The sequence below is a fragment of the Papio anubis genome, chromosome 16, assembly GCF_008728515.1.
Source record: "Papio anubis isolate 15944 chromosome 16, Panubis1.0, whole genome shotgun sequence".
NCBI lineage: Eukaryota > Metazoa > Chordata > Mammalia > Primates > Cercopithecidae > Papio > Papio anubis.
The window spans coordinates 56821297-56872719 of record NC_044991.1 but is presented as its reverse complement, the minus strand read 5'-3'; the positions used below and the strand labels follow the sequence as shown (position 1 = coordinate 56872719).

General features: G+C 44.3%; 2 protein-coding genes across 14 annotated transcripts; both read right to left on the bottom strand.

Moving 5' to 3' along the window:
* Window positions 1–684: 684 nt before the first annotated feature.
* SIRPB1 (signal regulatory protein beta 1) lies at window positions 685–23133 on the bottom strand. Of its 12 annotated transcripts, none has more exons than XM_003904958.5 (8): window positions 23020–23133; window positions 18484–18655; window positions 16451–16589; window positions 11144–11497; window positions 8080–8397; window positions 7188–7520; window positions 2156–2270; window positions 685–1533 (listed from the first exon to the last, which is right to left on the bottom strand). In XM_003904958.5, the coding sequence occupies exons 2-7, from the start codon at window positions 18520–18522 to the stop codon at window positions 2158–2160; spliced, it is 1296 nt and encodes a 431-aa protein (XP_003905007.3). In that variant the 5' UTR covers window positions 18523–18655; window positions 23020–23133; the 3' UTR covers window positions 685–1533; window positions 2156–2157. The 12 variants fall into 12 exon arrangements, 8 of the variants coding, with proteins under 8 accessions (XP_003905007.3, XP_017800435.2, XP_009214700.2 ...); XM_017944946.3 differs by having other exon boundaries at window positions 685–1400; XM_009216436.4 differs by having other exon boundaries at window positions 685–1360.
* LOC101013736 (signal-regulatory protein gamma) lies at window positions 22972–50674 on the bottom strand. 2 transcript variants are annotated; one of them, XM_031656634.1, is made up of 6 exons: window positions 50494–50674; window positions 41457–41813; window positions 30051–30368; window positions 29108–29440; window positions 24325–24409; window positions 22972–23238 (listed from the first exon to the last, which is right to left on the bottom strand). In XM_031656634.1, exons 1-5 carry the CDS (start codon window positions 50564–50566, stop codon window positions 24327–24329), a joined length of 1164 nt encoding a protein of 387 aa, XP_031512494.1. In that variant the 5' UTR covers window positions 50567–50674; the 3' UTR covers window positions 22972–23238; window positions 24325–24326. The 2 variants fall into 2 exon arrangements, with proteins under 2 accessions (XP_031512494.1, XP_003905008.2); XM_003904959.4 differs by lacking the exon at window positions 22972–23238 and adding an exon at window positions 23250–23737.
* Window positions 50675–51423: the final 749 nt, after the last annotated feature.

Sequence of the window (51423 nt, the reverse complement as noted above, 5' to 3'; positions counted from 1 at the left end):
AAGCAGAGCAAGACTCCGTCTCAAAAAAAAAAAAAAAAAAAAAAAAAAATTAAATAAATAAATAAATAAAAATAAAAAATAAATTAAAAAAAGAAAAACAAACAATAACTGAGGCTGAAAAACGCAATCCAGCAGAAGCTCTGTAAGTGGTCCAGGAGGATATGATGCTGGCTGGGACCATGCAGGAGTGGTGGAGGTGAGAGGTGTGCAGGTTATGGGTACAACTCCTTTGTGTGCCGGAGCAGGCTGGGACTGGCTCAGGAGAGCCAACTGTTAAATTTTCAGGAATTGTGTATTCTAGTTTTTAAAGTGTTAGAAGCTTGAAATGGGCCATGTTGGGAGTATTCACCCCACAGAAATTGACAAACACTACAATTCAGCCTTCTTTTTTCTTTCGAAGAGTCAATTGTCAAACACTTACCATCTCACCAGGGGACGTAAGCATTTTGAAGCAGACCTGAATATGAGGTACAAACAAAGAAGAAATCGAGAAGGACTCCATGGCTTTAGGACTGTCACGGTGTTTTTACCATGAGCAACAGATTTAGGAAGGTTGCAGGATGATAGAAAAACTAGTGTTTCCATTACAGAGAGAGGAGGGAGAGCTGCTTTCTTTCTAGGTGTGAGGAGTAGCACACTGTCTTTGTCCATGTGTGTTGCTATAAAAGAATACCTGAGGCTGGATAATTTATAAAGAAGAGGTTTATTTGGCTTTTGGTTCTGCAGACTGTACAAGAAGCATGGTACTTGCATCTGCTGCTGAGGAGGGCCTCAGAGTGCTTCTACTCACAGTGGACAGTGAAGTGAAGTTGGCATAACATGGGGAGAGAGGAAGAGAAAGAGAGAAGAGGGAGCTGCTAGGCACTTTTAAACAGTCAGATCTTGTAGGTACTAATAGACCAAGATAGCACCAAGTCATTCATGATGATTCCATCCCCATGACCCAAACACCTCCCACCTGACCCCACCTCCCACATAGGGGATGAAATTTCACATCGAGATTTGTAGGAGAAAAATATCCAAACTATATCATATGTTTAAACAAAGAGGAAGGAGAATCATTTTTTCTCCTTAAAACCAGGATGAGTGTTAATTTGTATTCAGGAGGCAATAGAGAATCTCAACAAGGCTGGGTAATTGGGTAGGCAGGAATCCAGAAGGCAGAATAACTCTTGAGAATCTGAACTGCAGTTTGTGGCTTATGGACAGTCCAAGACGATGGAGGAGAGGTGTCCTGATGGGTTTAGATTTGGCATGTTTCCCACATCCTAGGGAGGTGTCATGAGTCACTCCCCAGAGCCCCATGCCATGGCTTCTGCTCAGGACCATGAATGAAGACTGCTCTGGAGAATCAAGGACTCTGCAAAGGAGCAACAGGAACCTGTGGGCAGTAAGATGTCCTGGGAGGGGAGGTGTTTGGAGCTGAGTCTGAGGAAGCTTCTCACCAGCCCCTTCTCTCAGTCAGAGCCCTTCAAGGAAGGAAGGAGGCAGCAGAGACTGGGGGTCCCATGCGGCAGGGGAGGAGGGAAGGAGCTGTGGATAACATGTCCATATTTAATCATCTGCTCATCATTTAAGAAACATTTCCTGGGAGGCTGTTATATTCCCAGTGCTGGTCTCCTTCTGGGATGCCTGTTGCAAGTGGACAGGCAGCCCTGAGATAGGACTCTGCCGGCTCAGCCCTCTTCCTGAGTCCTGGTGTCCCTTCCCTCATTGCTTCCACTCAGGCACAGAGAGGGTCAGAATGGGTACAGCCCTAAGAGCTGCCCATCTGCGGTTTCTCAACATGACTTGACAGTGGGGATTCCTTTGGGCCCATGGAGTTCAGCATCAAATAATCTAGAGATGGCCTGCAAGGGACACCCACTCAGTAGCCCCTGATTCAGGTTCCTCTTCTCACCTCCTCATGGGACCCCTGGGGTGCTGTAAAAACCTTTGGACACTCTGGCTTATGCCTCCTCAAGCACTCACATACTTACTGGGGGTTGGGAGCCTCTTAGAGGGTTCCCTGAGCGTTCTGAGGATGCGGAGGGAGCTCTGTCACCTTCTCTAAGCTCCACTAACCCTGATGCTGCATGATATGTGGGCTGGACTCTCCTGCTGGCCCTGCCCTTATGGGGCAGCCCTTGGTCGGGCCTCCATCCCCCACACTTACAGTCAGACCTTCTGCTTCCAGTAGACATAGATGACAGAGACACCAACCACCAGCAGCACCTTGGGGCCCAGGAGGACAGCTATGAGAAGTGGAGCAGTGGGAGCCAGTACTGGGCCTGGAAATCAGGAGACAGGAGAAGTTAGGAAGGGGCTACCCAGGATGCCATCCCAGAGGACCCCACTTACCCCATCTGAGTCTACCTGGGACTGTCACTGCTCCAAATCTTTGGAGGCTGCATCTTACCTGGCTGCCTTAGCTGCAACATAAGGCAGAAGCCAGGGAAAGAGGTTCCTCGTTCCCTTATCCTGTCCCAGGCTGCCAGGCTATCCTCCCGGAGGGACAAAGTGGACAGAATGTGTACTCACATATTCATATGTGGCACCTGAGTCCCTCACTTGATCCTCACAAGCCTGTAGGGCAGGGTTTATTATTCCATTCTGATGGGGAAATTGAGGTCCAGAGAATTTAGGGAGGGTCACAAGGTTACTTGCATCCAAACTTAGGGAAGCCCATGATTATGTCCCTCTGGATGATTCCTGAGACTGTGTCCTTTTGAACAAGACAAGTCCAATTTTGCAGGGTCATAGGAACAATTATGAAAGGGCAGGTAGGGGTCATGAGTATAACCGAATACCCCCAGTTTGCTAAGACGTAGTTTATTTTCTCTTTGTTTTCTTTCCCGTTTCCCCCTGCTCCCAGTTTCCTACTTAGCCCTTCAGAAATGCAAATATAACCTTTCACCTCCCCGTCACCAGATATTCCCTGCAGGGCAAGTTCTTCTGTGTGCTCCAAGACAGATCTCTGCTGGAAAGTTGGCACACCAAAGCATACCCACCACGGAAACTTCACCTCCAGGGGTAGCTTCCAGACTTTCATCCACCAGGAGGGCATATGGAAAGCATGCCCACTTGGCCACTTTTACAACTGACTTCTGCCCAGGATGGCACCAACTCAACTGTCGGGTAGCTAAGTCACCAGGCACTAGCAGAGGGACCCCCTGCCCTTGGTCCCATCCCCATTACCTTATGAAAGTGTCTGCTTTCTGTTCCAAAGGGGAAGCGGCACATTTAAAGGCAGGACACTTTGTGTCCCTTCCCCAACCTAGCTTTGGAATAAATTCACTTTTTTTGGTATCAGACCTTGCTCTCCTTGATTGGATTCTACATGCAGCAAGCAACTAACATGCTTTTTGTTTATATGAGAATGGCTTCAGAGTGAAAGATTTGCAGGCTGCCCTGTTTAGCCCCCACAGTGAGGGTGGATCCCGTGTTTTTGAGAGCTGGGGAGGCCCTTGAGGGGCTGGGCCTAATATACTGTGCTGGATAGAAAACACCCTGGCAAGTCAAAGCATGACTCTCATGCTTGGAAGGGACTCAGACATCAAGCTCACCTCGACCCCAGAGCGGGTGCCATCTGAAATCTCTCTGTTGGACAGACAGTCAGATCTGGGGGAGCACACATTTGGATTCTTTGCATTTTTACAATGAGCATTTTTTTTGCTGTTAAAAGCAAACAAATGAAGTTATGTTTACTTCTGTTTTCATGTATGTTTTCTGGGAAATAAAATGGTGCTGATGGGTCCTTAAGGAAGGAATGGAGATCTCAGCATCTGTGGCTGGAATGTTGGAGGCCAGCAGTTCTCAGCTGGGTGGCTCTCTGGAACTTTGTCTCCCTTGAGGCTTGAGGAGAGTTGTACTCTCCAAGTTCACTCCTCCTTCTACGGGGCAGCCCATAGAAAGACTGGTTGAATTGAAAATAGGAAGGCCACGCCACTCTCCTCAATTAATACAACTCTAAGGGACTCTCTCAGCCCTTGGCTTCTCTGAAGAATCAGCTGGGTCTTTGTCCTGCCTGCACTGTGGCTCAGCACGTCCCTCTCCTACACTTCTGCCTCACTCCCTCAGGCATATTGACCCTGACAGCACTCTAACATGCTTCCTGAATTCCTGTATCCACCTCCAGTTGACCTCCTAGCAAAACTGACAGTGGAAATGGTCTGAAAAGCAGACTCTAAAATGCAAGTTTGGAAACTGACCACTCATCAAGATTAGCTGGCAATGAGGACCCCAGGGCTGGTAGTGAGTGGAGCTGGGCTGGCCCTGGCTTGCAGCTATGGTGCAATTAATACAACTTTCGCTGGCAGTGAAGTAGGAAGGAAATTCCTCGGCATTAGCCATTTGAAACTGGATTGGGAAATGGTAGTTATGAGGACTAAGGTGTTTGATGACTGTTGCTGGGCACCAATTCTTTGGGGAAAGATGATGAGAAGCTAAGAGTAACTTATCGTGAATTAAGGCTTAGTGTGAAAACCAGAGGACTTCTTGGCAGCAGTGCAGATTGTTATCTCCTGGAGCCAGAGGGCAGAAAGAATAGAAGATTGGGTTCCGGATCATTATAAGAGTAGCAGAACCACAGAGGTGGATGAATCTCAGCTTCAACAGGCTGCTGTGCTGGGCTAGGGCCCTGATGGGGAAGTTGCGGGACCCTGAGATGTGGGAGGGAATGTTTGGGTCAAAGAACTTATGATCATCAGTCATCTTCTGGGTTTCTGGAGACAGTTGCAGCAGCATAACTAATTATAATTAACCTCCCCAAACCACAAGAAAAAGCAAAAAAGGAAAAGTAAGTTTTGCACAAACCTGGCTCTGAGTATTACTTGAACAAAGAATGCCAAACTGCAAAATGACTGTAGGTCAAAAGAGAACCTTCACCACACCCTAGTGCACAATCTCACTAGGCTGCCATGCTGCTGGTGCAGCACATCACATAAGGCATCTTGCATGTTGTGTACCTGCCTAGACAACTTAACATGCATTTCCAGCCATAGCACATGAGCAAGGATGCTACATCCAGCACACTGAAACCACCCAAAAATGGCAGCCCTGGTGGGAGCGCCAGTGAGTGGATGGAAGTCTAAAAAGCAAATTCAGCTTCAGACAGATGGTGCAGATTCATCTCTTCCTGCTCCTCGTCGAGAAGCAAGACTAAGAACTCTGGAAATATGAGGTGCAGGCATAGGAGAACTTCCAAGGTGAAAAAGGAAGGCAGACTGGCTAGGGACCTGAGGGCTGAGGAACAGCCCTGAGGCCAGGCACCTGGGACCCATCCCCTCAGCATGAGCTCCCAGCCATAGAACATGACCAAAAAAAAGACACAGAAAAGAGAAAACGTCTCTATTTAATAATATAAATCCCCACTTCAAGAAACTACAAGAAGTAGAGCAAAATAAACCTGAAACAAGCCAGAGATAAGAATTAATAAAAAGAGAAGAGAGCAGAAAATTAGTGAAATTAAAATATAAAAACAATACAAAAACCAACTGAAGCAGCTGATCCTTTGGAAGGAGCAATAAAATAGGAAAAATTATAGCAAGGTTGATGAATAAGAAAAAAGAAATGGCACATTTTAAATATCAGGATGAAATGAGGGCTATCACTACAGACCCTGCAGACATCAAAAGGATCATAAGGGATATTATAAACAACTCTACACACAGAAATATGATGACATAGATAAAATGGACCAAAAACTCTTTGAAAAGCACAGGTTGCCAGATCTCACCCAATATGAAATGAATAATGTGAATAGCCCTAAACTATTGAGGAAAGTCAATTCATAATTTTAAAGTACCCCAAAATATTCTTGAGGTACAGATACTTCATAGAAAAATACTACCAAACATTTAAAGATAAATTAAAACCAAATTTGGTGCACAGAAAAATGGTTACAAAAGAAATTTGGGGAAATATGAATGTATGCTACATTTTAGGTGACGTGAGAGAATTATTTTAGCAATTTTATGAAATTTAATGGTATAAAAATTTTACATTTTATTAAGTTCATAATGATATTGTTTTTGTAAAAAATGTCCTCAATTATCAGATCACACAATTGTGGACTCCTCTTGCAACTGCATGGGCACACATAACTGGGTGAGCAGTGGACGTGACTATGTACCTTCCACACATCTCTGATTATAGCAGACATTGTTGTCCTCTACTTCCTGTCTTCTCTCTTCCAGCAGGCAGGGACATGGACAAATCAGCGACCCGGCATTGACCCAGTAGATAAAGTCAATGCCATAGAGTATCTGGGAAGGAACCTGGGCCTTCTAAAAGTCTTCTGGAATAGAGACCCCTCCTAGTATTATATGAGAGGGAAATAAGATCTATTTTGGTCATAGATGGGGGAACACTGGCCAAATTCACATCCTTGGGACATTTTGTGTCCCAGCAGAAAGGGAACATTTCTCAAACTAGCATGAATTTGCATTATAGGCTGGTGGTGACCCTGTCCTCAGGACCTCAGACTTACCTTGATTAGTTTGGACCAGTCATCTGGTCTAATGTCTTGATCTAATTGTCTTCAACAATATCCCCTATTGCTTCCCAAGTCCTGGTTTCCCCTTCTGTAAAACTCCAGGCTCACTGGATGGTTGAAGCAGGAAAGGAGATCATAGATGAACAGAAATTTGCACATAATAAATCTGCAGAGAGCTGTTGTGATTGTTATTGGTCAAATATCATCATCAGGACCCAAATGAGGCCCATGCTTTTACCACTTATGGTCACCTGGGGGCCTGGTCCGGGTTTAGATTCCACATGTCTTTCTGAAATTCATACAGCAGATGTGGGAGTCTGCTGGGGGCAGGTCACAGATATGAATGGAAAAGTTCAGGAAGGAACAGACAAGGCAGAGGTCAGAAGGAGTAGGAAGAAGACAGGGTGGCTGATGAGAAATGGGAATGTAATAACTGTCAGGGGTAAAAAGCAAGATGCAGAATGTGACGAACACATGATCCCTTTGCCTCCTTTCTTCCTCATTCAATATACATTTATGTCAAAAAATCTGTCAGGTTGTACCTCAAACTCTTAATAGTGATGACTCTTGGAGGGTGAGATTTGGAAGAATGATGCTGACTTTAAAATTCTACTTTATATTTATAGGCTTCTAGCTTATTTTATGACAAACATAAATATTAATTTTAACATGAAAGAAAAAGATAAAATTTAAAAATTTGAAGTAACCTTACCAGAAGTGGTATCCGAGCACTGTTCTTTCTGGTGGGCTGAGATCTCCAGGGTATGGCTTTTGCTGACCGCTGGCTGCCCATCATGTTCCACCTGGCAGGTGAGCACCACACCATCCCTGTGGGCACAGGTGTTCACCAGGAGCCAGCTCGTCCAGTTGTAGGTACCATCCTTGTTCTCTGTGAGGGTCGAAGCTGTTTCTGTCTGGGACACGTTTCCATTCTCCAACCAGGTCAGCAGGAGTCTCTGGGGGTAGAACTTCCTCACTTGGCAGGTGACGTTCGCCTGGTTCTCTGCCCTCATGGGCCATTGGAAAACCTCCAAGGTGGGTGGAACTGAAACAGCACAGGGCAGAAGCTCTGACATTGTGGCACAGACAGATCACAGGGAGGGCTCCATAATGTAGCTCCCACCACCACAGTGAGGGCATCACCAGGACAGTGCTAGGCAGGCAGCATGTGCGCAGACATTGAGGGTGCTCTTTGCATATGAATGAAATTACTAAGCACAGTGCCTGGCACACAGTAGGTGCTGAAGGACTGGTAGCTCCTACAAGCACAACCCCCTGCATGCAGTTGGAGTGTAAGAACAGTAGCAAAATCAGTGAAATCGCCAAGCACATAGGGATTTGGCTCCCAGTAGGTGCTCACTAATTGTAGTTGCTCTTGGTGAAATAAATGAAACTCTCTAGCATAGAGTTTGGCATGTGGTTTCTGGTTCCTTGACAGCTGCCATTTAAATGATGGTAAGTGACCAGCACACCTAGGTGCATGGAAGGTGGACAACACAGGAATTAGATTCCAGGCCATTCAAGATCTGGAGCAATAGCCTGGGGAGTTAGGAGTGGACTTGGCAGCCAGGTGTGGGCTCAGGCTGGGTGTGAGGGTCCTCTACCTCGGATGGCCTCAGACAAGTTGGCAGTCCCTCGAAGAGGGTCCCCCTGCAAGGTGACATGGGCCACCTCGCAGATGACTTGAGAGTGAACATCTCTGCGGGTCAGCACCACCCTGGCTGTGCTGCGGATGCTGTAGGACACGCTCTTTACTGCGGGGTCCACGCTGGTCTGGAAGTCTGAGAGCTCATTCCCATTTTTGAACCATTGCAGGGTGATGTCTTTGGGAGAGAAGCCGTGGGACTCGCAGGTGAAGCTCACTGTGTGCTCAGCTGTGGCCCTCGCTGTGGGGCCCGATACCACAGGGGCAGAGGGTTTGGCTGCAAAAGGAGCATCGATAATCAGGAGACATGACTGAGATGACCATCACTAACGATAAGCGTGTGACACGTTAAGGACCTTCATGGACATTAATTTTTAATCTTTCTAATAATGTCGGGAGGACAGTCTCCTTATTCTCCTTTTACAGCTCAGGCCACAACCGCTCTGAGAGGTGAGAAACAGCCCATGGTCAGACAGTGAGTAGGGGCAGGGCCCAGAGGGAAGTCCAGGCCTGAGTTCACAGTCCTCTTCACACAGGGTAACTTCCACCAATCTGGGCATAGGAACAAAATTAATGACTGATCTCCCTCCTTGTTAATAACTAGTCCTAGCCAGCCTCCCCCGGAGAGCTCACCAGCCTCAGAGAGGGCGTTTATAGAGCCAATGCCAGGAAAAATGGCAAAGTGGCACCACCGTGAGAGCTGCAGCCAGGCTGCTCAGCTCAGGAGACAGGTGGCCTGGCACACCCAGTTCCTCATCTGCAAAATAGGAGGACAGCATTTCTACTTCCTGGGATGTAGCCAGGATTAAATGGGGCAATGGAAGCAGTTTTGCTTTGGATCAAACACAGAAGATGCTTCTCAAAAATAAACAGAGATCTATCTTTAACCCGGAATTAACAGATATACAGAGGTCTCTCTTTAGGTATTTGTGAATTATCCCATATTTTTATTCTTTTCACCCATATTTCAGTGTGTTTTGCTTTTGATAGTTTTTGCTGTATAACTGAATAATGCAAGTGTTTGGAAAGAGAAGGTTGGAGCATTACTCCACATTTTAAAAAGTAAAGCTGAGTGAGTGCTGCAGAGACAGGGGCTGTAAGTCTGTCTGGTGGGGATGAATCTTGGCTCCCCAGCCTGCTCACCACTCAGGTCTCCTCTCTGAGCCTCAGTGTCTTCATCTTTAAAGGAGGCAACAAATAGCTCCTCCCTCATAGCACTGGTTTTAAGGAGACTCTGGCACAACTGTGGTCTCTGGCCTCCCTCTGCCTCCCTCCTGTCTCATCAAGAGAATCATTTAGGTGGGTAGCATGGCTAAGAGGGGTGAGGACCCTTCCAGGAGTTAGCCAGTTTGAGTCACACCTGAGCCACTGGCTGTGATTGCCTGGGCTGGGGAGGCACCACGTGGAAACTTCCGTGCCTTTGCCTGTGATACCTGCACAATCAGGATAAAGCCACCTTCCCCACCTATGTTTAAGGGTTGTGGGGAGCCTTGATTGCTACATCATCTAGGAGGGAAATTAGGCAATATTCTCAGATATGAAAACACACGTCTCCTCTGACCTAGGAAAGTCACGTCCAGTTGGAATTTCCCATCTGAAGAGGGTGACACATGTATAAGGTCATCCACTGAAGGATTGCTCTAGTAGCTCAAAGTTGGGAATAAATTACATATCCATTGACAGAAGACTGTAAAATAAAATTTGATATTTCCATTAATTGGAGTATTCTGCAGCTTTAAACAATGGAGCAAGCCTTTATGTCCTGATATGGAATCTCCATATAGAAAGATAGGGTGTACGTTTGGGAGAATTTTTCCAATCACCAACGGACTTTAGTGTCTGCATGTGAGGTGCATTGTGAACCTTTGGGAAACTGATGAAAAGAGAAATGCTGGCTCTCTGACCTGTGGTTCTGTTTGAGGAGCTTTTATTGAGCACCTATGATGCACCCGGCTCTTCTATGGAGACAGGTCTAATACTGGGGAAGAAAGGAGACTGCCTCGATTCAGACATGGACTCTGGCTCCAATTCTGTCAGTAATTGGCCCTGTGACCATGGACAAGGCCCCCGTCATGTCTTGGCTTCAGTCTCCCATCTGTAAAGGGGGTTGGGTTGGATGGTCTGAAGGTCCTTCCTGTGCTGACATTCCAGAATTCAGGAGCTAGGACGAGGCTCTTGAGCCTCTAGCAGGAAACCCCAAATAAGCCTTGTTGCTGCCTTATATGGGGAATGCCTAAGTCACCCAGTTGTGGGACCTCTTTCCTGAGGTGAGGGACATTCTGAGATGAAGCAGCTCTGCTTGGAGCCCATGGTGACTGTGTGACTCAGTCCCCGAATCCCACAAGGGTTTCCCAAATGAACCCACAGCAAATCCCAAACTTATTGGCATCTCCTCCCACCAGGCCATCAGATTCAACAGTGAATGTGCCTCCCAGGAATCTTCCCCATGGGGTGTTTCTGAAGATTAAATAAAGAAAAACACGATTTACACTCTCCATGCCCTGGATGGATTTCTCCTCATTAGAAGGGAAGAGAATGTAAGCTTGGTGGGGAAGAGCTTTGGGCTGTTTCATTCACTGCTGTTTTTACAGCATCCAGGGCAGAGCCTGGTGCACAGTGGGGTCTCAGTGAGTGCCTGCTGCATAAAGAGGAGACCCGGCCACTCTGAGGGGGAAGCCTTCTCTGGAGGCAGAAGGCAAGGTCCAGACCTGTGCCTGGGGAAATCACTCAATCTGTCAGTTCCCTCATCTGTGGAACCAAAGGACTGGGTCAGCTTTGCAAACACAAGAGCTGTAGAGCCACAGACTAGGGATGCTGTCTTTTCCATCAAACATAAGCCGTGGACCCTCGAGCAACTGCCATGACATCTCCAAGCCTCAACTCATGTGATCTGGAGAAGGGGTGACATCAGATCATGAAAATGAGCACCAACCACCACACCTGATTATTGCTATAAGAATGGATACTGTAATTATTGACTTATTGTCACACCAGCGGACGAATGAGGCCCACGCTGTACTCACCACGCACAGACAGCTCAGTGCCTGCTCCAGACTTCAACTCCACATCGGGGCTCCCTTTCCGGAACTTCACACAGTAGTAGGTGCCGGCATCTGCTGGGGCGATGTTACTGATGCGGATGGAAAAGTCCAGGTTGTTTCTTTTTGTGGGGTCTGAAACAATTGTTACCCGGGGAAAGTGGCCTTCTTTCTGACCGTAGATTAATTCCCGGCCTGGTCCAGCTCCTCTGAACCACTGGATGGGCCCCACAGGGATCAGGGAGGTCACAGTGCAGTTCAGAGTGGCCGACTCTCCAGCTGTGACTGACACGGACTTCTCAGGCTGAATCACCTGCAGCTCCTCCTCACCCAACACTCCTGGAAAGGAGCACAAAGCCGTCATTTTTTCATCCTTACGTGATCCTCTGTGTTTCCCCAAGTGTTTATCAATGACTTTCATTGACTGTGTACACACAAAGAGCAGGCCTTGAGCTCAGCACACTCTGTATATTATCTTATTTAACCCTCACAACAAGCCTGTAACATATGACTGTATTACATGTAAAGACACGGAAGCACAGAGGTTCAATTTCAAGGTAGCACTTTGGATTGAGGACCTGAGTGGAGCTCCTGAGACCTCCTTGGAAGTGTCAGGCCTTGGCAGATATATGATCCTCCACTCTCTGGCCACATGGAGTGTTGCACTTTCTGGACCATTGCATCGATCATACAAGGCCATATGACTTCTTTAGACCACTGAGTAGTGAGCAGAAGTGATGGATATAATTTGTGGGCTGTATGTTCAACTGCAAGAGCACCTATGGATTAACCTCTGCCTTGCACAGAGACCCAGGAGACTGACGGTGTTTGCTTGCTCCATCAGCCTGAATGCATGAATGACCATAGCGTGCAGAATCCTCACCCACACGGAACATTCAGCTTAAAATGTAAACACAACAATGTTTTAAGCCCCTAGGGATTGCTCACTCAGAGCTTAATCAGATTACATTAATTTCCTAATGCTGATGTGACAAATTACCAAAATTTAGTGTCATAAAACAAAAGAAATTTATCATATTATAGTTGCAGAGGTCAGGAGTCCAATATAATGCTACTGTGTTACAACCAAGGAGTAATGATGAAAGAAAAATACACAATGGTAGAGAATAAAACAGTGGTGACTAGGGGTGAAATTGGGGGAGGTGATGGGGAGATGTAGGTCAAAAAATACAAATTGCAGATGGTTGATAAAGAAGTCCAGAGAATGAAGGTGCAATATGAGGCCTCCAATTAAAAATGTTGTGTTGAATTCAGTATTTTGGTTAAAAGCATATTTTATGTGCTCTTGACATACACACATGTGCAGGGTAACTATAGGAGATGCTGGGTGTCTCCAATTGCTTCACTAAATACATGCACATGAAAGCATCATGTTTTACGCTTCACATATGCGCAATTTTTTTAAAAGTTGTCAGTTAAGCTATGTGTCTTCTGGAGGCTCTGTTTTTTGCCTTTCCAAATTCTAGAGGCTGCCCATGTTCCTTTTTGCAGTTACATCTTCCCGTCACTCTAACCTCTTGCTTGCATCCTCACATGTCCTTCTCTAGGAATTAATCTCCTTCCTCCTTCTTGTAAGGACCTTTCTTACATATGGTGTCCGCCCTGATGCTAGATCCAGATGTTAAAACCACTGTCTTAAAAGTGTTTGAAGTGGTTTTGGGCACGGTGGCTCATGCCTGTAATCCAGCACTTCGGGAGGCAGAGGTGAGCCGAGCACCCGAGGTCGGGAGTTCGAGACCATCCTGTCCAACATGGAGAAACCCTCGTTTCTATGAAATGCAAAATTAGTCGGGCGTGGTGATGCATGCCTGTAATCCCTACTTGGGAGGCTGAGGCCAGAGAATTGCTTGAACCTGGGAGGCGGAGGTTGAGGTGAGCCGAGATCACGCCATTGAAGTGGTAAAGGAAACAATGGATAAAAACCTAAAACCACATGATTATACATGCATTAACAAAATAGTATCAAGAAATAAAAATTATAAAACAAATCAAATGGAAACTTAGGATTTGAAAGTACAATAAATACAGTTCACTAGGGATTTCCCCAACAGGTGTGAGCTGGTAGAAAAAAATCAGAAAACTGGAAGATGGGATAATTGAAATTATTGAGACTGAAGTATGGATGAAAAAAGGAATGAAATAAAGAGAATAGAATCTAAGGGAATTGCGGGACATAATCAAATGAATCAAAATAACCTTATTAGAGTCCCGGGGGGAATGAAAAGGGAAGAGAGAAAGGAGCAGAAGATTATTTGAAGACATAATGGCCAAAATGGTTGCAAACTTGATATAACTCGTAAATCTAGAAATTAAGATGCTGAGGAAATGCAAATTTAACTCAAGGACAAGCTCAGAGATCCACAATAATACATATCATATTCCAACTCTTGAAAAACCAAAGACAAAGAGAGAATTCTGAAAAGAGCAAGAGAGAAGTGATTTCTTATATACAAGGAACCCTCAATAAGATTTATCAACTGAGTTCTTTTCAGAAGCATTGGAGGCCAGAAGACAGCGGGATGATATGTTTAAAATGCTGAAAGTAGGAAAAACCTGTCAACCATGAATTCTATACCTGGGAAGACAAGTGTTCTTCAAACATGAGGGAGGAATTCAGATATTCTTAGATAAACAAAAGCAAAAAGAGTCCATTACCACTAAACCTTACCTACAAAAATTGCTAAAGGGAGTGCTTCAGGTGGAAATAAAAGGATGCTACATGGCAACTAAAAGTTGTATGAAGAAATAAAGGTGTCCAGTTATGTGTACATTTAAAAAAAATCATATTTTCCTGATGCCTCAACATCCCACAAACAAGCTGTGAGCACCCTAAACACATGATGAGGTAACCAGTGTGACAATGCTGGTCCCTGCCACAATTCCTCTTCTTGTCCTCCTCTGCGGTGACCTAGTGACACTGAAACACTCTAGTAAAACCCATTGTGCTTTTTCTTTGTGTCCTCCATCATGACTCCCAGTAAAGGCAATTGCTGCCCATCTCTCTTGCTTCTGCTTGGTTGAGGCTACTCCCTGGAACTCCACCCATATGGCTTCCTGTGTGGCATGCCCCACCCCCTCTAGGACCTGTGAATAGAATAAATCATTCCACTTCATAGTTCTTCTACAAGAACTTTTCATGGCCATGTTAGAGTGATGCTTTAAGACTCAACCAGCAGGACTTACTCTACCATTTTCAACACTAACGGCAATGAGGATAGAATCATTCTAAATTGGGGTGGAAAGTTCCTGGGAGAAGCCCTGTGACTGTTCATGCCTTACTGATTTGCTACTTTGATTGGCTACTTTAATTTAAGATGTACTTTTTACCCTGATGGCTTTCCCATGCTGTGCTATCTACAGCTTTGTGTTGCCTTTTGGAGTGCGACCAAGACTGTATCCTAAGGTGTAGATCCTGTTCCAATATCGATAATGACATCCACGTTTCTTCAAGGGCACAGGATGACATAAATTGATAACAACCTCTTCAAAGGAGATTCAAGTGATACACATATTAATGACACATAATCAAGCATCTCTAAGTTGTTTTGGGGTGCCAGTGGCAACATATTCTTCTTTACAAATTTTACTTATAAATTAAAAGCAACAACCACTCCTGTTTGTGTCTTCAAATGATCACATTTGTTGCTAAATAGTGTGGTAGGCAATAATTAATTCTACGTTTGCTTCCCCACATTTTCTAATATTTCTGCTAGTAGCATAACATGACTAAAAGAATGAACTCTGGAGCTGGTTGACCTGGACTTGAATTCGAGCTGCTCCACTGACTGAGGTAGAAGACAATGAATGGAGAAGTTCTTCCCTCTCCTTGACTCCTTGTTTGCAAATAGGGGATAATAGTTGTTGCTTTCACACAGGGATGTTGTGAGGATTAGTGGAGTTAAAACGGGCAAAATGCTAATAACTGTGTCTACATGGTAGGAAGAGCTCAATTGTTAAACTCTTACTGCTATCATTTGTGTACAGTGTATGTGTGAGAAAAATAATTTGAAAAGTGAGATCCCTGCCCTCTAGGGCCTGTTAGGTGATATCACATTAGGGTCCAGTGGGGAACTGAGAGGCTGCTGTGCCCAGCCCTCTGGTTCTGGGGTCGGCTCCATGGCCTGAGAAGGGATCAGGACACGCAACTTGCCTGGATGCAGTGAGCAGGGCTCTCCCAGGCTGCACAAGGAAAGGGCCTCCAATCCTGTCTGTCTTGGGGAAGGGGAAAGAAATTATCCATGGGAAAGTTAAGAGAACCAAGGGAGGTTGTAGTACCTGTTATGGGCTGAATATGTTCCTCAAAATGCACGTGTTGAAGCTCTAATCCCCAGCACCTCTGAATGTTACAATTTGGGAGACAGAGTCTTTAAGAGGGAATTTAGTTAAATGAGGTCATTGGGGTGGGCCTTAATCCAACATGACTGATATTCTCAAAAGAAGAGGAGATGAGGACACAGACACACACACACAGTAAGATCATATGTTAAGACACAGAGAGAAAATGGCCCTCTACAATCCAAGGAGAGAGACCTCAGTAGAAACTAACCCTGCTGACACCTTGATCTTAGACTTCAGCCTCCCTAACTACAAGGAAGTAAATGTCTGTAGTTTTAGCTGCCCAGCAGGCAGGTCTTTGTCATGGAAGTCCTAGGAAAGGAATATAGGACCCAGTAAGCAGCAAATGTGGAACTTCTTAAAGAGGAAGAGGTCACAGAGAAACGGGTGGTAAGAATCAGGTCACAGGGGAAGGAGGAGCATGGGGGAACAGAGGACACAGTGAGGAGCACCCTTAGGTAGAACCGTGGCTGAACATTCCCAGGACACACTGCACCACTGGCCATCTCAAGTGAGCACCATTACAGACTTCACCTCCTCACAGTGATGAAAAGAGAGGGCTGGGCTTGGAGCCACATAACCCTATTAGGGTGTCTCTGAGCTCAGTCTGTGGCCTTGGGAATGTTGCTTGGCCCTAGGGCCTCAGCACTGGTAAGGATTTAAATAACGATCCTTCTCTGCTTTGTCAATTGAAATATCAAAATGTAAGTAATTGTTGTAGTGGTGGTTGAATCATCCTGTGGTTCAATGCCTCTGGTAGCCAGCTGCAGATCCACAGAGAAAGTGCTCAGCCCCCTGATTTTCTGCTCTCAGTCAAGGCCTAATCCTTGGCCTTTCTTGGCAGCACTTGTCATTGTCTGGAATCCCTGGAAGTCCAGGGGCAGGCCATGGCTCAATGGGCAGGGAAAAAGGACTTTAACCCAAAGCAATGCTCACCTGGTAGTCCCCCTAACAGTAGATTCATCAGCAGGAAAGGACCAGGAAGGTGGGGCCAGGAGGCTGGGATGGGCATTCTGGAGACCTTAGGAGTCTGCTCTGTCCAAACTTCTGTACTGGGAAGATCGCACACTCGCCTCTGAGGAGAGAAGACAAGCCTTGCCTCCCTTGGTTCAAGAGGAAGTGGCTGTGATGGAGTGAGGCGTAATCTGCTTCTCGGTTGTGAAATAGAAAAAAGGCACAGCAAGCAGCTACAATGCAAGCAGTTATTCACGCTCCATTTCAGGAGAATCAGACAGGCTTAGCACAGATAATGCCTCCTTCCCACTTGGGGTCTGATTTCCTTCCACATGGCCCCTCACCCCATCTTTATGTCTTCTTGGTGATTTGCCATTTGGTGCTCCTCAGCTAAGAAGGACCTGTGGTTATGAAATGTTACCTAAACTCTCCATCTCAAGACCCCAGGATGTGGTTGGCTTGTGGTCTCACTCTGCACCAGCCTCAACCACATGCTACTCATTTGGGGACAGGAGGAGGGATGACAGGACCTGCTCAATGTTGGAGAGGAATCAGGTCTGCTCTTGAAATGGTTCCCTACTCTAAACGTTTATCAATATAACTGGCAAAACTTTGCCCCAGTTTAGTTTCATGTGGACCTTAGCACTTTCATGTGCCTGCATCCAGAAGAAGGAATTACTTCCTGACTTCTTCCAGGAGAGGAAGTGGGCTTAGGGTAATAAGGATCTGTTTTGTAGGGTGAGGTGGGGATTATGGGTTATGGAGAGGGTATAAGCTTATTATGGGGGAGAATATGGAGGGCAGATTCCTGGGGCAGTCACATCAATTTCAATACTCTTTGCTCTGCACATAGAACACCTATTCCATTCATCACTGTGTTCAGATGGGAACTGAGGAGGGTGGGAGAATAAATACCCTGGCTAAGAAGATGTGTTAAGGAGTTGGGGAAGTTACTGGGCCTACCTAGGTTCAGTTTTGCCTTCTAACCTTGGGATAATAAGTATCACTGCCATGTTCTGGTGAACATCAAAAGAGATAATGACTATACATCCCTGAGATTCAGTAGGTTATTATTGATACGCATGGTGCCAGGTGAAGAGGGAACTCAAATATTGCTTTTAAATGCATTCCTCCTGCATGCTGAGTTTCCCACTAGTGGCCTTCTCTCAGCTTCCCAGGACTTCTGGGACCCAGCTTATATGGTATACTTGGTCTACCTCTGACACTCTGAGATCAATCACTCCCTCTGGATCCTCTTCACCCTGCTTTTTGTCAATCAGTAGATGAATTCCTTTTCTTACAATCTCCGGCTGCGTGACTTTCAGCAAGACACTTGACTTCTCTAAGCCCTAACTTAATTACATGTAAATGGAAGTTATAACATGCACTTTGTAGTGATGTGGTAAGAGTAATATAAACCATACAGAAGGCTTGATTCATATTTAATTATAACCAAAAAATTGTGGCTATAATTACATTTGTGTACAGGAAGAGTTCACTGCTTTCCTGATATGCTTGTGCTTCAGAAAAACTTCCTTGGTAGGAGAAATGGTTTCTCCTGCATCATCTATGACTAAGAAAGACCTGTCTGGAAACCTCTCTTTCCCATGCTGAGCTTGTAATCCTTCACCTATCATGAGTAATTGTCAAATGAAATCGTAAAAGTCATCACATTTCCACCCAAATTTCTGTTTCAATGTGGCAGATGCACAATGGGTGAAATCATCACCTCCTTCTCCACAGTCACAGAAATGAACATAAAAATGGTAGAATCATGTTAATCGATGCCAAATTACACTTTAAAACAAGAAACTAGTCTCTAGATGACATGAAGGGTAGTAGTTGCTGTGTTTATTGTAGATGTCCTGTGCTCCAGATACTGTGCCAAGCATTTTATGTCAGTTACCTTATTAATTCATCAGTCTGGCCCCAGGCAATTAGCACTACCATTAACCTTTTTTTACAGGTGAGGAAACTTGAGGCACGCAGGCAATAATAAATTTGTTCAACATTACCCAGCTTTTAGAACTAGAACACAGGTTGTCACACTCCATGGCCTTCACTTTTAACAGTTCAAATTTCCTCCTTTAGCTCGGAGAAGTTTGATCATCTGGAACCTTCTTCTCTCAGCACGTCAAAGTCATTCTCCGTCCAGCTTTGTTCCGTTGCTGGCAAGGAGCTGTGTTCCTTTGAAGGGAGAGAATGGTGATCATTAAGAAGTCAGGAAACAACAGGTGCTGGAGAGGATGTGGAGAAATAGGAACACTTTTACACTGTTCGTGGGACTGTAAACTAGTTCAGCCATTGTGGAAAACAGTGTGGCAATTCCTCTGGGATCTAGAACTAGAAATACCATTTGACCCAGCCATCCCATTACTGGGTATATACCAAAAGGATTATAAATCATACTGCTATAAAGACACATGCACACGTATGTTTATTGAGGCACTAATTACAATTGCAAAGACTTGGAACCAACCCAAATGTACATCAATGACAGATTGGATTAAGAAAATGTGGCACATATACACCATGGAATACTATGCAACCATAAAAAAGGATGAGTTCATGCCCTTTGTAGGGATATGGATACAACTGGAAACCATCATTCTCAGCAAACTGTCGCAAGAACAGAAAACCAAACACCGCATGTTCTCACTCATAGGTGGGAATTGAACAATGAGAACAATTGGACACAGGAAGGGGAACATCACACACCAGGGCCTGTCATGGGGTGGGGGGAGGGGAGAGGGATAGTATTAGGAGATATACCTAATGACGAGTTAATGGGTGCAGCACACCAACATGGCACATGTATACATATGTAACAAACCTGCACGTTGTGCACATGTACCCTAGAACTTAAAGTATAATAAAAAATTTTAAAAAACAAACTAATGACAATAGGTATAAATATAGCAATGGCAAAAGCTATAACACAAAATTTTTTGAAAATGTTGCAATAGAAATACTATCTTAAGAAGTATAGTTTAAGGTAAAAAGCACAAATGGTTGAAAGAGAAATGTTTCCTTTTATGAAAGTAACAACTAACCTGAAAGATGAGTCACAAAATATTATGCCTTCAAAAATTATCATTTGAAATATATGACTCAAATATCGATAGAATAGTTTCCATACTTTGGCAGAATCTCTACTTAAAGCAGCAAGATGACTTCCTGTGAACTCCAATCCTTCACTGAAGATCTATTAGATGCATAGATACAATTTGAGTGAAAAATGTTTTGGAAATCATGTGGAGAATTGAATTTCAAATTTAGGTTGACTTTGTGCAGTACAGATACAGCCTGAATTTTTCAGAAAACCAGGAACCTGGGGAACCATAAACTAAAATTCTTTTTCTGTCAAGTTTAGCCCTGCAGTCATGACACAAGGTGCAGATAATGAGATAAGGCTGTGGGACAAGTGACGAGTCGGTGGATGTTTGAGAAGAGCAAAGGTTAAGCTTGTGGGCTTAGGAATCAGAACTTCTAGGTCTGAATTTAGTTCTATCAGTTCTAGCTGTGTGACCTAAGGGAACCTGTTTAACATCTCTGCTTCTTGAGTTCTCTCAAATATAAAATGGAAATAATAATCATATCAACTTCAGAGGTTTCCTATGGTGATAAAATGGATTAACATATGCAAATTCCTTAATAATTGCTGACTGTCCTCCAAAAGTTAGATGTTATAGTTATTAGGTGGTGTTTTGGTAATACCTTTAAAAAACAGACTCTCTGTCCTAGAGGATTTATGATGCAGTTGCAACAACCCTGGCCAATGGCTAGGGGGTATGCAAGTACCACCACATGATGAGTGTGGGTCATGTGTCCAGTCCTATAATCACGAAGTCATTACTAGCACCAGGGTTATGGTACAAGCATGGCCTCAGAAAATCACTATGACTAGGGACAGGCACATCCTAGTAAGAGTCTGCACAGATGCTCATGGAAAAGGTGCTCCAAATCTTGTCTCCTGCTGGGATGGGAGAGAAGTAAATGTTCCCAAATGGAAATCTATAAAAACGGGTGAGATGGGCTGAGAGGGTGAGGAGGCATTACATATAAATACACCTTTGTAGAACAGGCTGCACTCACCTGTGAGTCCCAATAGCATAAAGAGGCAAGGGCTGTGCAGGTGGGCTGGAAGACAGCTATGGCCATTGCCTGCTGTGTTCAAAGGTTTATCATGGGGAGACCCCAGCCTCTAAGCCCTGCAGGAAAGGAGAAGCCCCACCTGCCATGACATCTGAGGAGGGAATTTGCCGTGGAAGGAAAAGGCCACGAGACTGGCACAGCCTCATAGTAAAAGAGGAAGCAGGCACAGTTGCCACCCCTGGGAAGTTGCTGATATCCACTTTGGGGTTCCCACGCCTGGGAACCTTGGACAGTAGTGGAGACAGTTTGACTGCCCTGGGCCTGCTCTCTGTCCCAGAGGCACTCCCTTCATGCCAGGGTTCCCTTGGCCCTTCCTCATTGGACAGTGCTGATCCATGGGGCCGTGTAGCTAAGGACTGAGTTTGCATCTTCAGAGACTGAAATTCTGGGTGTGGAAAGTTTGAGGTCTTGTTATTGTAGTAGCCTTTAAGGATGGAACCAAAACTCCTGGATGACCCCTGCAAAAAGTCCCTAGAGCCAACATCAAGTAACAAGATGATGTAAGAAATAACAACTCTTGTTATAAGAAATAACAACTCTTCTTAGGTCTGTCAGAGAAATGAGGTCACAGAACAGACCACTGTCTCCAACATTGGAAGTTAGACAAAATGATATAGAAAATTACAACTTCCTGAAGCCAAAACCTCCATGGGAACCAGTGCCAGGGTAGGAAAACCTGCACTGTAATTGAAGAATTGCTAGAGACTTGGCGTGGGCCAGTCTAAGAAACAGATTCCAGGAGGACCCAGTCACAGGGAACTCCAACACTGTTGTGAGTTTTACCTCCAGGAGCTTGATTAGGTACTCAGAGTGAATATGACAGAAATATTCACTTATGCTTCCTGTGGGGTGGGGAGGGGAAAGTGAACCATTTTGAAATACACCAGAGCGTTCTTTCTTCTTACCAAGCCCAGCTCTCAGGAGAAACTATTTTTACCAGAGCCTAATCTGCTGGAATTTGATCAGAGCCTAACCTACCTTGGGAAGGCGAGCAATCAACTCCAGTCCCCTCTAGCCATCCTGTCTCACCATAGGGGGAAAAACTGAGAGGCACTTGTGAAGTCCACAGGCCAGGGGCACAGGCTCACACAAGACTGCAACCCCATGTAACTGGTGATGAGCCCGTGTGACATTTTTGGGAAACAAATAATTGAAAGACAGATTGGACAACCACAGTGAAAATACAGTGAATAAATGAGCAGTGAAAATGCTGGAGGTAAGGTTCAAATTGAATGTCAGTGGCGTTATAGAGGCATAAATAGCTGGTGGAGGCAACGTAGATCCTCGTAGTGTTTGAGAAGCTTCAGATAGGCAGCCCCCAGGACTTAGAGAAGGTGAATTTAACAGATATGGGATGGGGTGCTGACAAATAGGGTGAAGGTGTCCCTGAGGATGTGACAACAGCAAAAATCTTCACGTGAAAGGAACTTTTGCAGAGATTTCACCACACTGAAAATGCAAATGCTAAGGTGCTAGAAACAAATCCAAACTTAGAGAGGAAGGTGATAAAACACCCAGGTAGAAAGGATGTTTGCTCCATATCAGAAGTGTACAAGAAGGAGGTAAGCACTCTTTCAACTACCCTTGAAACATTTTTACAAAGAAATAAAATACTTGAACGCTCGATGTTTCCAATGTTTGGAATTACAGTGTACTAATAAATATTCATTTATTATTTTTTATTGCCTTCTACATTTGTAACTGACAGTATGAGAGTTTCCGATATTTTGACAAAAGATTGTAAAGGTCACAAAATGATCACTGTTGTTCTGATTGGATGTGGAGATTGCTTTCCTGGGTTTCTGGTTTCAGTCATTCTTGCAATCCTGCTCTGCCATGAAAAGTTAGGGCTGCCTGTATTCGGTATAATGCTTATGGTAATAAATGCTAAATAAAAATTAATCAGGATAAGAGAAATTAAAATGTCGGGGTAGACGGGAGAATTGATACTATGTACAGGGTGGTTTGCAAAAGGTGCCTTTAATAAAGTGACCTTAAGCAGAGGCTTGAAGGAGGGATGAAGGGAGTCATGCAGCTGTGTTGGGGAAGAAGCAACAATTTGACTTTTCCAAAAATCACTGTAGCTGAAAAATGAAAGCCAACAGAGGCTACAGAAGTGTTCCCGGAAGAGAGGATGCTGACCAGGACAGGGAGGGGTGGTGGAGGTGAGAAGTGTTCAGGTTAGGGATGGAACTCAGTGTTGTCCTGCAGCAAGCTTGGACTGACCCCTGAAAGCCAACTGTTAAATTTCAGGAATTTTGCAATCCAGTTGTTAAACTTCTAGTAGCTTGAAACTGGCCATGTTGGGGGTGATTACACCACAGAAATTGTCAAGCACAACAAATCAGTTTTTTTTTTTTTTTTTCATTTAAGAGAGTCCGTTTTTAAACACTTACCGTCTCATGAGTGGTCATAAGTATTTTGAAGGCAGAATTGAATATGGGGTGTAAAGAGACATCAAGGAGGACTCCAGGAGTCAAGGAGGCTTTTGGACTGTGGCAACATTTCCGCCATGAGCAGCAGGGCTGGGAAGCCTGCAGGATGCTAGAACTAGTGTTCCCATCACAGAGAGAGCAGGGAGAGATTCTTTGTTTCTGAGTGTGAGGAGTAGGACCCTTAGACAAAGAGGAAGGAGAATCTTTTTATTTTCTTAAAACCACTTTGGGAGTGCATTTGTATTCAAGAGGCGATAGAGAACCTCAACAAGGCTGGGGAGTTGGGGTAGTCAGGAATCTGGAAGACAGGATAACCCTTGAAAGCCTGGAGAGAGTCTGTGGTTTATGGCCAGTCCCAAGGCGATGGATGGGAGGAGTCCTGGTGTGTTTAGACATGGCGTGTTTCTCACATTCTAGGGAGGTGTCATAAGTCAGTGCCCAGAGCCCAGTCCCATGGCCCCTGCTCAGGACCATGAATGAAGACCCTGCTCTGGGGCATCAAGGTCTGTGTGAAGGAGCAACAGGAGCCTGTGGGCAGGCAGATGTCTTGGGAGGGGAGGCGTTTGGAGCCAAGTCTAGAGAAGCTTCTCACTGACTCATTCTCTCAAGCTGAGCCTCTCAAGAAAGGAAGGAGGCAGCAGAGATGAGGGTCCCACGTGGCAGGGGAGGAAGGAAGGAGCTGTGGGAAAACACATCCACATTTAGTCATCTGCTCATCATTCAAGAAATGTTTCCTGAGAGTCTGTTACGTTCCTGGGGCTGGTCTCCTGCAATGCCTGTCACTGGTGGACAGGCAGACCTGAGATAGAACTCTGTGTGCTCAGCCATCCTGCCGAGTCCTGATGCCCTTTCCCATATTCCTTCCACTCAGACACCCAGAGGGTCAGAGCACAAATAGCCTTCAGAGCTTCTCATCTGGGCTTCTCAACATTGGTCTACAATGTGGATTCCTCTGACCCCATCGAGTCCCAGCATTCAAATAATCTACAGATAGCCTGGAAGGAACCACCCACTCATCACTGCCTCCATGAAACTCCCAGGGCACTGTGGACACCTTTGAACACGTTTCAAGCATCCCACATCGTATACCGTCCACATAATTTCTGGGGGTTGGGAGCCTCTTAGAGGGTTCCCCAAGACTTCCCAGGGTGTGGAGGGAGCTTAACTCCATGGACCCTGATGCTGCATGGCATGTGGGCTGGGCCTCCCTGTTGGCCTTGCCCTTCTGGAATAGCCCTTGGTCGGTCCTCCCTTCCTTGTACTTACAGTCAGGTCTTCTGCTTCCAGGGGACGTAGATGGGGCCCAGGAGGACAGCTATGAGGAGCAGCACAGTAAGAGATGATGCCGGGCCTGGAAATCAGGGAAGAGGAGGAGCTATGAGAGAGGCCACTTGGGAGGCCCTTGTAGGGGCCTCCGCCTTCATCTGAGGCTGCCTGGGCCCATCCATGCCCCACCTTTGAACTTGCATCCTGCCCTGGCTATCCTCACTCCAGCACAAGGCAGAAGCCACAGAAAGTGGCTCCCCATTCTCACTCATCCTGTCCCGGGTTGCCAGCTTATTCTCCTGGAGGGAAGAGGTGGAGGGAGCGTGTACTCAGGTGTTCATACATGTGGCAACTGGGTTTCTTACTTGACCATCACAAGCCTGTGGGAGCAGGGATTATCATTCTGTTCTGATAGGGAAACTGAGGCCCATGGATTTTAGGGAGGGTCACAAGGTTACTTGCATTCAAACCTAAAGAAGCTCATCACTAGTGTTCCTTAGGATGATCCATGAGACCGTATCCTTTGGAACAAAACAAGTCCAACTTCCCAGGGAAATTTTAATGACTGTAAAAGCGTAGGCAGGTGGCTTGAGGATGGCTTCACAATGAGAGTTGCAGGTTCCCTGTTTAGCCCCAGAAGTAAGGGGAGGACTCTGTGTTCTCAGAACCTGGAGGAGCCATGGAGCGCTGGACATAATGAAACCATCTGGCTAGAAAACTCCCTGGTGAGTCATGGAAATGGGTCTCATGCTTGGGAGGGCCTCAGACGTCACCTAGGCCACCTCAACTCCAGTGCAGGTGTCATCTGAAATCTTTCTGTTAGTTGGGCACACTCAGTTACAGGGAAGCACATGTTTGGACTCTGCATTTTTAACATGAGCAGTTCGGGCTTTAAAATAAACATTTTTAACAAGAGCAGTTTGGGCTTTTAAAATCAACATTTTTAACACGAGCAGTTTGGGCCATTAAAGATATTACAGTGTATTTTAAATAAATAAAATGGTGCTGGTGGGTCCTTAAGGAAGAAATGGAAATCTCAGCATCTTTGGCTGCTGGGGTGTTAGAGGCCAGCAGTTCTCGGCTGGGTGGCTCTCTGGGACTTCTCCCTTGAGAGCTGCACTGCCCAAGTTCACTCCTCCTTCTAAGGGACAGCCCACAAGAAAGATTGGCTGAATTGAAAATAGGAGGGCCACGCCTCTCTCCTCAATTAAAAACCCTCTCAGCTCTTCGATCTCCCCAGGAGCAGCTGGGTCTTTGTCCTACTTGCACTGTAGCTCAGCACCTCCCTCCTCCTACAGTCCTGCCTCCCCATTTCCTGAGGCATGTTGACCCTACAGCTCTTCAGGAAGCTTCCTGCATTCCTGTATCCATCTCTAGTCTGCCTTACAGAGAAACTGACCTTGGTAAGTGGTCTGGAAAACAGACTCTAAAATGTAAGTTTGAAACCTGTATACTCATCAGCTCGTAATGAGGACCCCAGGGCTGGCACTGAGTGGGGCTAGGCACCATGGCTTGTGGCTGTGATGCAGTTGATAAAACTTTCACTGGCAGTAAACTGGGATGGTGTAACCACAGGCAGGAAATTCCTTGGCATCAGGCTTTTGAAACAGATTGGGAAATGGTAGTTATAAGGACTAAGTTGTTTGATGGCTATCACTGGGCATCAATTTTTTGGGGGAAAGATGCTGAGAAGCTAAGAGTGATTGATTATGAGTTAAGGTTCACTGTGAAAGCAAGAGGACTTCTTGGCAGCACTGTACTTTCTTATCTCTTGTGACTACATGGCAGAAAGAACAGAGGGTTGGGCTCTGGACATCATTAAAAGAGTAGCAGAATCACAGAGGAGGATGAATCTCAGCTTCAACGGTTGCTATGCTGGGGTAGGGTCCTAATGGGGAAGTTGTGGGACCCTGAGATGTGGGAATGGACATTTGGGTCAAAGCACTTAAAGATCTTCAGTTGATGTAGGAGCTGCCAGGTACAATTGCAGCAGCATAGCTACTTATTTCTACAAAATATCCTCCCCAAATCAAAATAAAAAATGAAAACAAAATAGTAAGTTCTGCACAGCCCTGTTCTCAGTATTACTTGAAGATAGAAGGCCAAACTGCAAAATGACTGTGAGTCAAAACACTCACCTAACCCTAGTGCACAGTCTGTCACCAGGCTCCCACACCAATGGTGCAGCACTTACGTAATCACAAGGCATCTTGCACTTTACCTGCCAGCCTAGACAACTTAAAATGCATTTCCAGCCTTAGTACCTGAGCAAAGATGCTACATCTGGCAAACCGAAGGCACCCAAAAATGGCAGCCCTGGTCCTGGTCCAAGCCAGTGTGGATGAATAACTAAAAAGCAAATGCAATCCAGTCTTGATGGTGCAGTTTTACCTCCCTGAGAAGTAAAACTATGAACCTTAGAAACATCACAAGGAACAGGAATAGGAGAAATTCCAAGGTGGGAGAGGAAGAAGGGAGACTGACTAGGGGCCTCAGGACAGAGGGACAGCCCTGCAGCCAGGCACCTGGAACCCACCCCCCAATACCAGCCCAGCCATAAACAGAGGCAAAGGAATGACATAGAAAAGAGCAAAAGCCTCAAGTCAATTAAATCACCACTTCAAGAAACTAGAAAAAGTAGAACAAAATAAACTCAAAGCAAGCAGGAGACAGGAATTAATACAAAGAAGAGTGCAAAAAATTAATAAACTGAAAACAGAAAAACAATTTTAAAAACTCACTGAAAAAAAGTGGTCCTTTGAAAAGATCAATAAAATGGGGGGAAAAAAATATAGCAAGGCTGATGAAGAAGAAAACAGAAATGGCATATTTTCTTTTTTTTTTTTGAGACGGAGTCTTGCTCTGTGCCCCAGACTGGAGTGCAGTGGCACAATCTCGGCTCACTGCAAGCTCCGTCCCCCCGGGTTCACGCCATTCTCCTGCCTCAGCCTCCTGAGTAGCTGGGACTACAGGCGCCCGCCACCTCGCCCGGCTAATTTTCTTGTATTCTTAATACAGACGGGGTTTCACCGTGTTAGCCAGGATGGTCTCGATCTCCTGGCCTCGTGATCCGCCCGCCTCGGCCTCCCAAAGTGCTGGGATTACAGGCTTGAGCCACCGCGCCCAGCCGGCATATTTTCAATATCAGGTTGAAACAGGGGATATCACCATAGACCCTTCAGACACCAAAAAGATAATAAGGAGATATTATGAACAATTCTACACACAAAAATATGACAACTTAGATAAAATGGACACAAACTTCTTCAAAAAGCACCGCTTACCGGAACTCACCCAATATGAAATGAGTAGTATGAGTAACACTAAACTATTGAGGAAATTGAATTCATCATTTTAAAACACCCCTCAAAATTCTTGAGACCCAAGTGTTTCAGAGAAAAATACTGCAAAGCATTTAAAGATGAATTAAATCCAAATTTAGTGCACAGAAAAATAGTCATAATAGGAATTTGAGGAAAATTTGCATGTATACTCCATTTTAGATGATATGAGGGAATTGTTTTAATAATTTTATGAAATTCAGTGATTAATAATTTGAAATAACATAATATATTATATATTATAATATTATATATATTATATATATAACTATAATAATGATAAACCTGTCTTTAGTCATAAGATCACCCAACTATGGATTCCATTTACAACTGAGTGTACACGCATGACTGAGTTAGCTGTGGACGTGATCACACACCTTCCATACATCTCTGATTATAGAAGACATTGTTTGCCCTCCATTTCCTATATTTACTCTTCCAGCAGGCAGGGACATGGACAAATCTATGACTTAGCACTGACCCAGCAGATAAGACTAACACCATAAGGTATGTGGGAGGAACCTGGGCCTCTGAAAAGTCTCGTGGAGTTAAGACCCCTCCTGGTATTACGTAAGAGGGAAGTAAGACATATTTTGGTCATAGAGAGGGGAATACAGGCCAACTTCAGGTCCATGGGATAATGCCCAGCAGAAGAGGAATGTTTCTCTAACTAGCACAAATTTGCATTTTAGGCTGATACTGACCTTGTCCTCAGGGACCCAGATTTACTTTAATTAGTTTGAACCAATCACCTGATCTAAAGGCAAGAGGTCTTCAACAACATCCCCCATGACTTCCCAAGTCCTGGTTTCCCCTTCTTTAAAACTCCAGACTCACCGGGTGATTGAAGCAAAAACAGAGATCATAGATGAATGGAAATTTGCACTTAGTAAATTTGCAGAGGAGGTTGTAATTATTGTTGCTCAAATATCACCATCAGGACACAGAAGAGGTCTGTTCTGTGACCATTCATGGTCACCTGCAGGCCTGGTACCGTTTTAAACTACATTTGTCTTTCTGAAATATACACAGTAGATGTCAGGGTGTACTGGGATGAGGTCATAAATGTGGATGGAAAAGTTTAGGATGAAACAGAAACAAAGCAGAAGTTACAAAAAGTAGGGAGCACGAGGGTGGGCTGATGAGAAACAGGGGCGTAACAACTCTCAAGGAATAAGGGAAGGCAAAGGACTCTATGAAAAGATGGTTCCCCCTGCCTCCCTCTTTGCTTCTTAAATATATATTTATGTCAAAAGTTCTATTAACTTGTGCATCAAATTCTTACTAGTGGTGACTCTTGGTATGTGGGATTTGGGGGGATGGAGCTGACATTAAAATTTTACTTTGTATTTATAGACTTCTAGCTTATTTTATAACAAGCGTGGATATTACTTTTAACATGAAAGAAAGAGACAAAATTTAAAAATTTTGAATAACCTCACCATGGGTGGCATCTGAGCTCTGGTCCTTCTGGTGGGCTGAGACCTCCAGGACAAGGCTTTTGTTGACCGCCAGCTGTCCATCATGCTTCACCTGGCAAGTGAGGACCACATCATCCCTTTGGTCAGATGTGTCCACCAGGAGCCAGCTTGTCCAGTTGTAGGTACCATCCTTGTTCTCTGTAAGGGTCGAGGCCGTTTCTGTCCGGCACACGTTTCCATTCTCCAGCCAGGTCAACTGTAGATTCTGGGGGTAGAAATTCCTCACCTGGTAGGTGATGTTTACCTGGTTCCCTGCCCTCATGGGCTGTTGAGTAACCTCCAAGGTGGGTGGAACTGAAACAGGACAGGGCAGAAGCTCTGACCTTGTGGCACAGACAGATCACAGAGAGGGCTCCATAACTTAGCTCCCACCACCACGGTGAGGGCATCACCAGGACAGTGCTAGGCAGGCAGCACGTGCTCAGACATTGAGGGTGCTCTTTGCATATGAGTGAAATTACAAAGCACAATGCCTGGCACACAGTAGGTGCCATAGAACTGATAGCTCCTACTAGGGTAAGATTGAGTGAAATCTACAAGTACAACCCCTGGCATGCAGTTGGAATGTCATAACTGTAACAAAATCAGTGCAACCACCAAAGACGTAGGGGCTTGGCTCATAGTAGGTGCTCACTAATAGTAGTTGTTCTTGGTGAGAAAAATGAAGCTCTCTAGTGGAGAGCTTGGCACATGACCAAGTGCCAAAGTCACTGGTCCCCTTGGTCCCATGACTGCTGCCAATAAAATGGTAGTAAGTGACCAGCACACCTAGGTGTATGGGAGGTGGGCAGCACAATTAGGGAATAGATTCCAGGCCATTCAAGCTCTGGAGCAATAGCCTGGGGAGAGGGGAGTGGGTATGGCAGCCAGATGTGGGCTTGGGCTGGGTGTGAGGGTCCTCTACCTCGGATGGCCTCAGACAAGTTGGCAGTCCCACGAAGAGGGTCCCCCTGCAAGGTGACGTGGGCCACCTCACACGTGACCTGAGAGCGAACGTCCCAGGGGGCCAGAACCACCCTGGCTGTGCTGCGGATGCTGTAGGACACACTCTGTCCTGCGGGGTCCACGTTGGTCTGGAAGTCTGAGAGCTCGTTCCCATTTTTGAACCATTTCAGGGTGATGTCTCTGGGGGAGAAGCCGTGGGACTTGCAGGTGAAGCTCACTGTGTGCTCAGGTGTGGCCCTCGCCGCAGGGCCCGATACCACTGGGGCAGAGGGTTTGGCTACAAAAGGAGCATCGATAAACAAGAGACATGACTGAGATGATGATCACTAATAATGAGTGTGTGACACTGTTAAGAACCTTCAGATACGTTAATTTTAATTCTTCTAATAATGTGGAGAGGATGGTGTTCTTATTCTCATTTTACATAGCAGGGTACAAAGGTTGGAAGAGGTGAGGACCAGCCCCAGGTCAGACAGTGTAGGGGAAGGTCCCAGAGGGAGGTCCAGGCCTGAGTTCAAAGTCTTCCTCTCCACACAGGGTGACTTCCACCAACCTGGGCACAGCAACAAAGTTACTGATTGGTCTCCCTTTGTGTATTAACTGGTCCTACCCTGTTTCCCCCGGAGAGCTCACCAACCTCAGAGAGGGTGTTTACAGAAGTCAAAGTAAGGAACAATGGCAAAGTGGCACCACCGTGAGAACTGCAACCAGGCTGTTCAGCCCATGAGAGGGGTGGCCTGGCATACCCAGCTCCTCATCTGCAAAATGGGACAGCAGCATTTTTCCTTCCCAGGGGTGCAACAAGGATTAAATGAGGCAATGGAAGAAGTTTTGCTTTTGATCAGTCAGAAGATGCTTCATAAAAATAAACACAGATCTGTCTTTAACCCAGACTTTATATACACCCAGAGCTGTCTCTTTGTGTATTTATAAATTTATTTCATATTTTTCATTCTTTTCATAATATTCCAGTAGAGTTTTTGAAAGAAAATGAAGTAGTTAAGGCTAAAACTTTAACATGGAGTCAAGCGTTTGTAAGAGCATTGCACTCACACCTGCTGAAGGTCAAGCCACAGGATGTTGCTGTAGACCTGGATAACAACGCACTGAAGTCAAGGTACATGGGATTTTGATCACTCTCATCCTGGAGTGTCCTAATTAAGTAACCAAAGAATACGAGTTTGCAGTTTAGCATTTCTGCCAGCCAATGAACTGTTTTCAAAAACAACCTTTTATGAAAGTCCCCTGTAAAAAGCCTTTCCTGCATTGCCCTATGGGCCACTATTCAGGGCTGCCATGACTCAGGGTTCCCAAATTGCAACTCTTTAATTCACAAATAAATGCTATTTCCTTTGGCCTTCCTATCAATCATTATTTTTTTTAGTTAGCAGGTCTAATCTGTGACAAGTCCCAAATATGAAAAGAGGGAAGGTTTCTTGGAATCTAGGTCTTCAGTTGGGCCAGTTTGGGGTCAAAAACAATGATCACTGAGTACTAAGAAAGCCAAAGGTGGGTGATTTCTTCATCGTTAATCCATTACAAGAGACAAAGATCCAGGCCACCCCAACAGGCAGAAATCTATCCTGGGTCCTGAAAGCACACAAACTGGAGAATCAGAAAAATGAGGATAGTTTCTCCCTGTAGATGAGTCCTAAACATGTCTCCAGATTGCTAATTATTACCCTGCACCTCCTATAGCAGTCACCAGGAAACATGTGTTAGGCATACTTGCATTTGTAAATATTAACTTGCTCCCAACCACATGCAAACAGTTTATGGGCACAGTAAGAAGGGTGTCACTTGAAGAAGTCAGGTCATCAAGACACCAGCAGCATTGGGCATCCCTAGAGGGCTGAGAGTCTGCAATCATTTCCCATTTGTTGAGGGCTTCTCAGGAGCTGGCTGCTCCCTCTGTACCTCTCAGCTCTTTAATCCTCCCTTCATTGCCTCGAGGGGGTCCTCGTGTGAGTCCCTTATAGGACCAAGGTCTGAGGGGACCCCAGCTGGCAAAGGGCCAAAAGTGGATAAAAATCCCACACTGGTAAGATGAGGGAGGGTGAATGCAAGCACAGAGCCTGGTATGTAGCAGGTGCTTAATAAATGAGCCCTGTGGCTGTTATCAAGAGGTTTGGTCATTACTGCTTCTGAATCTACACATTTATTCTTTAGGCAGCAGAACATAGAGGAGCAGAAACACCAAGAAAAGGCTCAAATCCTGCTCCCTGTAGCTCACGAAAAACTCAAATGATAATAGAAGCAAAACCACCAAGTCTGGACAATTGGCTTTCAAAAAACAAGATCATAGGTAGAGCTGGAAGCATTTTGGAAGGAGGAGGGAACAGAGTCCTCTGTGACATCTTTTCATTATTATTATTTTACTTTAAGTTCTGGGATACAAGTGCAGAATGTGTAGGTTTGTTACGTAGGTGTATGTGTTTCATGGGGGTTTGCTGCACCTATCAACCCAACATCTAGATTTTAAGCCCTGCATGCATTAGCTATTTGTCCTAAGGCTCTCCCTCCCCTCATCCCCCAACCCCTGATTGGCCCCGGTGTGTGTTGTTCCCCTCCCTGTGTCCATGTGTTTGCATTGTTCAACTCCCACTTATGAGTGAGAACATGTGGTGTTTGGTTTTCTGTCCCTGTGTTAGTTTGCTGAGGATGATGGTTTCCAGCTTCACCCATGACCCTGCAAAGGACATGAACTCATTCTTTTTTATGGCTGCATAGTATTGCATGGTGTATATGTACCACATTTTCTTTGTCCAGTCTATCACTGATGTGCGTTCAGGTTGGTTTCATGTCTTTGCTATTGTAAATAGTGTTGCAATAAACATACATGTGCATGTGTCTTTATAGTAGAATGAGTAATATTCCTTTGGGTACATACCCAGTAATGATGGTATCTCTGGTTCTAGATCCTTGAGGAATCACCACATTGTCTTCCACAATCGTTGAACTAGTTTACATTCCCACCAAGAATGTAAAAGCGTTCCTATTTCTCCACAGCCTCACCAGCATCTATTGTTTCCTAACTTTTTAATAATCACCATTCTGACCGGCATGAGGTGGTATCTCATTGTGGGTTTGATTTTCATTTCTCTAATGATCGGTGATGTTGAGTTTTTTTTTCATATATTTGTTGGCCACATAAATGTCTTCTTTTGAGAAGTGTCTGTTCAAATCCTTTGCATACTTTTTGATGGGGCTGTTTGTTTTTTTTCTTGTGAATTTGTTTACATTCCTTGTAGATTCTGGATACTATATCTTTGTCAGATGGGTAGATTGCAAAAATTTTCTCCCATTCTGTAGGTTGCTTGTTCACTCTGATGATAGTTTCTATTCCTGTGCAGAATCTCTTTAGTTTAATTAGATCCCATTTGTCAACTTTCGCTTTTGTTGCAATTGCTTTTGGCATTTTTGTCATGAAGTCTTTGCCCATGCCTATGCCTGAATGGTATTGCCTAGGTTTTCTTCTAGGGTTTTTATGGTTTTGGGTTTTACATTTAAGTCTTTAATCCATCTTGAGTTAATTTTTGTATCAGGTGTAAGGAAGGAGTCCAGTTTCAGTTTTCTGTATATGGCTAGCCAGTTTTCCCAGCCCCATTTATTAAATAGGGAATCCTTTCCCCATTGCTTGTTTTTCTCAGGTTTGTTGAAGATCAGATGGTTGTAAATGTACAGTGTTATTTCTGAGGTCTCTGCTCTATTCTATTGATCTATATGTCTGTTTTGGTACCAGTACCATGCTGTTTTGGTTACTGTAGCCTTGTAATATAGTTTGAAGTCAGGTAGCATGATGCCTGCAATTTTGTTCTTTTTGCTTAGGATTGTCTTGGCTATACTGGTTTCTTTTTTTGGTACAATATACAATTTAATGTAGTTTCTTCTAATTCTGTGAAGAATGTCAATGGTAATTTGATGGGAATAGCATTGAATCTATAAATTACTTTGGGCAGTATGGCCATTTTCATGATATTCATCCTTCCTATCCATGAGCATGGAATGCTTTTCCATTTGTTTTGTGTCCTCTCTTATTTCCTTGAAGCAGTTGTTTGTAGTTCTCCTTGAAGAGGTCCTTCAAATCCCTTGTAAGTTGTATTCCTAGGTATTTTATTATCTTAGTACCAATTGTGAATGGGAGTTCATTCATGATTTGGCTCTTTGCTTGTCTGTTGTTGGTGTATAGGAATGCTTGTGGTTTTTGCACATTGATTTTGTATCCTGAGACTTTGCTGAAGTTGCTTATCAGCTTAAGGAGTTTTGGACTGAAATGATGGGGCATTCTAAATATAGGATCATGTCATCTGCAAACAAAGACAATTTGACTTCCTCTCTTCCTATTTGAATACTCCTTATTTCCTTCTCTTGCTTGATTGCTCTGGCCAGAACTTCCAATACTATGTTGAATAGAAATGGTGAGAGGGGACATCCTTGTCTTGTGCTGGTTTTCAAGGGGAATGTTTCCAGCTCTTGCACATTCATTATGATATTGGTTGTGGGTTTGTCATAAGTAGTTCTTTTTATTTTGAGATATGTTCCATCAATACCTAGTTTATTGAGAGTTTTTAGCATGAAGCAATGTTGAATTGTATTGAAGGCCTTTTCTGCATCTATTAAGATAATCATGTGGTTTTTGTCATTGGTTTCGTTTATGTAATGGATTACGTTTACTGATTTGCATATGTTGAACCAGCCTTGCATCCCAGGGATGAAGCCAACTTGATTGTGGTGGATAAACTTTTTGATGTGCTGTGGGATTCAGTTTGCCGGTATTTTATTGAGGATTTTCACATCGATGCTTATCAGGGATACTGGCCTGATGTTTTAGTTATTTGTTGTGTCTCTGCCAGGCCTTGGTATTAGGATGATGCTGGCCTCATAAAATGAGTCAGGGAGGTGTCCCTCTTTTTCTAGTATTTGGAATAGTTTCAAAAGGAATGGTTCCATCTCCTCTTTGTACCTCTGGTAGAATTCGGCTGTGAATCCGTCTGGTCCTGGGCTTTTTTTGGTTGGTAGGCTTTTAATTACTGCCTCAATTTCAAAACTTGTTATTGGTCTATTCAGGGATTCTACTTCTTGATTTAGTCTTGGGAGGGTGTATGTGTCCAGGAATTTATCCATTTCTTCTAGATTTTCTAGTTTATTTGCATAGAGGTGTTCATGGTATTTTCTGATGGTAGTTTGTGTTTCCATGGAGTCAGCAGTGATATCCCCTTCATCTTTTTTTAATGTGTCTATTTGATTCTTCTCTCTTTTCTTCTTTATTAGTCTAGCTAGTGGTCTATTTGTTAATTTCTTCAAAAAACCAGCTCCTGGATTCATTGACTTTTTTGAAGGGTTTTTTGTGTCTCTAACTCCTTCAGTTTGGCTCTGATCTTAGTCATTTCTTGTCTTCTGCTAGCTTTTGGATTTCTTTGCTCTTGCTTCTCTAGTTCTTTTAATTGTGATGTTAGGGTGTTGATTTCAGATCTTTCTAGCTCTCTGATGTGGGCATTTAGTGCTATAAATTTCCCTCTAAACACTGCTTTAGCTGTGTCCCAGAGATTCTCATATGTTTTCTCTTTGTTCTCATTGGTTTCAAATAACTTCTTAATTTCATTATTTACCCAGGAGTCATTCAGGAGCAGGCTGTTCAATTTCCATGTAGTTGTGTGGCTTTGAGTGAGTTTCTTAATTCTGAATTCCAATTTGATTGAACTGTGGTCTGATAAACTGTCTGCTATGATATCCATTCTTTTGCATTTGCTGAGGTGTGCTTTACTTCCAATTATGTGGTTGATTTTAGAATAAGTGCCTTGTGGCACTGAGAAGAATGTATTTTCTGTTGATTTGGGGTGGAGAGATCTGTAGGTGTTTATTAGGTCCACTTGATCCAGAGCTGAGTTCAAGCCCTGAATATCATTATTAAGTTTTTGTCTCATTGGTCTGTCTAATATTGACAATAGGGTGTTAAAGTCTCCCACTGTTATTGTGTGGGAGTCTAAGCCTTTTTGTAAGTCTCTCAGAACTCGTTTTATGAATCTGGGTGCTCCTGTATTGGGGGCACATATATTTAGGATAGTTAGTTGAAATGATCCCTTTACCATTATGTAATGCCCTTCTTTATCTTTTTCGATCTTTGTTGGTTTAAAGTTTCTTTTGTCCGGGAGTAGGATTACAACCCCCGCCTTTTTTTGCTTTCCATTTGCCTGGTAAATTTTCCTCCATCCCTTTATTTTGAGCCTATGTGTGTCTTTGCATGTGAGATGAGTCTCCTAAATACCACACACCAATGGGGCTTGACTCTTGATCCAATTTGCCTGTCTGTGTCTTTTAATTGGGGCATTTAGCCCATTTACATTTAAGCTTAATATTGTTATGTGTGAATTTGATCCTGGCACGGGATCAGGACCCATTTAACGAAGCACTTTGACTGTCCCTTGGTGGAGTGGGTGTGCTTCAGTGGGGGGTAACCCACTTATCTGGGCTGCCCAGATTTCTCCGAACTAGCAGGAGGAAAAACTAAGTCTGCCAGACTAAGACTGCTGCCACCCCTCCCCATAGGGGCTTAGGCCCAGGGAGATCAGAGTTCTGTCCCTGAGACCCGGTCTGGAGTTGCTGGAGTTCCTGCAAGGAGGCCCCACCCAAGTGAGGAGGGATGGGTCTGTCCTGAAGAGGCACTCTGGCCACAGTCTGCCACAGCTGATGTGTTGGGCTGTGGGGGATACTTCTTGGAAACAGGCCATCCAACCTTCCTGGCGCCAGTAGGGGAAAAGCGTGGCCTGGAGCTATAGAGATGGCTGCCACCTTTCCCTTGCCCTGGGAACTTAGTGTGTTAAGCAATGATCAGTCCCAGTGCTGGCTGCCGCCCATCCCCCGAGGAGCTCAGCCGACTTAGACAGCAGGCAACCACAGCTGTGGTCCTGGCCGCCCCTTACCCTGGGATCTCGGCAGCCTTAAGGAGATTCTAGCTAAATGACTGTTGAGAATCTGCATGGCTCTGTGGTTGGGACCCTAGGCCCCAGTGGCGTGGGCCCACGAGTGGGATCTTCCGATCCGTGGGTTGCACAGCTCTGTGGATAAAGCTCGGTTTCACAGGCTAGGTAGCACGCTCACTCACCGCCTCCCTTGACTAGGGGATGGGGGCTTCCCTGCCCCACAGCTCTCAGGTGGGCCGCTGCACCACACTGCTCTTCCTCTCCGTGGGTCTCGCCAGCTGCCTAGTCAATTCTAATGTCAGAACCTGGATACTTTGGTTAGTGTTGCGGGATTTGCTCACTTTTATGGTTCTTTTCCATGGGAGCCTGGGATTACTACTGCTTCTAGTCAGCCATCTTGGCCCTGCCCTGCTGTGACATCTTGGTGTTTTGAGGCAGGGAGGCTTTTGGGGCTGAGGAGTACTGGGATTTCAGTGCTTTTTTAGATACAAATGTTTTCACAATGGAAAGTCCTCTAGCACTGAGGCTGGATCTGAGCAGGGCTTTATCAGGAAACTCTATCTTGGGTCCTGAGGCCTGTACTGTGGGAGGGGTCCTAGCCAGGGCACTGAGGCCTCCTGAGATGTTTCCACCACATTTTTTTCTGAAGCACCCACCCCCAGAAAAGCTGTTCTCAAAGCCCCAACCCCAGGGGGCACGACCTTTGCCAAGGGACTGCGTATGAGAATCTTCTGGAGTCATGAAGAGTTCAGATATCCAGGCCCATGTCAGACCAATTAAATTGGCATTTTTAGGGTGGATCCTGAGTCCAGGTTTGTAAACATTTTTGTCAGAATTTCCCAGGTGATTCTAATGGGCGGCCAGGATTGAAAGCTACCAGACTCCACCCCAAACCCCATATATCCTTGAGGCCTGGAGGAGCACTGACCCATCTGAAGTGTCATGGCTTCAGCATCACACAGTTCACATTTATGGAACATTTACTGCACTCCAGGTGCTGCTCTGAGCATGTTACATGATTTAACTCCTTCAGCTCTGCCCCCCGTCTGTGATGTCAGTGTTATCATCAACAGGCGAGGACACCAAGGCCCACGGTGGTGGTTGCCTTGTCCCAGGTCGCAAAGCTAGAAAGTGACAGAGCCGGGAAGTGGTCCAGGCAGTTGAGATCCTGCCCATGCTGTCCTAACCACTGTTCTGTGGAAGTTCAGTAATCACCTGAACACTACCACCATTAGGGGCTCTGTGCACATCCTCTCCAATCCTCGCAGAACCTAGAGTGGGGGCCATGATTATCAGCATCACACAGATGGAGAAACCGAGGACTCAAGGGAAGGCAAGCCTGGCCTAAGATTACACAACCTTGAAATAGCACCTCAATTTGGGGATGCTTAGAATGTGCTAGGTGATTTACAGAGAGAACCTCAAATCCTATCCCCTCTCCTAAAGGAGTCGTGATGATCACCATTTTACAGATGAGGAAACTGAGGCTGAGAGAAATGAAGGCACTGCCTCCTTGTCCTCCATGTGTCCCAGTGGGCACCTCCTGTGTCCCACCAAGCACTCCTGTCCATCAACAGAGCAAGTGCCCTGAATTCTTGAGCCCCAACACTGACCGCACTCTTAATTATGCCTTCGAGATTCTTGACTTCATGCAATTCTAGTGAGAAGCCTCCCTCCTGGGTGTCCAGGCCCAGATACCCTGTAGCCATAAAACACTGTGGGCTCCTGACAGCCCGAGGGGAGCATGGAAACTTGCTCCTATGGGCCCGATGCACCCCATAGGAAATACGTCATCTCCTCATCCTTGGTCCTTAGCACCAACAAGGGGTGGGCACGTGCTCTGCTGGGCTGCAGGAGGCCCGACTCTGCTCCGTAGATGCTGCTCAGTGAAGGAGAAACAGCGTAACACGGGGGTAGAGTCCTAAATGCTTCATGTGTGCTGAGACCTGTCCTTTAGGAACAAGCTTGATATATGAGACACATGCAGGACCTTTCTGAAAGGAGTGTAAAGCCAGCCCCTCCTACCCCTTCAGGGCTTTTTTTTTTTTTTTTTTTTTTTTCATTTTATTTGTCTGCTTGTTTGTTTGTTTGTTTGTTTGACTGACAGAGTTTCACTCTTGTTGCCCAGGCAGGAGTGCAATGCTGTGATCTCGGCTCACTGCAACCTCCACCTTCCAGGTTCAAGCAATTCTCCTGCCTCAGCCTCCCCAGTAGCTGGGATTACAGGCACGTGCCACCATGCCTGGCTAATTTTGTACTTTTAGTAAAGACGGGGTTTCTCCATGTTGGTCAGGCGGTCTCAAACTCCTGACCTCAGGTGATCCACCGGCCGTGGCCTCCCGAAGTGCTGGGATTACAGGCGTGAGCCACTGCACCCAGCCTCGGTTTTGTTCTTAATGCTTTTTGCTATAGAACTGAACAATGCCAGAGTTTGGAAAGAGAAGGTTGGAGCACTTCTCCACACTTGAAAAACCAGAGCTGAGTGAGTACTGCAGAGACAAGGGCCGTGAGTCAGGCTGGTGGGGAGGAAACCTTGGCTCCCTGACCTGCTCACCACTCAGGTCTCCTCTCTGAGCCTCAGTGTCCTCATCTTTAAAGGAGGCAACAAATGGCTCCTCCCTCATAGCGCTGGTTATAAGGAGACTCTGGCACAACTGCAGCTCCCTGGCCCCCTTCCCTGCCTCCCTCCTTTGTCATCCAGGGCATCATTTAGGCTAAGAGCATGGCAAAGAGGGATGAGCACCCTATTAGGAATTAGCAGATATGAGTCACACCTGAGCTACTTTCTGGCTGTGATTGCCTGGGCTGGGGAGGCACCATCTGGAAACTTCAGTGTCTTTGCCTATATTATCTGCACAATCAGGATAAAGCCACTTCCACATCTATGTTCAAGGGTTGTGGGAAGCCCTGTTGCTACACCATCTAGGAGGGAAATTAGACAATATTCTCATATATGAAAACACACACACCCTCTAACTTAGCAATGTCACTTCCAGTGGGTGTCTCCCACCTGAGTAGGGTGATACATGTACAAAGCCATCCACTGCAGGATTGTTAGTACTCAAGTCTGGGAACAACTTACATATCCATCAACAGGATGCTGTGAAATAAATTTTGGTATTTCCATAAATTGGAGTATTCTGCAGCTGTTAAAGAGTGGAGCAGTTCTATGTCCTGACGTGGAATCTCAATATGGAAGGATAGGGCTTATGTTTGGAGGAAGTTTTCCAACCACCAGTGGGTTTTAGTGTCTGAATGTGAGGTGTATTCTGAACCTTTGGGAAATGGATGAAAAAAGAAATCCCGGCTCCCTGATCCATGGTTCTGTCTGAGGAGCTTTTATTTAGCACCTGTGATGCACCAGGTTCTTCTATGAAGACAGTGTCTTAACAAATGCTGGGGAAGGAAGGAGCCTGCCTCGATCCGGACCTGGACTCTAGCTTTGATTCCATCGATAACTGGCCCTGTGACTGTGGACAAGGCCCCTGTCATCTCTTGGCTTAAGTCCCCCATCTGTAAAGGGGAGTTGGGCTGAAAGCGTGAAGGTCTTTCCCATGTTGAAATGTCAGGATTCAGGAGGTGGGATGAGGATTCTGGGCCTCTGGCTGGAAACCCCAAATAGGTTTTATTGCTGCCTTAAATTGGGCACCCCTGAGCCAGCCATATGTATGACCTCTTTCCTGAGGTGAGGGACATTCTGAGATGACCCAGCTCTGCTCAGAGCCCACAGTGACTGTGTGACTCAGTCCTGAAATCACACAAGGCTTCAAATAGACCCACAGCAAACACCAAACTTGTTGGCATCTCCTCCCACCAGGCCATCAGACTGAAGAGTGAATCTGTGCCTCCCAGGAATCTTCCCTGTGTGATGTTTCTGAAGATTAAATAAAGAAAAACACGATTTACACACTCCATCCCCTGGATGGATTTCCCCTCATTAGAATGGAAGAGAATGTAAGCTTGGTGGAGGAAGAGCTATTGGCTGTTTCATTCACTGCTGTTTGCACAACATCCAGGGTGGAGTCTGGCACACAGTGGGTTCTCAGTGAGTGCCTGTTGCATAAAGAAGAGACTCGGCCAGCCTGAGACAGAAGCACTCTTTGGAGGCTGCAGGTGAGCTCTGGCCCTGTACCCGGGCAAATCACTCAATCTGTCAGTTTCCTCATTCGTGGAACTAAAGGGCTGGGCCAGATTGGGAAGGACAAGAGCTGTAGAGCCAGACAGATTGGAGATGCAGTCTTTCCCATCATTTACCAGCCGTGGAACCTTGAGCAATAGCGTGATGTCCCTGGGCCTTAACTCACCTGATCTGTAGAAGGGGGTGACATCAGGTCATGAAAATGAGCACCCACCACCACACCTGATTGTTGCTCAAAGAATGGAAGGTGCTATTATTGAGTTATTGTCACACATCAAGGGATGAGGGAGATCCATGCTGTACTCACCATGCAAAGCCATCTCAGTGCCTGGTCCAGACTTAAACTCCACGTTCTCAGGGCTCCCTTTTCGAAACTTCACACAGTAGTAGGTGCCGGCATCTGCTGGGGTAATGCTACTGATGCGGATGGAAAAGTCCTTGTTGTTTCTTTTTGTGAGGTCTGAAACAGTTGTTACCCGGGGGAAGTGGCCTTCTTTTTGATTGTAGATTAATTCTCGGCCTGGTCCAACTCCTCTGAACCACAGGACAGGTCCCACGGGAAGCAGGGAGGTCACAGTGCAGTGCAGAGTGGCCGACTCTCCAACTGCGACCAACAGGAGCTTCTCAGGCTGAATCATCTGTAGCTCCTCTTCACCTGCCACTTCTGGAAAGGAGCACAAAGCAATCATTTTTTCATCCTTGCATAATTCTGTATTTCCTTGTGTTTATCAAAGACATTCAGTGACTGGGTGCACATCAGGAATCAGGAGCAGGACTTGATCTCAGCACACTGCGTGTATTATCTCATTTAACCCTCACAACAAGCCTATAACATGAGGTCGTATTACAGTTGAGGGCACTGAGCCCTGAGGCACAGAGAGTTTCAATTTTTTTTTTTTTTTTTTTTGAGAGAGGGTCCTGTTCTGTTGCCCAGGCTGGAGTGCTGAGGCATAATCATGGCTCACTGAAACTTCAACCTCTCAGGCTCAAGCGATCCTGCTACCTCAGCCTCCAGAGTAGCTAGGACCACATGTGTACACCACCATGCCAGGCTAATCTTTGTATTTTTGTAGAAACAGGTCACACCATTCTGCCCAGGTTGCTCTTACTTGAGTGCAAGTGATCCACTTGCCTCAGCTTTCCATAGTGCTGGGATGGCAGGTGAAAGCCATCAAGCCCAGCCAAGGGATTCAATTTCAAGGTAGAGCTTTGGGTTGAGGACCTGAGTAGAACTCCTGAACTCTACTTTGAAGTGTTTATATATATATACACACACACACACACACACACACATATACACACACATATGTATATTATATATATAATATATTATATATACACATATATATATACACATATATTATATATATGTGTGTAGGTGTGTATTTAAAAGCTGTCAGTAAAGCTATGTGTCTTCTGCAGGCTGTTTTTTGCCTTTCCAAATTCTAGAGGCTGCCCACATTCCTTTCTCACTGTCACATCTTCCCATCACTCTAACATCTTGCTTGCATCCTCACATGTCCTTCTCAAATAATTAATCTCCTTCCTCCTTCTTATAAGGACTCTTCTGATACGTTGGGCCCACTCTGACACTAGATCCAGTATTAAAACCACTGTCTTAAAAAAGCTGAAGAAAGTAAAGGAAACAATGGACAAAGAACTAAAACAGCAGGAATATAAACACATTAACAAAATAAGAACAGCCAGAATGAGAAATCATGAAGAGAAATCCAATAGAAACATTGAAGTTGAAAATACAACAATTTAAAGTTCAGTAGAGGGGTTCCCTAACAGGTGTGAGCAGGTGGAAGAAAAGTCATAAAGCTGCAAGATGGAATAATTAAACTTACTAAGACTGAGGTATGGGTGGAAAATGGAATAAAGTATAGAGAACAGAATCTAAAGGAATTCTGGGACACTATCAAATGGATTGAAATATACATTATTAGAGTCCCAGGGGGAAAAAGAAGAGGAAGAGAAAAAGGAGCAGATGATTATTTGAAGAAATCACGGCCAAAACCTTCACAAACTTAATAAAATACATGAATGTACAAATTTAAAGACACTGAAGAAATGCAAGTTTAACTCAAGGATAGAATCTGAGACCCACACTAAAGTACATTATAATTCAACCATCAAAAACTAAATTCAAAGAATCCTGAAAGCAGTGGGAGAGAAACAATTCCTCGCATTCAAGAGACCCTCAGTAGATTATCAGCTGAGCTCTTATATAAAGCATTGGAGGCCACAAGACCGAGGGATGATGTGTTCAAAATGCTGTAAGAGGAAAAACCTGTCAACCATGAATTCTATACCTGGCGAAAGTGTCCTTCAAACACAAGGGAGAAATTAAGACATTCTCAGATAAACAAAAGCTAAGATAGTTCATGACCACAAAACCTTGCTTACAAGAAATGTTAAAGGGAGTGCTTCAGGTGGAAATGAAAGGATGCCATGTGGCAAATCAAAGTTATATGAAGAAATAAAGATGTCCAGTTATATGTAATTTTTTTTTTTTTTTTTTTTTTTTTGAGACGGAGTCTGGCTCTGTCGCCCAGGCTGGAGTGCGGTGGCCGGATCTCAGCTCACTGCAAGCTCCGCCTCCCGGGTTCACGCCATTCTCCTGCCTCAGGCTCCCGAGCAGCTGGGACTACAGGCGCCCGCCACCACGCCCGGCTAGTTTTTTGTATTTTTTAGTAGAGACGGGGTTTCACCGTGTTAGCCAGGATGGTCTCGATCTCCTGACCTCGTGATCCGCCCGTCTCGGCCTCCCAAAGTGCTGGGATTACAGGCTTGAGCCACCGCGCCCGGCCGTAATTTTTTTTTTTAATCGTATTTACCTGATACCTCAACATCCCACAAACAAGTTGTGAGCACCCTGCCAAACCAGGTACAACACTGTGATAAAGCTAGTCCCAGCCACAATTCCTCTTCTTGTCCTCCTCTACTGTGACCTAGTGACACTGAAACATTCTAGTAAAACCCATCATGCTTTTTCTTTGTGTCCTCCATCCTGACTCCCGGTAAAGGCAATGGCTTCCCATCTCTTGTCTCTCTTGCTTCCCCTTCTGCTTGGTTGAGCCTTCTCCCTGGGGGCTCCTCCCATATGGCTTCCTGTGTGGCATGCCCTACCCCGCTATGCCTCTCCAGTTGAAATTTTCATAACCATGTTAGAGTGATCCTTTAAGACATAACCTGCAGGACTTACTCTACCATTTTCATCAGTAGTGGCAATGAAGAGGGGATTATTCTAAACCAGGGTAGAAAGTTCCTAGGAGATGCACTTTGACTGTTCATGGCTTACTGATTTGCTACTTATTGGCTCCACGAATTTGAGAAGGCTTTTTACCCTGATGGCTTTCCTGTGCTGTGCTATGCACAGTTATGTGTTGCCTTCTGGAGTGCTGCCAAAGCTCTCTATCCTAAAGTGTGTATCCTATTCCAATATGAATAATGACAGCCGCATTTCTTCAGAGCACAGGATGATATAGCAACCTCTTCAAAGAAGACTCGTATGATACTTACAATAATGTCACATAATCCAGAATCTCTAAGTTGTTCTGAGGTACCAGTGGCAATGTATTCTTCATTAACAAATTTTACTTACAAATTAAAATCACAGGCACTCCTTTTAGTGCTTTCAAACAAACAAAAATACCTCTTCTCTCTAGAGACTTCGGCAATGATTTTCATTCCTCTTGGAATCTCTAGACCACTCCTCATGGTCATAAACTTCCCCAGGGCTTCTAACGCAAAATGAAAAATAAAACAAAACAAAAAAAGCCCCTCTCCGCCTTGTTCTTTACTTCATTCTAACAAAAAATGACTATAATCTACTGGCTTGTGTTCCAGATCTAGGGGGAATACTTTCTGTTGCAAGCATTAACCACTGGTTGTCCCACAGGCCAGTCCCTGCTCATCTGAAATGGGTCTCATTGGAACTTAAACTTCTACTGAAACACAAAATTTAAATTTCTGTCAGGTACAGCTGCACACCTTTCTGTTGACAGTGGCCTTATTACTACTGGATTTGTTGATGCAACAATCCTCAACCAAATACTGGCTAACTGAATTGAACAGCATATTAGAAGGATAATAAACCATGAGCAAGTGGTATTTATTCCTGAAATACAAGTATGTTTCAATATACGAATGACAAACAAACAGTATGGTATGCCATATTTATAGAACAAATAGAAAAAACATCTATTTTGATCCTGATAAAATTTTGATCTGTTTTGATCAAAACATCTATTTTGATCATGATAAAAACATGATCATCTATTTTGATGCAGAAAAGCATCTGATAAATTTGTACATCTATTTATGATGAAAACAATCAATAAAAGGGATATATGAATACTTTCACAAGATGATTAACATTCACATACTCATACTTTATTTTTATTGTACTGATCATTGCCAAAAATTAATTTTTTCATTCACGTATTTACTATGTGTGTTGATTACTGTCTTTCTCCCCAGTGGATGCAAGCAGCAAAAGGGCAATTGCTTTTTCTTTTTTATTCTACCAAAGTACCCCATGTTTCTATATCAGATCCTGGCACACAGTAGGTATCCAATAGGTATGTGTATAATGTTTGAATTGCTCAGTGGGACATTTCCCTAGAAGACTGAAATCTTCTATTTTAGGTGGTTTGCTTCTGTGGAATTTGACAGAAAATGAGTTTCTCATGTAGAGGACTTAGTGAAAAAAAAACAAAACAAACAAACAAAAAAATCAATTTGCAAACATATAGAAAGTAGAAGAGCCCAGAGAAGAAAACCACAATCCTCCTTCACACCACATCGCCCACTCCACTCCCAAGAGCAGCAGCTGCAGAAATCGCACGGAATAGAATCAGGGCCGGAAGTGTTTGAGTAATGGTGAAACCTGTGACCTCTAGAGTCAGAGTGCCTGAGTTCAAATCATAACTCTACCAGTTACCAATGAGTGAGCTTGGAGCACTTTGTGCGTCTGTTTTCTTATGTGAGGGAATGTGACAAGAATATCTACTTTGTATATAATGATCACATGAAGTAAAAGATGTAAAGCATTTCCAACAGTGTCTGTCATATGGTGAATGTTCAAAAATTGTAAAGTTATTGCCTGGTAGATTTCCTAAGGCTTGGAGGCTTCAGTGGACATTAGATGACAAGGATAAGGATAAAAGAATATGGATACGGATATAAATATAACTATAGTTATAGGTAATATAGGCAGATCTGTGTCATTTGTATCCTCACATTTTTTTCCTCATCTCTACCATTCATGGAAGAGGAAATTTCAGAATAGAAATGCACAGAAATTCAGTTTTGAGGGAAAATGCATTTTACCAAGGGAGAAGTTTGCTTACCTGTTGCTTATATTAACAGATTGGGGGACTTTGAGTGGTAAGATTAGAGAATTAGGAAGAAGGCAGAATGGCTGGGCAATAGAGAAAACCACACATCTCTTTAATGCGCATTTCATGTAGACTGAAAAAATGAGTTGAAGGTTATAGTAAAGAAAGCATTTTTAAAATCCTGTGTGTGTTTCAGCATGGTCACATGAGATTTATCTCAGGAATGCAAGGATGGTACAACATTCATAAATCTCCAAATGTGATATGCTACGTCAAGGCAATCTTGAGCAAAAAGAACAAAGATGGGGCCAGGCATGGTGGCTCATGCCTGTAATCCCAGCACTTTGGGAGGCTGAGGCGAGCAGATCACAAGGTTAGGCGATCGAGACTGTCTTGGCCAACATGGTGAAACCCTGTCTCTACTAAAAACACAAAAAATTAGCCAGACATGGTGGTGCACACCTGTAGTCCCAGATACTTAGGTAGCTGAGGCAGGGGAATCGCTTGAACCTGGGAGGTGGAGATTGCAGTGAGCCGAGATTGCACCACCATACTCCAGCCTGGTGACAGAGCGAGACTCCGTCTCAAAAAAAAAAAAAAAAGAACAAAGATGGAGGCACCACACTGCCTAATTTCAACATTGACTACAGTTTCAAAGTAATCAAAAAGGCATGGCACTGGCATAAAAAGAGACATTTAGACCAATAGATCAGAACAGAGAACCCAGCAATAAACTCACACATTCACACTCAATTGACTATTGACAAAAGTGTGAAGAAAACACAATGGTGAAAGATCTGTCTCTTCAAAAAGTGGTGTTGGGAAAACTGGATATCCATGTGTAGGGGAATGAAATTAGACCCTCTTCTCATGCCACATACAAAAACAACTCAAAATGGATTAAAGACTTAAATGTAAGATCTGAAACTGTATAAGAACTACAAGAAAAGTTTCATGACATTGGTCTTGGCAATACATTTTTGGATTTGAGCCCCAAAGCACAGGCAACAAAAGCAAAAATAGACAAATGGCATTAATAACAAACTAAAAAAGCTTCTACACAGCCAAGGAAACAATCAACAGAGTGAAGAGACAACCTACAGAATGGAAGAAGACATTTGCAAAGCGTACATCTAATAAGGAGTCCGTATACAAAATATATAAGGAAGTCAAACAACTCAACCATAAGAAAACAACCCTATTAAAATATGGGCCAAAGATCCAAATAGACATTTCTCAAAAGAAGATATTAAGATGGCAAGTCAGCATATTAAAAATATCCAATCTTACTATTCATGAGATAAATGCAAATTAAAACCGCAGTGAGCTATCATCTCACACGTGTAAGAATGGCTATTATCAAAAAGAGGAAATTTAACTAGTTTTGGAGAAGATGTGGAGAAAAGGGAACGCTTGCAGACAGTTGGTGGGAATGTAAATTAGTAGAGCCATTAGTGAAAACAGTATGCAGGTTCCTCAAGAAATTAAAAATGTAACTCTTATCTGATCTGGCAATCTCACTACTGGCATATATCCAAAGGAAATGACATCAGCATGTCACAGAGATATCTGCACTTCCATGTCCATTGCCGCATTATTTACAATAGCCAAGATATGGAATCAACCTAGGTGTCTATCAGCAGGTAAATGGAGAAAGAAAATGTAGTATATATGCACAATGAAATTCTAATCAGCCTTACAAAAAGGGAAATCCTGTCATTTGCAACAATGTGGATGAACCTGGAGGACATTCTGCTAAGTGAAATAAGCCAGGCACAGAAAGACAAACACTGTATGATTTCACTTATATGTAGAATCTAAAAAGTTGAACTCATAGAAGTAGAAAGTAGAATGGTATTTATCCAGGGTTAGAGAGGGGGTGCAGTTGGGGAGATATTAGTCAAAGGATACAAAATTTCAATTTAGATAAGAGAAATAAGTTCAAGATATCTCTTGTACAATGTGGTGTTTATACCTAATAATATGAGTTGTATTCTTGAAAACTGCTGCGATAGCAGAGTTTACGAGTTCTCACAATAAAAAAATGATAAATGTATAAGGTAATGCATATGTTTATTAGTTCAAATTAGTCATTCCACAATGAATGCATATTTCATAATATGTTGTACATAAGTATATATACTTTTGTCAAATAAAAATAAAATAAAATATTTATTTTGTTAAAAATTTCACTGAAAATAGAAAATAAATAAAAAGTTGGAGAAACAATGATTAAAAATGAAATCTCATATGTGCATGTACATGTACATGCATATGCACATGTGCATATATATATGTGTATATGTAATGTGTACACAAATATATATAAAAGTTTGGCCTATCATGTTAGTACGTAAGGTTGTTTTGTGCATTAATTACAATTATTACAAATTTAAAAATCTCAGTAAAATATTTGGCACATAGAAATCATCCAACATATTTTTAACAACATTTTGGAAATACATACATATGCTAGCATTTTACCTCTGGTTGTTTCTGACTGGCGTGATGGGTGACTATTAATCTAACGTTTGCTTCCCTGCATTTTCTAGTATTTCTGCATATAGCATAACATGGCTAAAAGGGTGATCAACTCTGGAGCTGGTCAACCTGGACTTGATCCCAACTGCTCCATGGACTGAGGTAGGGGACAATGAACAAGTTTCTCCCTCTGCCTCACTCCCCATTTGCAAATAGGGCACAAGAGTTGTAGCTCTCACACAGGGATGTTGTGAGGATTAGTTGACTTCATACAAGCAAAATGATAAGTGTGTCTACCTTACAGGAAGAGAGCAATTGCTGAACTATTACTGCTGTCATTTGGGTACAGTGTATGTGTAAGAAAAATAATTTGAACAGTGAGACCCTTGCCCTCTAAGACCTGTGAGGTGACATCACAGGAAGGCCCAGTGAGCAACTGAGAGGCTATTGTGCCCAGCCCTGTGACCAGCGGTCAGCTGCATGGTCTGAAAAGGGGTGAGGACAGGCAGCCTGTCTGGGAGCAGTGAACAGGGCTCTCCCAAGTGGCACCAGGAAAGACCTCCCAATCCTGTCTGCCTGGGGGAAGGGAAAATAAATTCTCCAGAGGAAAATCAAGATGACTAAGGGAGTTTGTGGTGCCTGTTATGGGCTGAATGTGCCCCCAAAGCAAATGAGTTGAAGCCCCAGTCCCCAGCACCTTAGAATGTGACCATATTTGGAGACAAGGTCTTTAACCCATTTATGCCTGAGGTTGCAATTTTTTAAATTTGAAAAATCAGAACTTAGTGATGCCCTTGAGCAGTAGGATATAAATAACTCCCGCAAGCTTAGTGATCCAATAATGAAGCACTAGGCATAAAGGGTGAAGCAATTTAGTTAAATGAGGTCATTGGTGGGGAGCCTTAATCCAATATGGCTGACGTTCTCATAAGAGAAAATGAGAACACAGACACACACAGAGGAAGCCCATGTGTTAAGACACATGGAGGAGATAGCTTTCTACAAGCCAAGGAGAAAGACCTCCGTAGAAACTAACCCTGCTGGCACCTTGATTTTGCAATTCAGCCTCCAGAACTGAAAGAAAGAAAGCAAATGTCTATTGTTTTAGTCACTGAGTCTGTGGTGCTTTGTTATGGAAGCCCTAGGAAAGGAATATAGGGCGCTGTAAGCATGAAATGTGGAACTTCTTAAAGAGGAGGAGGGCACAGGAAAATGGGTGGGAGGACTCAAGACAGGTAAGGATTTAATAATGATTCTTCTGTGTTCGTCAAATAAAATATTATAAAAATGTAAGTAATTGTGATGGTGGCAGAAGCATCACAAGGTTTGATGCCTCTGGTAGCCAACTGCAGATCCACAGAGAAAGTGCTCAGCTCCCTGATCTTCTGCTTTTGGACAATGTCCAGTCCTTGACTTTCCTTGACAGTGCTTGTGCTGATCTGAAATCACTGCAAGTCCAGAGGCAAGGCTAGGTCCAGGAGGCAGGGAGAAAGGGTTCTAGCCCAATGCAATGCTCACCTGTAAATCCCAGCAGTAGAGTCAGAAGCAGGAAAGGACCAGGAGGATGGGACCAGGAGGCTGGGACAGGCATTCTGGAGACCTCAGAAGCCTGCTCTGTTCAAACGTCTGTTCTGGGGAGATCTCAGGCCCTACTCTGAAGAGAGAAGACAAGCCCCGCCTCCCTCAATTCAAGAGGAAGTGGCTGTGATGGAGTGCAACAGTAACCTGCTTCTAGATTGTGACATACAAATCAGGCACAGCAGGCAGCTACAAAGCAAGGAGTTACTTGTGCTCCATTTTCAGGAGAATCAGACAGAGTTAGCAGAAAGAATGCTTCCTGCCTGCCTGGGGCCTGTGCTCCCTCCTCATGACCCCAACCCCATTTTCAGGTCTTCTTGGTGATTTGCCATTTGGGGCTTTTAAGCCAAGAAAGACCTGTTGTTAGGAACTGTTTTCTAAAGTCTTTATTTCAAGACCCTAGGATGTGGTTGGCTTGTGGTCTCGTTCTGCACCAGCCTCAAACAAATGCCACTCAGCTGGAGGTAGGAGAAGGGTTCACAGGACCTGCTCAACACTGGAGAGGAACCAGATCTTCTCTTGAAATGATTTTCTATTCCAACCTTTTATTCCTATAATTGGCAAAACTTAGCCCAAATTCAGTCTCTTGAGGACCTTAGCACTTTCATTTGCCTGCACCCAGCAGAAGGAATTATTTCTCGACACTTTCCAGGAGAGAAACTGGGTTTGGAGTAATAATCAACTGATTTGTGGAGGGAGGTGGGGATTGTGGGTTCTGGAAAGGGAATAGGGTTGTGATGAGGGAAGATTATGGTGGGCAGGTTCCTGGGGCTGTCACATCAATTTCAATACCCTTTCTTCTACTTACAGAGCACCTATTTCATTTGCCACTGAGTTCAGATAGGAAATGAGGAAAGAGGAAAAATCCAT

Coding starts and splice junctions, on each gene's coding strand:
- SIRPB1 (XM_009216434.4), bottom strand. CDS start 18,522: ATGGAGTGTGACAACCTGTGTTCTAGTTCTAAAAGCTGG. Junction 8,398..11,143: donor CACTGAGCTGTCTGTGCGTG/GTGAGTACAGCG, acceptor CTCCTTTTGCAG/CCAAACCCTCTGCCCCTGTG. Junction 7,521..8,079: donor CTTGTCTGAGGCCATCCGAG/GTAGAGGACCCT, acceptor GTGCTGTTTCAG/TTCCACCCACCTTGGAGGTT.
- LOC101013736 (XM_031656634.1), bottom strand. CDS start 50,566: ATGCCTGTCCCAGCCTCCTGGTCCCATCCTCCTGGTCCTTTCCTGCTT. Junction 30,369..41,456: donor CACTGAGATGGCTTTGCATG/GTGAGTACAGCA, acceptor CTCCTTTTGTAG/CCAAACCCTCTGCCCCAGTG. Junction 24,410..29,107: donor GAGCTCAGATGCCACCCATG/GTGAGGTTATTC, acceptor CCTGATTTCCAG/GCCCGGCATCATCTCTTACT.